Source organism: Natator depressus, chromosome 1, assembly GCF_965152275.1.
Source record: "Natator depressus isolate rNatDep1 chromosome 1, rNatDep2.hap1, whole genome shotgun sequence".
In the NCBI taxonomy this organism is placed as follows: domain Eukaryota; kingdom Metazoa; phylum Chordata; order Testudines; family Cheloniidae; genus Natator; species Natator depressus.
In genome coordinates, this window is record NC_134234.1 from 32,740,409 (window position 1) to 32,805,672 (window position 65,264).

Genomic DNA, 65,264 nt, shown 5'->3' on the forward strand with positions numbered 1-65,264 from the left:
TTTCTTCTGTATGCCTCTCTATGGAGAGTTTTCAACTTAGATTATACTTTTTAGAGCAGGCCTGCCTTTGGGGTGACACTTTGGGTAAATTGAGACCCAGGTCTTATTTCCCAAAGTTTTTGTGAGTCCATTCTTGGTATATCCTTACATAACTAAAACTATCTATGGATGGGCAAAACAATTTTATTTAAGGGCAGGTGGATCCTGTTTTGTCATCAGAAATAACAAACAATTTATAAATGGCTAAGATAACCAATTTTAACTAAATTGGAAATTGAAGAAAATATTTAAACTACTTACTTAGAAGAAGCCATCTAAGGAGCTGTCTTAAGACAGGACAATTAATGAATACTGAGCATCTTACTTCCAACTAAATCCTGCCATTTTTCTGTTTACCAATGTTTAGCCCCTGTCTCCTCTTCAGGAATACATGGTCTAACCCAGGGGTGGCCAAACCATGACTCACGAGCCACATGCAGCTCTTTTACAGTTAAAGTATGGCTTGCAGAGCCTCCTCCCCCGCCCCCATTCTCCGCCTACCACACTGGAGGGGAGCTCAGGGCTTCTCCCTGCAGCTGATTAGTGGAGCTAGCGGCTTCTGCCCAGCAGGGAGGGGGGGGGTCTTGAGGCTCAGTCCCATGGGAGGTGCCTGCCAAGACTCGGGGCTTTAGCCCCACTCTTGCTGAAGCCCCGAGCCCCAGCAGGCACCTCCCACAAGGCTGAATCCCCTAGCCCCTTCACCCTACCACAGGGCAGAAGCCCTGAGCCTTGGCAGGTGTGCCCAGCTCTCGAACTTCTGAAGATTATCGTATGCTGCTCAGTAAGTTTGGTCACCCGGGCAAACCATTTGATATTAACAGGAGAAACTGTTAACATCTTAAATTACAACTGCATTTCCATATCCCAATAAAATCATTATCTGATTTTTACATCTAACCCCTTGGCAGTACCTTTGGCTACTTCCATCTCACCATGTTGAAGTCTTGTTTGTCATCAGGATGGCTTCCTGAGGCTTCCCTGTTCTTAGCTTTCACTTTTCAGGTTCAGTTTTTCATGCAGAGATGAGCTGTTTTGAGTGTGTGTTTTATGTGAAAGCAGAGAGAGTTTTATACCTTTTCCCTCTCATAATTTTACTGGAGGCACAAGACACACCTTTTTAGGACTGGTTTGAATTTAAATATTTTCGGTTGCTCTTTTTGCATTGGCTCAGTTCTTCATGGGTTGGTTTTGGTGATATCTTCAGCTCCTGAATATGCAGTCTGCCCAATGAATATGCAACATGTTTCTAGTTGGCTTTGTTCTTTTCTGGTAGGAAAGTCTCAGATAACCTTTAAAGTTAGAGTTGTAATGCTTTATTTTTATTCAGTCCATTGTCTGAGATTTCTTCAGTTTCACTAGGATTCACAAAAAAATTAAATTCTCTTTTTAAAAAAGTCCAGACACTTCTGTTTTTTATATAAAAGTTTTTAGTTCACAAAATAGTCCTTCAAATTCAGTAATTCTCCAAGAGGGCCTTCAAATCCAACTAGCCACTAAGGGAAAAGAATGACTTCCTTAACAATCTTTGATGAGGTGATTCTTCTTCTTCTGACAAGTGGGAGAAGAGAGACTTAAATTTGCCAAATAACTAATAAATTCTCAGGGAGCAAAAATATTCTATACTTAAATGGCTTCTTATATTAGTAATCAGCATAGCAAGGTCATTAGATTTCAGGTTGGTGTACACAGCATTTTACATAGCAACGATATTAGGAAATTACACTAAATACTTTGCACTTAATTAAAATACATGCTTTTCAAAAGTATTTGTCATTTTAACAATTCAGAAGTAAAGAAAAGGTTTTCCACAAGACATTCCCAATTGCACAAGTTTTTCCTAAATTTTTAAGCAGAGACTTTCCTGCTCTCAACAACATTCTTCAACCAAAAACTTTCAAAAACAGACTTCAAAGAGAAACTGCAGAACTAGAATTAATTTGCAAATTTGACACTATCAAATTAGGCCTGAATAAAGACTGGGAGTGGCTAGGTCACTACAAAAAATAATTTTCCCACTGTTGATACTCACACCTTCTTGTCAACTGTTGGGAATGGGCCACACCCACCCTAACTGAATTGGCTTCATTAGCACTGACCCCCCACTTGGTAAGGCAACTCCCATCTTTTCATGTGCTGTATATTTATACCTGCCTACTTTTTTTTACTCCATGCATCTGATGAAGTGGGTTATAGCCCACGAAAGCTTATGCCCAAATAAATTTGTTAGTCTCTAAGGTGCCACAAGGACTCCTCATTGTTTTTGCTGATACAGACTAACATGGCTACCCCTCTGAAACCTGTCAGATTCATTGGGGTGCTTGAGCTAATCTGATCATAGTTCAACTGTCTAGTCATTCTTATCTTAAGCAAAGACTATGTGATAAGAAAAATGTACCTGCTCTGATTCTTTCTTGTATAATTTTGTTTTGTGAATAACTCATTGGGGAATGTCTATTTTAGGATTTTTCTAAAGTGCCAATCATCATAGTATGTAAGAATTTAGCAGATAAACTAGATGGGCATAGAGGGTTTCTAGTAGACTTGTTGTAGTCTTCTCCTGTCCCTGGTTATTGAGACCTTTCTTGGGGTAAGGAGTTTGGGGATGGAGGTTGTGGGGTTTTTTAGTTTGTTTCTAATTTTGTGGGTGTCTCTAATCTATGTAGATGCTTATCTGGCCTTCATCACCATAGTACTTGAGCACCTCTTATTATGGTAGAAATGTTTTATTAACATTTATTTTTATATCTTCTCTATTTCATTCTTTCACCTTGTATGTTTTATATTATATTCACAAAAAATTCAATGAGATTACTCATGTAATGGTTACAGTAATGGGCCCTTACTCCTTAAGTAGCATATACAGTCAAACCTACCTTTCCAAAGCACACATAAAAATTCTAATACACATTCAAACTATACTATATTGAAGCTTTTGATTAACTAATCATTAGCAGTAACTCTATTTTGTAAGTACCCTGCTGATGAAATGCAAGTACTAGTGTGTTCCATAGTGGAAGATAACAGGAACACAATACTGTGTCAACCAGAACAGGTTGTCCCTTCTTGTTGCCATTAGTTTCTGTGGAAACATTAACTTCCAAATATGATAGGCCAATGCAACATGTGGTACATAAGCACAATCTATGTCAAGGCAACGGGGAGGATAATTTGTACCAAACTCCATCTGATGTTAAAAAAAAATTAAAAGCACTTATTGGAAAATGAAAAGGAGTACTTGTGGCACCTTAGAGACTAACCAATTTATTTGAGCATAAGCTTTCGTGAGCTACAGCTCACTTCATCGGATACATACTGTGGAAAGTATAGAAGATCTTTTTATACACACAAAGGATGAAAAAATGTGTGTTTACCACTACAAAAGGTTTTCTCTCCCCCCACCTCACTCTCCTGCTGGTAATGAAGTGAGCTGTAGCTCACAAAAGCTTATGCTCAAATAAATTGGTTAGTCTCTAAGGTGCCACAAGTACTCCTTTTCTTTTAGCTTATCTAAAGTGATCACTCTCCTTACAATGTGTGTGATAATCAAGTTGGGCCATTTCCAGCACAAATCCAGGTTTTCTCCTGCCCGCACCCCCACAAACCCACTCTCCTGTTGGTAATAGCTTATCTAAAGTGATCACTCTCCTTACAATGTGTATGATAATCAAGGTGGGCCATTTCCGGCACAAATCCAGGGTTTAACAAGAATGTCTGAGGAGGGAGGAGGGGTAGGAAAAAACAAGGGGAAATAGGTTACCTTGCATAATGACTTAGCCACTCCCAGTCTCTATTCAAGCCTAAGTTAATTGTATCTAATTTGCAAATGAATTCCAATTCAACAGTCTCTCGCTGGAGTCTGGTTTGGAAGTTTTTTTGTTGTAATATCGCAACTTTCATGTCTGTAATCGTGTGACCAGAGAGATTGAAGTGTTCTCCGACTGGTTTATGAATGTTATAATTCTTGACATCTGATTTGTGTCCATTTATTCTTTTACGTAGAGACTCTCCAGTTTGACCAATGTACATGGCAGAGGGGCATTGCTGGCACATGGTGGCATATATCACATTGGTGGATGTGCAGGTGAACGAGCCTCTGATAGTGTGGCTGATGTTATTAGGCCCTGTGATGGTGTCCCCTGAATAGATATGTGGGCACAGTTTGCAATGTGCTTTGTTGCAAGGATAGGTTCCTGGGTTAGTGGTTCTGTTGTGTGGTATGTGGTTGCTGGTGAGTATTTGCTTCAGGTTGGGGGGCTGTCTGTAGGCAAGGACTGGCCTGTCTCCCAAGATTTGTGAGAGTGTTGGGTCATCCTTCAGGATAGGTTGTAGATCCTTAATAATGCGTTGGAGGGGTTTTAGCTGGGGGCTGAAGGTGACGGCTAGTGGTGTTCTGTTATTTTCTTTGTTAGGCCTGTCCTGTAGTAGGTGACTTCTGGGAACTCTTCTGGCTCTATCAATCTGTTTCTTCACTTCTGCAAGTGGGTATTGTAGTTGTAAGAATGCTTGATAGAGATCTTGGAAAATGGAATCTTCTGAAAACTGGAAGAACCAAGAAACAACATTTTCCATTTGTGTTCTTTAAGCAATAGATCAAGTGGAATGCTATCCTCCACATGGTGTACTTAAAGATCAGCCAAAACAAGGAGTGAACTCTGAAACGCCTAATGCCAATCTTCAGAGGTTTGGATAAATTGGGACCCAGTTCCAAACCCCCATTGGTATTGGCTGTGCAAAACCAATAACCAACTGAAAAGTTTTGCAGAACTAAAGCTACTGTCAGTTTGGTCCATGCTGACTTGCAATGTAGTTGCATATCCAAAAAAAAACTGATGTAGCCCTGAAGCTAGAGGTGAGGAAGATTTATTTGCACCACTACAGTTTTCAATCAGGTTTAGTCCTGCCAACTTGTCTTCTGTTCGATTTTCTAGATGGGTCTCCATCCAGGCTTACACTACAGAATGTATTATTATTTAAAAGAAACATTTGCACTGAGGCTTGGATACTGCAAAACAAAATGCCATATAATGACCCCACATCAGCTCCTCAAATGTCCTGGAAATAAAAGCAGCTGTGTCTTATGCATCAATAAAGAACACTGATACTAAATAAAATTAACCATGTGGTTGTATTTATATAAAACAGTTATAACTGAGGGAAGCAAATAACTCAGTGTTTTTGATTCTAAGGCTACTAAAACTCAGATTTAAAGTGTCTCAAATTGGGATTTCAGCTATCTAAGCACACTACATTAATAGACACTTTTGAAAATTTTGATTTAAGTCAGGGGCGGCACCAGCCTCTTCTGGTGGGGGGGGGCTGAGGTGGGCTAGACAAAACATTGGAGGGAGCTGTGCTATATTGACACAATTAGATAGACTGCTGTTGATAGATGGGGGCGCTGTTTACAGGTACAGCCCAGCGTGGCTGCAAGTTCCTTTTTAAGAGACAGTGAGAGGGAGGCCAGCCAGGGAGGAGCTGGCCACTGGGAACTGGAGGAGGTGGAGCAAGAGGGGAGAGTTTGGAGTGACAGCCTGGGGAGCTTCAGAGGAAGGGTGCTACAGTCTCAGGGAGAGCTCAGCCCACTGAACACTCCCCCAGCATTGCTCTCTGGCTCTCCCCTTCAGTGACACAGAGTAGGGGGGAAGCACAAACCCTGCAGTCGTGGCTCAATTGTGCGTTTTACCATGAGGATCCCAATAGCTCCCCTGTCAATTGCTGTGCCCTGGGGTGCTTGGCAAATCCCTGAGCTGGGTGCCAACTGGCAGGCCTTCTCAGCAGAACTAGGTCTGGTTTGCTTCCTCTGACTGTCTCTTCTCCACTGCTGCTGGCGGTGGCGTTGCCTTCAGAGCTGGGCAGCCAGAGAGTGGCGGGTGCTGGCTGGGCATCCAGCTCTGAAGGCAGCACCGCCGCCAACAGCAGTGCATAACTGCAGAATTAAGGGTGGCAATGCCATACCATGCCACCCTTACTTCCATGCTGCTGCTGGTGGTATCTTCTGCCTAATATTTGACCTTTGCACTGGGAGGGGTGGCTACTGGGGGCTAAGTCAAATTTTGGGTTGGCTAGAGCCCCCCTAGAGCTGGCCCTGGTTTAAGTCCAATATCACACACAAAGTCTCTGGCAGAATCCATGTCTCTAGACTCCAAATCCCATGCCTAAAAAAAATTAGTATCTAGCATCACTCCTTGTAAATGTTAGCAAGGTAATTTATTAATTTTAATGTAGCCTTTTCTCTCTTTTATTCCACTTGTTACTGTTGCTCAGCATTCTGGCTACGTTCATCCAATTCTCTTTTAAACCAATTGCTTGGTCGTAGCTTACTGTCTAATTACTAATGTATGTGGTTGTGCTGCCACCATCTGGTTCATTTATTATAGCAATGGAATTGTATATGGTAAAGAGAGTTGGGGAAACTATTTGTATTAAAAGAGGCAAACAAAGTGAAACATGTTACCAATCAAAAATTGATCCAGGTTTTCTGGGGTCTATCAGCTTTGGGAAAACCTGGACAGACATTCCAATTTTGGTCTACTCACTCCTTCCCCATTCAGGTCCTCCCACACCCTTTACCTTCTGTTGACTTTTTGGGTGCCCGGTGTCCTGCAGCTCTTCTCTGCTGCTATCTTAAGAGGCAATTAGCTGACCCGCTTGCAACCTCTTCACCATCATCAGCCTTCGTAGAGCTAGTGCAGCCTGCCTGGAAGATCTTCAGGGAAACAGTCTGTTTTTTCACTTCACGTAGGCAGCAGTGGCAAGACCTAAAAGGGGCTTCAGAATGTACTGTGCTATCATGAATGAATTAGGTCCTATGATAAGTTATGAAGGGAATGGGTGATTTCCCCCACCCCCCACCCCACAACAAAATAATCAAGAGATAGTGGGGAAAGCTTGGGCCTATTGAGGAGATACAGGGGCCTTATGGAGAACGGAGTTGTTTTAATAGACATGAATGGTGTGACCAGCACACGGAGGTATAGGAGTATATTGAATGGCCAGTGCTACAGGCTGGGGTCCTACAATTTGAGACACAGCGGTTTGCATTCCTGAGGGTGCTGGTATCAGAGCAAACTAGGTCCGTCTTCAAACCTACCCCCTTCCTCCAGTTCCACTCATTATACTATAATCCTGGCTATAGATTTGTGTAGAAGCCATGCAGAGCTCCCCAGCATCACATTAAATTCAGCTTTTCACTGCTGCTGCTGGATGAATCATAGAATACCAGGGTTGGAAGGGACCTCAGGAGGTCATCTAGTCCAACCCTCTGCTCAAAGCAGGACCAATCCCTAATCCCCAATTTTTGCCCCAGATCCCAAATGGCCCCCTCAAGGATTGAACTCACAACCCTGGGTTTAGCAGGCCAATGCTCAAATCACTGAGCTATCCCTCCCCCCGATGCTCCCTGCCTCTTCTACAATATCATGTTCTGGGGTTCTACCCCTTAACCCAGATCTTTAGTGATTTCACTGGGAAGCAAGGAACCTCACTGCCAGTACAGCATCTGCATTTTCTTTCCTTCTACCACTGTCCCAACAGCAAGTCTAAAATATAGCTTATCAGCAATTCAGCTCTGGCAATCACAGAACAATGACTCTCAATTAAGCCTAATTACCTCTGCCTTTAAACTCCGGAAAGGGTAAGATCAAATAGTATCTAAAGCTCTTTCAGAAGCAACCATACCAAGAAGTATCAACATCCCTCCACACCCCCATCTCCACTGGGCTTTGGCATCCCTACCCCTGCTTAGCAAGTAAGGTTCAGTTTAGGAAGACCCCTCTTGACCAGGGCAGAGTAAGTACAGTTCGGCTGCTCTTTACTCATGCAATAAGGATAACAACATTTCATTACCCCTGCACTCAATTCTAAAGTGATTTGTAACCCAACACCAGCCAAAAGTGATCATTTTGGCAAAGCAGCTCCATCATGCTGCACACCCAGGCAAAGTAGGAGTGTCTATGCAAACACGGTCTGTTCCTGAAGTCTTTTCTACCAGCTCAACACCAAGAAACAGATGATACAGACATGTATCAGGAGGAAAGGCGAGGTCACATCACTTTCTCTGTCCAAGAAGTCTCCAGAGCGTCCTGCTTCTGCTACCATCACCTGGAAGGGCCTATTAAGAACATGTAAGACAAGAACCAGAGTAGATTTTGGGAGGCAAGCAGGAAAACCCCTTGAGCAACCCAGTTGCTGTCTGCTGCTGTGTTTCTTGCAGGGCCATAGTAATTCTTGGCTATTTTAACAACAGTCTGAAGTCAAACGCTGTCTGGTTTGGGTGCCAGTCAGTCTGGTCATTTACAGCCTTAGGGAGTAAAGTGACAAGGAAGTCCCAGTTCCCCCATTGGCAAACTAGAGAGTTGATCAGAGGCTGCTAAACTGCCAGAGCATCTGGCTGTCAGGTGTAAGAGCTGCTAGCCAGACGCTGGACCCTTTGTGGTCTCTGCACAAATAAAACCTGTTAATCCTTTGCATTGCCTGCTATATTATAACAGTCAGTGTGCTGGCTGGGTTTCTGTGTATGGCACATCCACAGACAGCTCCTAAAAGTAGTGGCTCCTCCCAAAGGGGAAGGGCTCCTGATTCAGGAAGTAACCCTGAGAGTAAGGTTGGAGAGGTGGTGCTGCCTGCCTTGGGGAGAAGTGAAAGTGGTTTTGGAATCAGCAACATCAGGAGGGGAGCTTCTTCTGTCCCCTCTAACAGTGATAAATACATGCTCTGCCATTACTGAGCTTGTGCCAGTGTCATCGTTCTGGGGACTCTGCCTGCTTGTGCTAACCCACCAAAACAGACCACGAGGTCACACAATAATATAGATAGTAGTACATGAATTTAAGTCTATTATAAGGAGAATGTTATCAGTTTCCTCAGGATGCTACTCATTTGGAGGAAATGAGAAAAGGAGTCATCTTATCACCTCTCAAACCTTTGTGATCTCTTTTTTCCAGTAGGTCTGTCTGGGCTCTTGCTTTGGGTTCTTCACAATGAGAAGCATTATCGAGACTGGAAAATGGTGTATTCGTTTTTTTGTGGCAAACATACAAGTGAGCTATGTAAGCATGTGTTCTGAGATGAGGATACTTCCTGAATGTTTTCCCACCTCCTCCTTCTCACCTGTTCTTAAGTGTATGTGCATGCAGACAGTTGTATATGGACTACATATTAAGAATTTGTCCATAACTTCTGGTTTGGACCAAAGTAAGGGCACAGTTGTGATTCCCCCTCCCCCCAACTCTCATGATTTTATCAGCAGAATATAGGATTGTTGGGGTTTTGTTTTTAAGGATCTCCCAATTTCTGCCATCAAACCTGCAAACTCTTTCCCTTATGAAAAATGGTAGCCACTTCCCATTACCTGTAGTTTTTCCATGGGGAAGCAAGGCTGCCTCTAGTTAATATGGCCGCTATTTCCTATTGTTTTCAATAAGACTGAAACCAGGCTTCCCGCTGGGAAGATGGCATTCTCTGGCTTGAAGGTGAGGAAAATGGCCCAAAACTGTTAGGAAACAGGGGAATATGAGCTCTAGGACTAGGAGGAAGAGATTTTTAAGGTTTATAGACATTAAAATATTCCTTGAAAATCTGTTGTTGAAATCTACAGTTCTCTCTCTCTCTCTTTTAGCTATCTGGTGGCAATCACTCCCAAGAAGTGGGACATCTTGACTCAGGAGCATTAATGAAGCTAAAATACACAATTCCCAGGAAAGGAACTCACTGATGCTTGACAAGTAAGTTTCCCACTATTGTTATTTTCTCAAACTAAAGACTCCCATAATTTACTTATGGGCAAAATTTCCATCTCCCTTAGTCTAGAAAGGAGAACCACTGCAAGGCAACAGACAAGAATACCTGCTCAATTTCCTGTGTAGACCCCTACTATTTCCTATATGTTAATTAAGAGCCAGAGGAGTGGAAAAACAAAATGTAGGTTTAAACCAGTTAGGAGTTGGTGACCCAAAAACCTGAAAGTTCCAAAGGTCAAACTTCCTGATACCTCAAGAAGTCTCTGTGTATCATAGAATCATAGAATCGTAGAATATCAGGGTTGGAAGAGACCTTAGGAGGTCATCTAGTCCAACCCCCTGCTCAAAGCAGGACCAATCCCCAACTAAATCATCCTAGTGAGGGTTTTGTCAAGCCTGGCCTTAAAAACCTCTAAGTATGGAGATTCCACCACCTCCCTAGGTAACCCATTCCAGTGCTTCCCCACCCTCCTACTGAAATAGTTTTTCCTAATATCCAGCCTAGACCTCCCGCACTGCAACTTGAGACCATTACTCCTTGTTCTGTCATCTGCCGCCACTAAGAATAGCCTAGCTACATCCTCTTTGGAACCCCCCTTCAGGTAGCTGAAGGCTGCTATCAAATCCCCCCTCACTCTTCTCTTCTGCAGACTAAACGCCAATTCCCTCAGCATCTCCTCATAAGTCATGTGGCCCAGCCCCCTAATCATTTTCGTTGCCCTCTGCTGGACTCTCTCCAATTTGTCCACATCCTTTCTGTAGTGGGGGACCCAAAACTGGATGCAATACTCCAGATGTGGCCTCACCAGTGCCAAATAGAGGGGAATAATGACTTTCTTCAATCTGCTGGCAATGCTCCTACTATGGCAGCCCAATATGCCGTTAGCTGTCTTGGCTACAAGGGCACACTGTTGACTTATATCCAGCTTCTTGTCCACTGTAATCCACAGGTCCTTTTCTGCAGAACTGCCACTTAGCCAGTCGGTCCCCAGCCTGTAGCAGTGCATGGGATTCTTCCGTCCTAAGTGCAGGACTCTTTATCTTTCATCCCAGTTTAGAAGATACACATTTTGTTTGCCTGATGAATCAGATAGACATATCTCTTTGTTCAATTATCTGTCTTGTTCCTCTAATGTAGTGTCTCAGTCTATCGTAAGTCTTGAAAGATATGATGAGTGTTAGATATAATGAAAGAATATATGCATTGTGTCTACTGCATTTAGAGGAACTATATAAAGGACTGTAAAAAGAAAAGGAGTACATGTGGCACCTTAGAGACTAACAAATATATTTGAGCATAAGCTTTTGTGAGCTACAGCTCACTTCATCGGATGCATTCAGTGGAAAATACAGTGGGGAGATTTATATACACAGAGAACATGAAACAATGGGTGTTACCATACACACTGTAACAAGAGTGATCAGGTAAGGTGAGCTATTACCAGCAGGAGAGCTGGGTAGGGGAGAAATTTTTGTAGTGATAATCAAGGTGGGCCATTTCCAGCAGTTGACAAGAACGTCTGAGGAACAGTGGGGGGGGAGGGGAATAAACATGGGGAAATAGTTTTACTTTGGGTAATGACCCATACACTCCCAGTCTGTATGTTCTCTAATGCAAGTCATAAACAGAAGAGATAGGAATGGGATAGCACAAGAAGGAAAAAGGAATGTTGAAAGATAATCACCTAACCAGAGTATAACTTTGGAATATTAAGAGCCATTGTTTAATGTACCAGCAGGAGAGTGGGGTGGGGGGAGAGAAAACCTTTTGTAGTGATAAACACCCATTTTTTCATGATTTGTGTGTATAAAAACAAACATCTTCTGTATTTTCCACAGTATGCATCCGATGAAGTGAGCTGTAGTTCACGAAAGCTTATGCTCAAATAAATTGGTTAGTCTCTAAGGTGCCACAAGTACTCCTTTTCTTTTTGTGAATACAGACTAACACGGCTATTACTCTGAAGGGACACCATCACAGGGCCTAATAACATCAGCCACACTATCAGAGGCTCGTTCACCTGCCCATCTACCAATGTGATATATGCCATCATGTGCCAGCAATGCCCCTCTGCCATGTACATTGGTCAAACTGGACAGTCTCTACATAAAAGAATAAATGGACACAAATCAGATGTCAAGAATTATAACATTCATAAACCAGTCGGAGAACACTTCAATCTCTCTGGTCACGCGATTACAGACATGAAAGTTGCGATATTACAACAGAAAAACTTCAAATCTAGACTCCAGCGAGAGACTGCTGAATTGGAATTCATTTGCAAATTGGATACAATTAACTTAGGCTTGAATAGAGACTGGGAGTGGCTAAGTCATTATGCAAGGTAACCTATTTCCCCTTGTTTTCCTAACCCTCCCCCCCCCCAGACGTTCTTGTTAAACCCTGGATTTGTGCTGGAAATGGCCCCCCTTGATTATCATACACATTGTAAGGAGAGTGATCACTTTAGATAAACTATTACCAACAGGAGAGTGGGTTTTTTGGAGGGGGTGTGGGGGGGGGTGAGAAAACCTGGATTTGTGCTGGAAATGGCCCACCTTGATTATCATACACATTGTAAGGAGAGTGATCACTTTACATAAGCTATTACCAGCAGGAGAGTGGGGTGGGGGGAAAGAAAACTTTTTGTAGTGATAAACACCCATTTTTTCATGATTTGTGTGTATAAAAACAAACATCTTCTGTATTTTCCACAGTATGCATCCGATGAAGTGAGCTGTAGTTCACGAAAGCTTATGCTCAAATAAATTGGTTAGTCTCTAAGGTGCCACAAGTACTCCTTTTCTTTTTTGTTTAAAAAGTGGGATCCCAATTAATAGTTAGGGAAAGTGAACTACAATCCATTAAATGAATTAAACCTTCGGACTAAAACAAGCATTAAAGAAGTTTGTTATACAATGACACCATCTACTGGATAGCAATAGAAACAGCACAAAAACTGAGAAACTTGAAAGCTGAGAGCCATTTGGCAAATGGCCAATAGAAATCACAGGGTACCCCCATCCAATGAACCCTGATATCAGGGTATATAAAACTGAGGAGTCAGTGAAAATCCACCCGGTATTCCCCATCCCACTACTCAGTCAGGCCTAAGTAGACAATAAAGGTTAGAGAGATTTCAGTCACACAGAAGGAAAATAATTAGGGCTGTCTATTAATCACAGTTAACTCACGCGATTAACTCAAAAAAATTAACTGCGATTAAAAAAATTAATCATGATTAATTGCATTGTTAAACAATAGTATACCAATTTAAATTTATTAAGTATTTTTGGATGTTTTTGTACATTTTCAAATGTATTTATTTCTATTACAACACAGAATACAAAGTGTACAGTGCTCACTTTGCATTATTATTTTTATTACAAATATTTGCACTGTAAAAATGATAAACGAAAGAAATACTATTTTTAATTCACCTCATACAAGTACTGTAGTGCAATATCTTTATCGTGAAAGTGTAACTTACAGATATAGATTTTTTTTGTGACATAACTGCACTCAGACAAAACGATATAAAACTTTAGTGCCTACAGGTCCACTCAGTCCTATTTCTTGTTCAGCCAATTGCTAAGACAAACAAGTTTGTTTACATTTATGGGGAATACTGCTGACTGCTTCTTATTTGTCACCTGAAATGTCACCTGAAAGTGAGAACAGGCATTTGCATGGCACTTTTGTAGCTGGCTTTGCAAGGTATTTACCTGCCAGATATGCTAAACGTTCATATGCCCTTTCATGCTTCGGCCACCATTCCAGAGGACATGCTTCCATGCTGAGGATGCTCATTAAAAAAATGCATTAATTAAATTTTTGACTGAATGCCTTGAGGGAGAATTGTAAGTCTCCTGTTCTGTTTTACCCACATTCTGCCATGTATTTCATGTCATAGCAGTCTCGGATCATGACCCAGTATATGTTCATTTTAAGAACACTTTCACAGCAGATTTGACAAAATGCAAAGAAGGTACCAATGTGAGATTTCTAAAGATAGCTACAGCACTTGACCCAAGGTTTAAGAATCTGAAGTGCCTTCCAAAATCTGAGAGGGGCAAGGTGCGGTGAATGCTTTCAGATGTCTTAAAAAAGCAACAGTCCGATGCAGAAACTACAAAACCCGAACCACCAAAAAAGAAAATCAACCTTCTGCTGGTGGGATCTGACTCAGATGATGAAAATGAACATCATCGGTCCACTCTGCTTTGGATCATTATCAAGCAAAGCCCATCATCAGCATGGATACATGTCTTCTGGAATGGTGGCTGAAGCATGAATCTTTAGCACATCTGGCATGTAAATATTTTGTGATGCTGGCTACAACAGTGCCATGCGGAAGCCTGTTCTCACTTTCAAGTGACATTGTAAACAAGACGTTGGCAGCATTATCTCCTGCAAATTATAACCAAACTTATTTGTCTGAGCGATTGGCTGAAGTAGGACTGAGTGGACTTGTACGTTCTAAAGTTTTACATTGTTTTATTTTTGAATGCAGTTATATTTTGTACATAATTCTACATTTGTAAGTTCAACTTTCATTATGAAGAGAATGCACTACAGTACTTGTATTAGGTTGTAATCAAAAATAAATATAAAATGAGCACTGTACACTTTGTATTCTGTGTTCTAATTGAAATCAATATATTTGAAAATGTAGTAAACATCCAAAAATATTTAAAGAAATGGTATTCTATTATTGTTTAACAATGCGATTGATCACAATTCATTTTTGTAATTGCTTGACAGCCCTAAAAATAATCCAACACTGATGAATCCAGGGTGTAGATTCAAACTAGCTTATGTTGGAGATCATGACATTTTTTTAGAAATCAGGTTGTGACAATCCAGCTGCCTTTTTTCTTCAGAGCCGCAACACCTCAGCTAAGGGCAGGCAGCAGACAGGCAGCAGCGATCCCATGATCCCCAAGGACTTTCATTAGAAGTCAGGGAATGGGCCCTTCCTTTTTAGGCACCGGTGTTTGATAAACTCTTTTTCTAAAGAAGCTCCCAGGCTTTTAACCTTGAGGGCTTCTTTACTCACCATCCTCACAAGGAGAATGATATGTGAAGGGGGATCCTGCCCCTTTATCCCAGTTCCTATTCCTCACCTTTCTCACTTCCTTACCTGTATTCTAGGCTGCAGCACAGATCCCATGGCCGAAGGGGATGCATCACCTCGACTGAGTCTAGTACTTCTTTGCAGACTGACATTTTGGAAGTCTATGAGCAATATTATCTGCTCCTTCACACCAGAGATTGCCACCATCACCATGTATCATTACCATGCACAAGGAATGCATTTTGCCATTATCTCTGAGCATTATTTGGTCCATTTCAGATCTTTTTCCCCATCAGTAACATGACAGGCTGATAGGAAAGTTGTGAGTAACACCAAGTCTAGTTACAAAACAGAAATCCTGGGTTGTGGGTGATGCTTCTGGACCAAATGGGTTACTCAGACATTCAGGAAAAAATCTGCAAGAATGACATCAAATAGACTTCAGGGCAAGTTTCTCCTTCAATGTAAATGCTCATGTAGCACCCCCTATCCACCTGGTTTCCTCCTTTAGTGACAATCTCCTAACAGGTTTTGATGGGCAAGCCTGGGTTCATCTGGATCCAGCCTCCTGCTCTGCAGGGTGTAATTTGTTTATTGTCTTCCCAAGTGAATTTATTTAGCGGTGCCTCCACCCCCCTCATTCCTTCCTGGCAGGGTCGCCAGGGCAACTAGGAAGGAAAATTCTAACCACAGGATAACCCCCACTTGCTTGCCAGATAATTGGAGACTCCCAAGAAATAACACAAACACACACAATATATTCAACAAAGTAATTAATATTAAATAGGAGGTAAATATAACATAACAGGGTAAAACTCTATTCTCAGGGTCAGCTGTCCGCTGGCTGACTCAGACACCATGAGGGCAAGTAGTGAGGGCAGTGGCTTTATGAAAGACCATGTGTCCTTTGTGGGTTGGGAGAAGCTGAGCCATAGGATCAGAAAGCAAGCTGTTTTCTCCTACCTTTAAAGCATTTTGCAGCAGGGGCTTTTAACTCTGTATACTTAACTGCGTGGTTGGTTAATTAGGTAGCTGACTACTATCTGGGTGATTTCAGCAGAGGAGGAGGGAGAGTCCACTTGGATTCCAGCTGAAGATTTCTACGAGGAAGCTGTGGGAAGATGTTGTAGTGCATTTGGCTCAGCAGACTGTATAGATTTTGGTGATCAAACACTGTAACTGAGACTCAGGTGAACTCATCCTCAGCTTTTGGGAACTCTGAGTTACAGCTCAGTGTGTTTCTGTGGGGACTGACCTGTTCAGATTTAAAATGTTTTCTTTATTTCTGTTTATATAGAATTGTGACGATAATGTATGTAGATTATAAAGTAGCCATGTTATATTGTAGAAATTAAGTAATTATTATTACTATTATTGTTATTATTACTATTATGTTTCTTTATCTTTATAAAGTTGGTACTTAAGAATTAATTTCATTCCTTTTGTTCTCTTTGAACCTGAATGTGGGGAGGTTGACTCTGTGCAATCCTTGCTGAAAATCCTCAGTGACTGAATTCTGAGTCTCCCAGTGATTTTCTAGGGGAGTTGGGTTTTTTTTTAGGCACTGGAGAAGGGGAGTGAAGTAAACTCTAGCCCACCCAAAGGTTACACAGATATGCCTGCTATCCTCCCCCAAGCTGGCAGGGGCCCTTTTGCTTCTAAATAGTGTCTCTCCTCTCTCTCTCTTGGTTGCCTCCAAGACTCTGAGTCTGCCCTGGGTTCCCCTTTCCTACCAGGGATGGTGCACCTCTCCCTGAGCTACCAGCACACAGAGTCCCAGGGACGTAGGTGAGCTCCTTGGGGTTACACTCACCTGATTCTGAAATATGTTAGGGAGCATCCTCAAACTTACTATGCCTTGAGACACCTCACACGACTAGCTGTAGTTGTACTGCAATTGTAACATGAGACCCAAGTTCAGTTTTTCTCTCCCCTGTGTTATCCTTTTGAATTTGAGAGAATGAATGAGTGCTATGGAAGAAAGAAAACACAATCAGCCTGTCCTGCCAAACCAAAATCACAGCAGACTCAGCTATTTCCAACTTGCCATTCTGCTGTCACTTAATTCCACCCAAGCTGCCCATTTCTATCAACAACCTAACAGTCTTTGTGGCTAATATCTGTGTCACAGAAATGCTTGCAGGTATGTCACCATTCTGAAGCTAACCTTAAAGTGATTATGTCAGAAGACATATTTTAAAATATTATACACACACACACACACACACACACACAAAGAGAGAGGAACAAACCAAAATTGTAAATACAAAACATTGCAAAAAAGCCTACTTTATTAAATATATTCAATATGAAGTTTTTTTAAAGGAATTGACATTTCTCACTCTTTAAAACATTATATCCAACTTTTAATATATGTTAATTTTCAAAAACCCTTTTCATAGAATCATAGACTATCAGGGTTGGAAAGGACCTCAGGAGGTCATCGAGTCCAACCCCCTGCTCAAAGCAGGACCAATCCCCAACTAAATCATCCCAGCCAGGGCTTTGTCAAGCCTGACCTTAAAAACCTCAAAGGAAGGAGAATCCACCACCTCCCTAGGTAACGCATTCCAGTGCTTCACCACCCTCCTAGTGAAAAAGTTTTTCCTAATATCCAACCTAAACCTCCCGCACTGCAGCTTGAGACCATTACTCCTTGTTCTGTCATCTGCTACCACTGAGAACAGTCTAGATCCATCCTCTTTGGAACCCCCTTTGAAAGCAGCTATCAAGTCCCCCCTCATTCTTCTCTTCTGCAGACTAAATAATCCCAGTTCCCTTAGCCTCTCCTCATAAGTCATGTGTTCCAGCCCCATAATCATTTTTGTTGCCCTCTGCTGGACTCTCTCCAATTTTTCCACATCCTTCTTGTAGTGTCAGGCCCAAAACTGGACACAGTACTTCAGTAGCATTCAGACTAATTTTATTTTACTGAGCTTTTCTGTTCTTAAAGTTCTAAGTATGTTGGAATGGAAATAGGGCTGCATCAATTAACACAGGGATTCTCAAACTTCATTGCACCACGACCCCCTTCTGACAACAAAAATTACTACATGACCCCAGGAGTGGGGACCGAAGCCTGAGACCACCTGAGCCCCATAGCCGAGGGTTGAGAGGCCAAAGCCCAAGCCCCACCACCCTGGGTGGGGGTGGGGGGACAAAAATGAAGCCCAAGAGCTTCAGCCCCAGGCACAGGGCCTGCAACCTGAGCCCCGCCACCCAGGGCTGGAGTCTTTGGGCTTCAACCCTGGGTGGTACGGCTCAGGCTTTAGCTTTAGCCCCAGACCCCAGCAAGTCTAAGACAGCCCTAGTGATCGCATTAAAACAGGGTCGCGACCCACTTTGGGGTCCTGCCCCACAGTCTGAGAACCACTGATTACATCATTTGGGGCTGGGCCTTTCTGCATTTGGAATGTCTTTCTATTCTTATTTGTATATCTCCACCTCTACCCCAGCGCACCCAGTGCATTCTGGCATCTATGGACCTCTGCCCAGCCTGGGTGGAGACATCCTTACATAGATCCCACCACCCATGTGCAGCAGAACTGCCCTGGCTCCTGTCAGGGGACTGAATGGTGGAAATTTGATGTCATTTATCTGAACTAACAACTTTGCCAAAATGTTTTGCTTTTGTGGAAAGAGAGTCCCTCAATGAAAGTATTCACAGGGGTTTAATGCAGTTTAACTAATTACTTTAAATTCACACCTTTAGTTAATTTGGATTAATTGTCCAAAGTGTCTCCATGTAGACAATCCCCTAGACACTTAAATGGAAGTGGTCTGATTTTCAGAGGTGTGGCAGTTCCTGTCAACTCCACTGGGAACCAGACTTGGTCAGCACCTCTGAAAATCTGGCCTCTTTTGTTTAGGTTCCAAAATATGGATTTCAGTGACCCACATTCAAATATTTTGACCCAAAAGTATGTAGGGTCCAACCTCCCTTTCTTGCAGTTCACCTCCCACAACCTCCCGAAGGTCCTACCCTCTCACCTCTTCCTGCTAGTCATAGAATCATAGAATCATAGAATATCAGGGTTGGAAGGGACCCCAGAAGGTCATCTAGTCCAACCCCCTGCTCGAAGCAGGACCAATTCCCAGTTAAATCATCCCAGCCAGGGCTTTGTCAAGCCTGACCTTAAAAACCTCTAAGGAAGGAGATTCTACCACCTCCCTAGGTAACGCATTCCAGTGTTTCACCACCCTCTTAGTGAAAAAGTTTTTCCTAATATCCAATCTAAACCTCCCCCATTGCAACTTGAGACCATTACTCCTCGTTCTGTCATCTGCTACCATGGAGAACAGTCTAGAGCCATCCTCTTTGGAACCCCCTTTCAGGTAGTTGAAAGCAGCTATCAAATCCCCCCTCATTCTTCTCTTCCGCAGACTAAACAATCCCAGCTCCCTCAGCCTCTCCTCATAAGTCATGTGCTCTAGACCCCTAATCATTTTTGTTGCCCTTCGCTGGACTCTCTCCAATTTATCCACATCCTTGTAGTGTGGGGCCCAAAACTGGACACAGTGCTCCAGATGAGGCCTCACCAGTGTCGAATAGAGGGGAACGATCACGTCCCTCGATCTGCTCGCTATGCCCCTACTTATACATCCCAAAATGCCATTGGCCTTCTTGGCAACAAGGGCACACTGCTGACTCATATCCAGCTTCTCGTCCACTGTCACCCCTAGGTCCTTTTCCGCAGAACTGCTGCCTAGCCATTCGGTCCCTAGTCTGTAGCGGTGCATTGGATTCTTCCATCCTAAGTGCAGGACCCTGCACTTATCCTTATTGAACCTCATCAGATTTCTTTTGGCCCAATCCTCCAATTTGTCTAGGTCCTTCTGTATCCTATCCCTCCCCTCCAGCGTATCTACCACTCCTCCCAGTTTAGTATCATCCGCAAATTTGCTGAGAGTGCAATCCACACCATCCTCCAGATCATTTATGAAGATATTGAACAAAACCGGCCCCAGGACCGACCCCTGGGGCACTCCACTTGACACCGGCTGCCAACTAGACATGGAGCCATTGATCACTACCCGTTGAGCCCGACAATCTAGCCAGCTTTCTACCCACCTTATAGTGCATTCATCCAGCCCATACTTCCTTAACTCGCTGACAAGAATACTGTGGGAGACCGTGTCAAAAGCTTTGCTAAAGTCAAGAAACAATACATCCACTGCTTTCCCTTCATCCACAGAACCAGTAATCTCATCATAAAAGGCGATTAGATTAGTCAGGCATGACCTTCCCTTGGTGAATCCATGCTGACTGTTCCTGATCACTTTCCTCTCATGTAAGTGCTTCAGGATTGATTCTTTGAGGACCTGCTCCATGATTTTTCCAGGGACTGAGGTGAGGCTGACTGGCCTGTAGTTCCCAGGATCCTCCTTCTTCCCTTTTTTAAAGATTGGCACGACATTAGCCTTTTTCCAGTCATCCGGGACTTCCCCCGTTCGCCACGAGTTTTCAAAGATAATGGCCAAGGGCTCTGCAATCACAGCCGCCAATTCCTTCAGCACTCTCGGATGCAACTCGTCCGGCCCCATGGACTTGTGCACGTCCAGCTTTTCTAAATAGTCCCTAACCACCTCTATCTCCACAGAGGGCTGGCCATCTCTTCCCCATTCTGTGATGCCCAGCGCAGCAGTCTGGGAGCTGACCTTGTTAGTGAAAACAGAGGCAAAAAAAGCATTGAGTACATTAGCTTTTTCCACATCCTCTGTCACTAGGTTGCCTCCCTCATTCAGTAAGGGGCCCACACTTTCCTTGGCTTTCTTCTTTTTGCCAACATACCTGAAGAAACCCTTCTTGTTACTCTTGACATCTCTTGCTAGCTGCAGCTCCAGGTGCGATTTGGCCCTCCTGATATCTTTCCTACATGCCCGAGCAATATTTTTATACTCTTCCCTGGTCATATGTCCAACCTTCCACTTCTTGTAAGCTTCTTTTTTATGTTTAAGATCCGCTAGGATTTCACCATTAAGCCAAGCTGGTCGCCTGCCATATTTACTATTCTTTCGACTCATCGGGATGGTTTGTCCCTGTAACCTCAACAGGGATTCCTTGAAATACAGCCAGCTCTCCTGGACTCCTTTCCCCTTCATGTTAGTCCCCCAGGGGATCCTGGCCATCTGTTCCCTGAGGGAGTCGAAGTCTGCTTTCCTGAAGTCCAGGGTCCGTATCCTGCTGTCCTTTTTACATGGAGCTTGTTGCCATTAGCATCACTGAGCAGACAGCAGGCCAGGTGCCCCTCTGCATCTTTTGGGGACATCTCCTCACACTCACTCCCTGCTGTGAGTGAAGACTTCCCCTTCTAGCTCTTCCCCAGGGGAGATTAGGAGCTTCTTCCCTCTCTCTGTCCTTTTAGGTAGTCTGGAGCTCCAGGGGCTTTTCTTTCACCCTTTGTCTCTCCACTTATGTCCCCACCTCATGGCTATGGTAAAGGAGCTTCTCCTCTCTCACTCTCTCTCTTTGTTGGAGGGGGTTCCCCCCCACATTTCTTGCTCATGGGTAGAGATGCCCCTTTCTGAGGTTCTCTCCACTTTCCTGAGGTGCAAAGCTTCATCTATTCTTGTGTCCACTGCAGAGGATCAAAGGGAAACGAGGAACAGACTCCTTGGCTTTAGGTCCATTGGTCACCTCTTCTGCTCTGCTGGGAGATTGGGAGTAGTGATTAGTTCAGGATGTGTTAACTACCAAGCCCCCCATTTTACCATTATCCCCAAGTGTTATTAAGCCATGTTGAATCTTGTGCCTCCTCCGTAACATGGAGGGCAGACAGGATCACAAAGTTGGGAAATCCCTTTCACCTCAGTGTTAGCTGTGTGTGTGGCTTTTGAGTCAATGTATTGTCAGACAAGCCGGAAAAGATCTGGAGGAGCAACAGAAAAGAAATGTCAGGTCAAGTTTCTCTCAGTGTAACTTCTCATCTGCACCTGAAACAATCTGAGGGGCAACCTCAGGCCCCCTATGCCCTGACATTATACTTTTTAGATTACAAGCTCTTCAGAGCAGGGATCTTCTCTTATCATGTCTTTATACAGTACCCAGCACAATAGGGCCCCCAATTTTGATTAGGACCTCTGCATGCCACTTTAATAATAATGAATTTAATTAATGATGAATAATACATTACATTAGACTGTCATTAAATGACATTGCATAATTGGGTAACTGAGTGCAAATTATTGACTGTAACCAAATAAAAAAATTTTAAAATATCAAGAATTCTGCATCACAAAATGTATTTGTTAATTTATCTTTACAACTGTAGTTCTTTTATAACACTTCATAATCTACAGGTAAGTGTACTATACAATATTGTGCAAAAATAATAAAGTCTCAGTATAATTTGCCCACCTTCATTGCACTACTTTATGAATCTGTTCCTTAATCCAGCATAATATAAACATATAGGCCATTAATAAAGTCTTAAATGTAAATTCACTCTAATGGAATACATTGGATAATTCAAAATTATTTTATAATGTCTCAATTTACAGCAAAGAAAAAATGCTAGTAATCTAAGTAAGTTTGCAAATATTTTACTGTCCAGTTAGAAGCTTTCCTAAGTGGAAAATGAAATGCCTTTGATTATACTGTTATTTCCAGATGTTTAACACACGCTGAATGCTACACTGCCACGTCAGATGTATTCAAGCTACCTAGTTGCTATGGAATCCCTGTTGTCATTTTTTTATGACTGAACCATACATGAATTGGGTCAAAACCTTTGCATTCACCAAAGGGAGATTTACCAGTTTAATTCCATTTGTTCATAGCAGCACAAACTACATGTCCTTTAAAGGTGATTTTTATAGTCTGGACTGTCGTTCCTGGAACAGATATTAAATATCATTACCAAGCTTCATTTGACTTGGAACATTAAAGCTGCTTTCTCTGAATGTGTCATAGCCTAGAAATGTATTTTACTTTCTGTTCAGGAGAAACAAATCAGTATGTGGGCTGATGGCCTTTTGGTCAGTGGCTTTAAATATCTGGCTACCAAAAGCTTGGGTATGGTTATTAGCCATCCTTTAAAATATTGAATACAAAACACCGGAATCAGTTTTGTGCCCCTTAATTCTCCATTTTAGATAAGTGCAAGAAAAACAGGCCAAGAATATTTAGAATGCATCTCATTTAGAATCGCTCATCTCTTATGCTATCATTATGTCTCACAGTCCCAAGCAGTAATATATGTCCTTGGTGCTTCATATGGGCTAATTTCCCAAATGTGAGGAAGACTATGAGCAAAATGGACTGGGAGGAAATATTTAGTCAGAAAAATGAGAATGAAAATTGGGAGTCCCTTAAGAAGAGTCCATTAGATGGCCAAAAAGCCACAATATCACAATCAAGAATGAGACAACTTTGGCTAAAAGCGCATCCTGGTACAGTGCCAAAGTTAAGGCAGCAATTAGAAATAAAAAAATATATACAGCAAATGGAAAAAAGGGGAAATACATAGCAAGGAATACAAGTTATGAGGTGTAGGAAATGAATAAGATAAGCTAAAGACAGAGAAAAATCCATGGCTGACATGACTAAAACAATAAAATGGAGTTTTTAGTACATCAGGAACAAAAGAAATCCTAGCAATGGTATAGGCCCATAGATTGAGATGGTAAAATTGTTAATAACATTGCAGAGAAGGGAGAAGTGTTCAATACATATTTCTGTTCTGTATTTGGAAAGAAGCAGGGTGATGTTTTTTATCACAGGAAAGTGAGGTAGTACTTTCTAGTGCATGAATAACCAAAGAGGATGTTAAACAATGTCTACTAGGTTTCAGAGTAACAGCCGTGTTAGTCTGTATTCGCAAAAAGAAAAGGAGGACTTGTGGCACCTTAGAGACTAACCAATTTATTTGAGCATAAGCTTTCGTGAGCTAAGTGAGCTGTAGCTCACGAAAGCTTATGCTCAAATAAATTGGTTAGTCTCTAAGGTGCCGAATGTCTACTAGGGATAATTTCTCCTTGGGCTGCCACCTTGACATGGTGGAGAAGCTTGTATATACTTGAGACCCTAAGAGCAATGCCATCTGGAGTCCTGTACTCCTGGTAGGGTCACCCATGGCAGTAAGCTCAAAAGCGGGGTACCAGACAAAATGCAGCACAGCACAACACAGCCCAGTATAAGACCTTAATGGCAGAACAGGCCGATGAAGCAGGATCACCTCTCAATGTCTAAGAAGGCAGACGAAGGCTGCAATGGAGGAGACACCCCCAGTCATCTTGGATCTCCTTGCCACTGGACACAGGGGCCTCTTCCACCACAATTTGTGTGGCTGTTGGTGCGCAACAGCTCCCCCACATTAAACTACTCATGAGCAGGCTTCTTTCACAGAAAGAACTTTTTCCCCACCTCTACCCATAAAAGTCCTGTGGTGACGAGTGAGTGGTGATGAGCATAGGTGAAGTGATCACCAGGAGTCCCTAGTCACAGACCCACATGCAATCTTGCCCTCCTCCGCAATGGCCCCAGACTCGTCCCTGGACTACAGTGGTATTAGCTCCTTAAATTTGAGCATGGAGTTCCATGAGTTAAAATTATATCTGCTCAGGACTGACAGCTGATGAGCAATCCTGAGCTATAGGCCCCTCATGGAGTAGACCTTTCTACCAAAAAGGTCATGTTTTTTAGAGTCCTTGGACTTAGGCGTGGGTCCCTGCTGCCCCTGCCTATCATGTTCATTAACTGCAGACACCACCAAGGAGCAGGGCTGAGGGTGGGAGTATAGATACTCGTAACCCTTGGAGAGAATGAAGTATTTGCGTCCTAGTCCCTTGGCCCTCGGCAGGATAGAGGCCGGGGTCTGCCACACAGTTTTGGTATTGTTTTGAATGGTCCAAATGAGTGGCAGTGCCACTCGGGATGGACCTTCTGGGGCCAAAATGTCCACCATTGGGTCCTCCTGTTCCACCACCTTCTCGGCTTGCCCATGTTGCATGCCACTTTGTGGAGTAAGTCCTGGGGGCATGACTATCTATGGGTGGTGGTCCTGAGACTGAAGTTCCTGCAACCTCCTCGTCCGGGGAAGAGGACGAGGATGCAGGCAGGGGAACCGGGTCATCCTGGGCCTGTTGGTCTGGGGATCTCCTGCTCGACCTGCTGTTCTGGGTCAATGATCCCCTGTTCCACCATAGGGGCAGGGGTCTGTGCCGGTGAAGGTGCTATAACCAAAATCCCTTCATCACCTTTGGGTGCAGGGAGGCTGGCTGAGGCTATCAGCAGCCTGGGCTCGGATGCCACTGACCAGGAGCCCTTGGACAAGGTACCCTGGGGCTGGTGATATGCCAAGGGGGTCCAAAAAGACTATTGTGCCGGTCCTTGGTGGTCATGGCATTGTACCCCATTAGAAATGGCCCAGAACCCTGGCCAGGGTCTTCTCATGAACAAGGTGGCCCACAGAGGGGATAACATGAGCCAATGACGTGACCTGGCACCTATGAGGCCAGGGAATGAGGAGGTGTGACCGAAATTTCCCCATCTGTCAGTCTTTCTCCAGCCAGTACAGTAATTTTTCCTGGAATTCAAACCGAGGTACTGCTCTGCTCACTGTGGGTCTATCATTTACCCATTAGCCAATGGCAGCTGGTCATAAGCCCAGATCAAGGTTTCATCCTCCCTCTGATCCTTGATGACGTTAGTAACTCTAATTAGGATGTTCCCTTGCGGGAGGGGACCACCATTTCATTTTTAGGTAAACCTTCTGAGGGAACTTCTCGTTGGCCCTCTAGCCAGGTCACTTTAAAGTCTCTCCCCTTACAGTGTTGTCCACAAACAAAATGCAAGGGGAATGAATACAAAAAACCTGAGTTCATAGGAAATAGAGGGGAATGATTCCTTCCCAGGATGCAACAGAATCTGGTCCTTCCTCCCCTCATGGGCGTGGCCTTTGGGAAGCAGTCATCTGCAATGCTCCTGCCTTCCGTCAACCTTTTGCTCAGAAGCTGAGGGTTGGAGGTCTGTTCTCTTCCCTGGTCTGCCAACAAGTGAGCTGCTCTGCTCCCCTTTAAAGCTCTCCTCCAGCCTGTGTCCAGCAGGTATGGCAGGATGGAGCTGCCTGAGCCCAGAACAGCTTCTTAACCCTTTGTTGTTCATTCTAAAGTTAGTTTACTCCTTCACAAACCATATTCCAATATAAATGACCCTGGAAAAAAGGGAATTTCAATTACAAACTCAGTAGCTGTAGAATGGCCATGGCGTGCATGTAGGGTGGGCTGAAATCTCATTGGCTCTTGGCTGGGCACCCATGTGGATGCCAGTATGGCCAACACCACTGACATAATTATCACTTGCTGTGCACTCCATAATGTTTGTGAGGATAAAGGGAAGTGTTTGCGTCCCGATTTGGCATAGGACAAGTATGGCTTACAAACTCTGGATAGGTAGCTGGATCCCACCTACGTGCACGGTGGTCCTGGTTCCCAGCAGGCATGGAAAATCAGGGATGCCATATGTGCACACATCATGGAACAGCACGGAGGCAGAGGGTGGCATCTCTCTGTGCTGAGGAACACCTTCACATCCTGTGCTGCTACTGGAAAAGCACACAGGGGAACATTGGCATATCCATGTGGGGCTATATAGCTGTATGAGGGTTTTGTTCTGTTGACTGATTTTAGGAGATTAATATTATTGTTTAGATAATATGGGTTATAGGCTCACCAATTAAGCTGATCAGAAGATAATAAGGGTCTTGTCCCAAAATCAGGCTACACAGAGTTTGCAAGGACCCTTGAGATGTACTTTATGTTTTAGCTTATTATCACTTATCTAGGCTAAAGGTCTCGAACATGTGTATGCTAACTTGGCTTAGCTCAACATACAGGATCTAGCCTGCAGGTTACTTGTATTACAGCCAAAAATACTCTAATACAAATCTATAAACCTATTGTAATAGAACAAAAAATCAAACCCATAAGAAAATATATAGAAGCAAGCAAGCAGGCTAGCCCTATAGGCTACAGTTCCCTGAAGCTGATGGTCATTAGCTGTTCATTCCTGTGTCAATTCACATGGCCTCTACTATTACCTTAGGGTGGGATTTGTGCTGCTGAGCGTGGCGGCCAAATCATACTGTGATCATTGTGAGAGGCTTGTGTCATAACTGTTCACACTTGTTTGCAAATCTCTGCTATTGAGAGCTCTCAATCTCGCCTAACGACCTTACCAACATTTGCTTTTGGGGCGTGCATTCATTCTATTTTTTTAACTGTTGTTTTTCAGTAATGCTAGCTTCACTTAGCAACTTTTACGGAGCACTAATCCCAAGGCTGAAACTGGTCAAGGTTGGTTTTTTTTTTGGAGGGGGAGGGGGGGGATGCAAAAATGAGGGTTAGTATCAGATGCCTGTATTGATATTTGATTTGTGTTTCATTTTTCTGTATGTGAAACAAGCCATAAAGATGTTTATCTACCCATTTCCTGGGTTGTGAATTCAGCTGCTTTTAGAACAAGTAGTGCTTTCTGTAAGCACGTAACACTAACTGTACTTTCCCCATCCCTCCCATGTATCCTTGGGACTTCAGATATTTCTTAACCTGAGGGGTAGGGCTGTAGCTTGGGACAGACAGAAAGGTGTTCGCAGTATGATGGCACCAGAGAGTTACACCATTACTCTTCAAAAAGAAAAGGAGTACTTGTGGCACCTTAGGGACTAACCAATTTATTTGAGCATAAGCTTTCGTGAGCTACAGCTCACTTCATCGGATGCATTCAGTGAAAAATACATGAATCTCCCCACTGTATTTTCCACTGAATGCATCCGATGAAGTGAGCTGTAGCTCACGAAAGCTTATGCTCAAATAAATTGGTTAGGCCCTAAGGTGCCACAAGTACTCCTTTTCTTTTTGCAAATACAGACTAACACGGCTGTTACTCTGAAACCTGTCATTGCTCTTCATTTGCTGTAAATCCCAAACCTGAAAACATCTTACATTCATCATACTTAGGAAGGGGGTTCCACACACAAGTCAAAGAAACTATAATATTTATTCAAAGTAGTATGTGAAAGGTGTAATTGGAATATTTTAAAAAAGAAATGTAAACCAACAAAACATAATGGGACTAAATCGGTGAAATATGGCCAACTGTTAATGTTTAAGAACATAAGAATGGCCATACTGGGTCAGACCAAAGGTCCATCCAGCCCAGTATCCTATCTACTGACAGTGGCCAATGCCAGGTGCCCCGGAGGGCATCCATCTCCACCCTCTGACAAACAGAGGCTAGGGGACACCATTCCTTACCCATCCTGGCTAATAGCCATTAATGGACTTAACCTCCATGAATTTATCCAGTTCTCTTTTAATAAAGGGCAATAAAATATTCTCCGTCTTATTCTCTATCCCTTTTTTAATAATTCCTGACATCCTGTTTGCTTTTTTGATTGCCACTGCACACTGCATGGACGTCTTCAGAGAACTATCCACAATGACTCCAAGATCTTTCTCCTGATTAGCTGTAGCTAAATTAGCCCCCATCATATTGAATGTATAGTTGGGATTATTTTTTCCAATGTGCATTACTTTACATTTATCCACATTAAATTTCATTTGCCATTTTGTTGCCCAATCACTTAGTTTTGTGAGATCTTTTTGAAGTTCTTCACAGACTGCTTTGGTCTTAACTATCTGGAGCAGTTTAGTATCATCTGCAAACTTTGCCACCTCACTGTTTACCTTTTTTCCAGATCATTTATGAATAAATTGAATAGGATTGGTCCTAGGACTGACCCTTGGGGAATACCACTAGTTACCCCTCTCCATTCTGAAAATGTACCATTTATTCCTACCCTTTGTTCCCTGTCTGTTAACCAGTTCTCAATCCATGAAAGGATCTTCCCTCTTATCCCATGACAACTTAATTTAAGTAAGAGCCTTTGGTGAGGGACCTTGTCAAAGGCTTTCTGGAAATCTAAGTACACTGTGTCCACTGGATCCGCCTTGTCCACATGTTTCTTGACCCCTTCAAAGAACTCTAATAGATTAGTAAGACATGATTTCCCTTTACAGAAACCAAGTTGACTTTTAGGGTGGTTTCTGCTAAACCACCCTAAGCAGCAAATGGAGGAGGAGGAGGCAGGGCTGGTGGTTCACGGAGAGGTGCAGTGAACATGACAGCAGGTGAGCCCTGAACTAATTCGTCCACTAATTCTATGAGCCTTACCATTAGGGCATGCTCCCCTGCTCTAAGGCATGCCTCCTGCTCCATGAACCAGTTCATCAGCATCTCTTCCTGCTGAAGAGCCCAATCCTCACATACCCTAAGGAACTCAAACTGCTCCTGATTTCTATTGTCCACACCAATGCGCAGGTCTCCAGGGTCCTTCTCCATCTGCCTCTGTGGTGATGTCCTGCCCTTCTGGTGGAATGATTTCCCTCTCAGGAGCCAAAGGTCCCACCAATTCAAAGACAACTGTAGCATTATTTTTTTCCTTTGGAAGAAGCTGAGAAATTATCCCACATACAAAATGATGGGGTCTAAATTAGCAGTTACCCCTCAAGAAAGAGATCTTGAAGTCATTGTGGATAGTTCTCTGAAAACATCCACTTCATGTGCAGCAGCAGTCAAAAAAGCTAACATTAGAACCATTAGAAAAGGGATAGATAATAAGAAATTATTAATGCCTCTGTATAAATCTATGGTATGCCCACACCTTGAATACTGGGTGCAGTTCTGGTCACCCCATCTAAAAAAAGATATATTAGAATTGAAAATGGTACAGACAAAGGCAACAAAAATTATTAGAGGTATGGAACAGCTTCCGTACGAGGAGAGATTAAAAAGACTGGGACTTTTCAGCTTGGAAAAGAAGACGACTAAGAGGGGATATGATAGATGTCAATAAAATCTTGACTGGTGTGAAGAAAGTCAATAAGGAAGTATTATTCACTCCTTCACATAACGAAAGAACCAAGGGTCACCCAATAAAATTAATAGGCAGCAGGTTTAAAACAAAAAAAGGAAGTATTTCTTCACACAATGCACAGTCAACCTGTGGAACTCTTTGCCAGAGGATGTTGTGAAGGCCAAAACTATAACAGGATAGGTCCATCAGTGGCTATTAACCAAGATGGTCAGGGATGTAACTGCATGATCTGAGCATCACTAGCCTCTGTTTGCCAGAAACTGGGACTAGATAACAGGGGATGTATCACTTGATGATTGCCTATTCTGTTCATTCCCTCTGAAGCATTTGGCATTGGCCACTGTCGGAAGACAGGATACTGAGCTAGATGTACCATTGGTCTGACCCAGAATAGCCATTCTTATGTTCTTATAACATAACTTTGCTGTTGTAGGCCACAATTTTGATACTTTTCAGCATTCCAGAAATGCAACTGTTAAACTATCCTTGCTTCCCAGACAACTTTTGTAGCCTCTGTGAAAAGTGCACAGGCTAATAATGGTAATATATATATATACTAATGTTTTCAAACATTTAAAATGATCATACAATGAAGATACCTGGAGAGGAGGGATTGGGAGGAATGACCTCCTTGATCTGGACCCAAAAGGTGAGTTATTATTGGACTTCTGTGCTAGTTGTGGATTGTCCATAACGAACACCATATTCAAACACAAGGTTGCTCCTAAATGTACTTGGTGTCATAGTACCTTGGGCTGAAGATCGATGATAGACTTCATAGTTGTCTCTTCAGACCAAGGCCATATGTTCTGGATATTTGGTTGAAGAGAGTGGCAGATCTGTCAAGTGATCACCACTTGGTGGTGAGTTGGATCCAGGGGTGAAAGTGAGCCGGTACTGCCTACCAGTAAGAATCCGCACCGGCCCATACCCAGCCCACAGTAAAGCGTTGCCGCGGCAGTGCTTTAATGTCCCTGCTCCTTTTGCCTCCCCTGTCGGCGGCCCTGCTGGTAGGGTCCGTACCGGCAGGGCCGCCGACAGAGGGGGGGGAAGGGGCAGCAACGTTAAAGCGCTGCCACGGCAAAGGACCATCCTTAAAGCACTGCCGTGGCAGTGCTTTAACGTCGCTGTCCCTTCCCCCTGTCGGCGGCCCTGCTGGTAGGGTCCGTCCCAGCAGGGCTGCCGACAGGGGAGGCAAAAGGGGCAAAGGACCCTGCAGCGCTTTAACATTCCTGCCCCTTTTGGCCCCCCCCGGCTGCCAATGGGCGGGGGGGCAAAGGGAGAAGCTGCCCTGGGGCCGGCGATTTAAAAGGGCCCAGGGCTCCAGACGCCGCTGCCACTACGGCAGCAGCAGCGTCTGGAGCCCCGGGCCCTTTAAACCAACACGGGAGCCCTGGGGCTGCGCGGGCCAGCCGGACTGGAAGGGCTGGCTGGGGGATGCTGACCCCCCAGCCCCACCCCTTCCACCCGAGGCCCCGCCCCTTCCAGGGGCCGGAGCCGCCCCGCCCCGTACTGGTAAGTGGCCTCAGTTACTTTCACCCCTGGTTGGATCCGATGCACAGGTGAACAGGGGAGGCCCAAACGATCAGTGCAGGTCACCTGGGAATGGCTGGTGGAGGACCTTGTATGGAAAGAATTGAATTCCCACCTCTGGAACTTCTGCATTGTGGGTGATGTCTTGGATACTGAGTGTGAGTGAATCATGGTCAGAGCCTCAATCATTGAGGCAGCCACAAAAAGCTGTTGCCTGAAGGCAGTTGGATGCCTGTCATGGTGGCAACCCTAGAACCCACTGGTAGACACTAATGGTAAGGGAAACTGTCAAGTCGAAGAAGGAGGCCTTCCAAGAAATTCTCGTCAACAGGACTCCTGATAAGGCTGAGAGGTACTGGCTGGCTAAGAGGGTTGTGGTTCTGGGTAGTTGTTGAAGCAAAAGCCTGGGCTTAGGAGGAGTTTGGAAAGACCATGGAGAATCGCTACTGGACGGCCTCAAAGGTGTTCTGGCAAACGATTCGTTGCCTTAGGAGGGGTCAGCAGCACGTTGCCCAGGCTTTTCTCAGCAAGTGAAACACTGATCTCGACTGAAGAGTTTGTTGAGAGGTGGAAGAAGCACTTTGAGGAACTCCCCAATCCGGTGGTGTAGCAGGGTGCTGGTGCAAAAGCACCTAATTAGCCCCTGCCCCGTCAGCTCCAATCAGGGGAAACGGGTTGGGGCTGATGGAAAAGGCCTGATGCTGGCCTGAGGATTGGCAACATCTGCTGGCCTGACAAGCCAAGGCCTATAAAGGCTGGGAGGGAGCCAGAAGCCAGGGGACAGCCAGGGAGAAGTCAGTCAGGAAAGGTACTGGAGGCCTCCTAGCTGAAGGCCAACTCTGCCTCTGAAAGAGGTTGAATAATCCTGTAAAGCTTGTAAATAGATAAACACTGGTGGTGGGATAAATGCAGGTAAATAAAGACACAGGTGTTGCACAACCCTGAAGCCTCTCTGAGCCTTATTGGGGGCAGCAAGCGGGCCCCAGGAAGAGGGGTGGGTCATGGACCCTGTTACAGGTGGATATGCCCTCCTTTCAAGAGGCAGAATGGGAAACCTCTGGTGAGAATGGATCTATTTCTGTTGATGAGGTCGCTATGGCAGTAAAGGCAGCAGGGGTGGATGAGATTAGCCCAGAGATGTTGAAATCACTGGACAATGCTGGGCTGTTGCAGTTAACACATCTCTTAAATGTTACGTGGAAGGTGGGTGCAGTACCTCTGGACCGGGCTGGTGGTCCCGATCTTTAAGAAAGGAGACCAGAGTGTGTGTTCCATTTATAGGGGGATCATACTCCTCAGTTTCCCTGGCAAAGCCTATGCCATGATGCTGGAGAGGAGGCTATGTCCATCAGTTGAACTTCGGGTTCAGGAGGAAAAATGTGGATTCTGTTCTTTGCTCCCTCACAGATATTCGAGGGGTCATGGAAGTTTGCTACTCTGGTCTACCTTTGTTTTGTAGACCTGGAGAAGGCATATGATCATGTTTCCTGAGATTTCTTGTCGGAAGTGCTGTGGGAGTATGAGGTGCCGGTGCTCCTTTTGTGTGCTATCTGGTCCCTCTATTCTCAGAGTGAAAATTGTGTTTGTATTCTTGGCATTAAGACGAGTTCATTCAAGGATGGTGTTGGACTCTGCCAAGGATGCATCTTGTCCCCACTCCTATTTGTTATTATCATGGGCAGGCTATCAAGGCACAGCCGAACTGTGGAGTGCATCTGATACAGGGACTCAGAGGTGGCATCTCTGCTGTTTGCAGATGATGTTGCCCTTCTTGCTTCTTCAGACTGTGGTCTGTGATACGCACTTGAACATTTCTCTGCTGAGCATGAAGTGGCTGAGATGAGAATAAGCATCTCCAAATCAGAGGTCATGGTCCTCTCCAGGAAGAAATTGGGCTGTTCTCTCCAGGTGAGGGGGAGCAGTGGCCCTTAGTGGAAGAAGTTCAAGTTTCTAGGGATCTTGTTCATGAGTGAATGTAAGCGTGAGAGTGAGATCAACTGGCAGATTGATGTGGCAGTGATGGCAGTGATGTGGGGACTGTACCAAGTGGTGTTGAAGTGGGAGCTGAGTTCTTGGACAAAGCTCTCAGTTTACAGATCAGTCTACAGCCCCATCCTCACCTACGGTCATGAACTTTGGGGAATGGCTGAAAGGATAAGATAGTGGGTACAAGCGGTGGAAATGAGGTTTCTCTGCAGGGTAGCTGGGCTTACTCTCTGAGACAGGGTGAGGAGCTCGGCTATACAGGAGGGCCTTGGAGTAAAGCCACTACTCCTCTGGATTGAGAGGCACCAGCTGAAGTGATTTGGGCACCTGATAAGGATTCCCCCTGGGAGGCTTCCTTTGGAACTCTACCAGGCATGTCCCACTGGGCGGAGGCCCCAAGGCCAACCCAGAACACGATGGAGGGATGGTATCTCCTGGCTGGCCTGGGAATGTTGGGGAATAGCCTAGGAGGAGGTGGAACCTGTTGCAGAGGAAAGGGAGGTCTGGTCCTCCCTTCTCTCCTTGCTGCTGCCACGACTCTCACGAGGAAAAGCAGCATAAGGAAGGAAGAAGAAGATGGCCATACTGTCTTAAAAGTGGGGGTGGAGTAGTTCCTTTTAGGGGCTATGTCATCAGACTGCAATTTCTTCTTTAAAAGCTGGCCAACATTTGGAGAACATAGTGGTTTTCAAGGTATCAGAATGGAAAAGAAAGGTACCTTTCCAATCCTATGGAGGAGATCCAGCAATCTCTGCCAGCAAGATGTCCCTGCTACTGGTCACCCCTCTACATAGAATCATAGAAATGTAGGACTGGAGGACCGCTTGATAGGTCATCTAGTTCAGTCCTCTGCACTGAGGCAGGACTAAGTATTATCTAGACCATCCCTGACAGATGTTTATCCAACCTGTTCTTAAAAATCTCCCAGATGGAGATTCTGCAATCTCCCTAGGTAATTTTTTTCCAGTGCTTAACTAACCTGACAATTAGAAAGTTCTGTGACGGGAAGGACTGGCCCCGCACTGGAGCAGAAGGGGTTAAAGCATCGCTCTCAGCCGCTGAAGTCATACCCCCACAACCCTGCTAGGCATGCTCCAGCTGCTGCTGCAGTATAAAAGGGAGCTGCATAGCTCAGTCTGGGGTGGGGGGGTCTTCTGAGGAGGAAGGATGCTTTGTAGGGACTCCAGCCCAGGAACCATTACAGCCTTTACCAACAGGAGCTGAAGAGCCTGAGACCTGGACCAGAGGCCTGCTGCTATCGGAACCCCAGGAAGCGTCCAGTGCTGAGGAGCCTGGAAGCCCCAATACCCTATGGACCGCTGCTGCAGGAAAGCAGGTAGGAAGTGACCCAGGGACAGTGAAGGAGTGGTACCTCCCACCCTCATGAGGTCAGCATGTTCCAGTGGGATTCCCGGCTGACCCAGTGGCAGAGCGCTCCGACACTGTCAGGACCCTGGCTTGGGGCCGGGGGAGTTGGGAGGGCCCAGGCCTCCCACCGGGGCTGCCACCCCCCTGGTGATGGCCCTCAGGCACTGGCCACTAGGCCACCCTACCCTGCCTCCAAGGGTCGCTATATTGACTCTGGCCATTAGGCCACCCTACCCTGCCGCCAAGGGTGATTATATTGACTCCTGCTACTAGGCCACACAACCCTATAGTTGAGGGTGGTTGTATTGACTCCAGCCATTGGGCCATGCTTCCCTGCAGACAAGGGAACCCCTATTGACTCCAGCCATTGGACCACACTCCCCTGCAGTTAAGGGGAGGCCTATTGACTCCAGTCATTGGACCACACTCCCCTGCAGTTAAGGGGAGGCCTATTGACTCCAGTCATTGGGCCACGCTCATTGCCCTCCTTCAAATCACTCCTCAAATCTCTCTTTTGCCATGTTGTCTACAAAAAAATTGACATCAGTTAGACAGCTGGTGTGCTGACCAGTACTGTCTCATTGATTCTTATGTTCCCCCATCTGTCTGTCTACACCTGTTGTGACTTGTCTTATACTTGTCTTTCAGTTTTGTGTTTATACAGTGTGATAGGTGACTAGTGTAACTGAGATCAGAATACACTGTAAGGTTAGGATTAAAAATGTATTGAAGATGACTGGCGTTTAGATGTGACTCTCTACACTTATAGGGCCTGATTTCCCTCCGCCTAGTCCCCTGTGTAGTTATCTACATCTGTGAAAAGAAAGTGTAAAACATGATCTTTCTGAACTGATCATGTTTTACACCAGTGGTTCTCAAAGCTGATCCGCTGCTTGTGCAGGGAAAGCCCCTGCCAGGCCAGACCGGTTTGTTTACCTGCTGGGTCCGCAGGTTCGGCCGATTGTGGCTCCCACTGGCCGCGGTTCACTGCTCCAGGCCAATGGGGGCTGCGGGAAGGGCGGCCAGCACATCCCTCGGCCCGCACTACTTCCCGCAGCCCCCACTGGCCTGGAGCAGTGAACCGCGGCCAGTGGGAGCCACGATCGGCCAAACCTGCAGACCCGGCAGGTAAACAAACCGGTCCGGCCCAGCAGGGGCTTTTCCTGCACAAGCGGCAGACCGGCTTTGAGAACCACTGTTTTACACTCACTTTTTACAGATGTAAATGATAACCCAGGGTGCAAGATTGTGGAGAATGTGGCCCATAGACACCCTTCTTAGGTTTACAGCATTGCTTATGACAGTTACTCCTGACTAAAACTGAAGCAAAAGATGGATGAAATAGGGACATATACTTTGTGCAACAAGGATGCCAGACTCTGAAACAACAATTACTCTGACAATATTCATATTATTATTGATAGCCCTGCATTTTTACTGACAGAAAAAACCACAAACAATCCAGATTACTTAATATAACAGGCACTTCTATAGAGCGAGAGATGCAAGATCAGGTCCATAGTTCCAAAAATTACAATTTCAAAGACATTTTGAAATTCCTACAAGTTCTGTTGGTGATCATGCATGTCGTGCATGCATTCATTTTTAGTGAATTCATAATTTAGGCCATTAAAATGCCTAAATCTGTTTTACATATTAAGGACTCACTTGTTAACCCTAATGGGGCTTCTATTGAAGTCCATGAGAGTCTTGATTAAATAAGTATTGCAGGAGTCTGGAAATTTATGCCAGATAAAGGAAATAATTTTCTAAATTATCTTAATGACAAACGTGTTTTGCTGCATTTTACTGATAATACTTTTTTTTCTGATTGTTTCTTGGTAACTCAGATATGCAGAGAAACTAATTTCAAAAGTCAACATTACTGTCACTTTATTATTTTTAAAAAATGTGAAATGCAAAGACGTGTGTTTTAAAATGCTGCCACCAGTTCTGAGAAATTTCATAAGAGGGAGCTGAATAGAGATTAATGAATGAGAAAAGCCTTGTGCTCATATGATAAATATTACACGTAGGACCTTCTCATTCAGAGGTGAGGGTGCTAACCCACTGAGCTATACTGACATACAGTAGTATAATATCATCAGGCATAATTTCATAATGGAAATAAAATTGATTAAGTAGTACTGCATGTAAATAGTTAAAATAATTCATAAGACTGGATTAACTACAAGTGAGAGGCTTTAAGATTATGCTGATATATCAACCAGTATAATTGCTAGAAGAGCTATAATTCTATCCTAATAGGCTGCTATTTGAAATACGGATTATAGGTTCTTCTAATTTTCATTGAAACTGATTTAATTCTGATTGGTTTATTATTCTCTGCCCATGTATCCCAATGAATCCCTGTTGCAAGAAACTTTCCCGTGAAACGATGAACACCATTGAGATTTGCAAGGCCACACTGATTGAACCACCAGCCAGTGTTATCACTGAAATTACTGCAGCTCTTCACAGGCTGCTCTTGGAGATAGCATACTGGGTTACATCCATCATTATCTACATCAAATGTGCTGAAGGGCATTGCATTCTGGTTATCTTCCTTTCTGTATCCTCGAAATGCATCACCTGAGTGAAACAGACCAGAAAGAAACTGCCATAGACGTTAAGATAATTATTTTGTACAAAAACAAAGCCCTCTAAATTAATGCATAAATTGCCTTTTTTATCCTCATTTGTTAGAAAGCTGTGCTTCTTCAAACATCCAGGGTAATGTGTTGTGGCATGACACCACAATTGTGTGTGAGAGAGAGAGGAGGAGAGGGAGAGTTATGTGCTGGAGAGAGAGGGAGAGAAAGAAATAGTTATAACTGAAACCAGGAGGGATACTGAGAAGTGCTGGAGAATTTGAAAAGAGTCAGAACAGATTGTGGCTTTAATGTGGCTTTCTAACAATAAGAACTTAGCATGCATGTAATCTAGAGCTTTCTGTCCTGAAAGATAGAAACAAAAAATGGGGAAACGGGAAAAAAGAGAAAAGGAGTACTTGTGGCAGCTTAGAGACTAACAAATTTATTTGAGCATAAGCTTTCGTGAGCTACAGCTCACTTCATCGGATGCATTCAGTGGAAAATACAGTGGGGAGATTTATATACATAGAGAACATGAAACAATGGGTGTTACCATACACACTGTAACCAGAGTGATCACTTAAGGTGAGCTATTACCAGCAGGAGAGCAGGGGGGAAAAAACCTTTTGTGGTGATAATCAAGGTGGACCATTTCCAGCAGTTGACAAGAACGTCTGAGGAACAGTGTGTATGTGTGGCGGGGGAATAAACAAGGGGAAATAGTTTTACTTTGTGTAATGACAAATGGCCCACCTTGATTATCACTACAAAAGGTCACCCCCCCCCCCACCCTGCGCTCTCCTGCTGGTAATAGCTCACCTTAAGTGATCACTCTGGTTACAGTGTGTATGGTAACACCCATTGTTTCATGTTCTCTATGCATATAAATCTCCCCACTGTATTTTCCACTGAATGCATCCGATGAAGTGAGCTGTAGCTCACGAAAGATTATGCTCAAATAAATTTGTTAGTCTCTGAGGTGCCACGAGTTCTCCTTTTCTTTTTGCCAATACAGACTAACACGGCTGCTACTCTGAAACCTGTCAGAAAAAAGAGAGGTTGTGATTCAGATTTTCAATGGTGGCCTCTAATTTTGAGTGCCCATTTTTAGACAGCTAAAGCCTGGTTTTCAGAGGTGCTGAGCAACCACAGCTCCAGGTGAGGACTGTTTCAAATTGGAATCTAAAATATGAGATCACTTTCGAAATCTGGTCCATTGTGAGTGGCTTCGGGCCCCAGAGAGAGTCAGTCTGTAAACTATGTTCATTACAACACAGGAGTTCTTGACAACCAGTCCTGTACATTTAACCTGATGTAGTAATATTTCCTGGTTAAAAAGACAAAGGACTGTCTACTGCTGGCTACCAAGAGAGACAAAGTGTGAAGAGAAGTGAGCAACCATCAGTATAGTTTTGGAGGAATACTGATACATTTTAATAAATGTGAGGAGGGGGGGAAGGTCTGAAATAAGATGAAGTGTACTGTAGGATTGATAATAGAAAATTGAAATACCTTTACCCATTTGGAATTGCCTTAACTCTTCTTCGATACAAGTACTTAAGTTTCAGAGTAACAGCCGTGTTAGTCTGTATTCGTAAAAAGAAAAAAGAAAAGGAGTACTTGTGGCACCTTAGAGACTAACCAGTTTATTTGAGCATGAGCTTTCGTGAGCTACAGCTCACTTCATCGGATGCATAGCATATTGTGGAAACTGCAGAAGACATTATATACACACAGAGACCATGAAACAAAACTTCCTCCCACCCCACTGTCCTGCTCGTAACAGCTTATCTAAAGTGATCATCAAGGGAGGGCCATTTCCAGCACAAATCCAGGTTCTCACCCTTCCTCTCGCCCCCCCCACAGACACACATACAAACTCACTGTCCTGCTGGTAATAGCCCATCCCTCTTTGAAACCTCTCTTTATAATGCGCATGATAATCAAGGTGGGTCATTTCCAGCACTAATCCAGGTTTTCTCACCACCGCCACCCCCCTCCAAAAACCACACACACAAACTCACTCTCCTGCTGGCAATAGCTCATCTTACAATGTGCACAGCAATAATCCAAGTTTAACCAGAACGTCCCCCCAAGACGTTCTGGTTAAACTTGGATTATTGCTGTGCACATTGTAAGATGAGCTATTGCCAGCAGGAGAGTGAGTTTGTGCGTGTGGTTTTTGGAGGGGTGTGTGTGTGGGGGGGGGTGGGGGGGTGGTGAGAGAACCTGGATTAGTGCTGGAAATGACCCACCTTGATTATCATGCGCATTATAAAGAGAGGTTTCAAAGAGGGATGGGCTATTACCAGCAGGACAGTGAGTTTGTATGTGTGTCTGTGTGTGGGGGGGGGGGAAAGGGTGAGAATACCTGGATTTGTGCTGGAAATGGCCTTCCTTGATGATCACTTTAGATAAGCTGTTAGCAGCAGGACAGTGGGGTGGGAGGAAGTTTTGTTTCATGGTCTCTGTGTGTATATAATGTCTTCTGCAGTTTCCACAATATGCTATGCATCCGATGAAGTGAGCTGTAGCTCACGAAAGCTCGTGCTCAAATAAACTGGTTAGTCTCTAAGGTGCCACAAGTACTCCTTTTCTTTTTTCTTTTTACGAGTACTTAAGTTGTGATTTCATCCGTTACTTTTACAGAACTGCCGGTGATATCAGTGGAAGTTCTGCACACTCTGGGCTTGATTTGCTCTATTCAGTTTCTTTTTTCACCCTCATCAGCATGGCATCAAACCATCTTCCAGTAGTCCATTAAACAACGTGACTAACATCTGAAAGACTCTCACTGACTTCAGTAGGCTTTAGTTCAGGCCCAGAGCAACTAAAGAATCAGACCTTTATTGCAGTATATATCTCACACTTAACTTGAATTTACTCAAATTCCTTCTTGGGGTGTGTCATAAATATAAAGGGAAGGGTAAACACCTTTAAAATCCCTCCTGGCTAGAGGAAAAACCCTTTCACCTGTAAAGGGTTAAGAAGCTAGGATAACCTTGCTGGCACCTGACCAAAATGGCCAATGAGGAGACAAGATACTTTCAAAAGCTGGGAGGAGGGAGAAAAAAAGCCTCTCTCTCGCTGTCTGTGTGATGCTTTTGTTGGGGACAGAACAGGAATGGAGTCTTAGAACTTAGTTAGTAATCTAGCTACATATGCGTTAGATTCTGTTTTCTTTAAATGGCTGAGAAAATAAGCTGTGCTGAATGGAATATAGATTCCTGTTTGTGTCTTTTTGTAACTTAAGGTTTTGCCTAGAGGGATTCTCTATGTTTTGACTCTAATTACTCTGTAAGGTATTTACCATCCTGATTTTACAGAGGTGATTCTTTTACTTTTTCTTCTATTAAAATTCTTCTTTTAAGAATCTGATTGCTTTTTGATTGTTCTTAAGATCCAAGGGTTTGGGTCTGTGTTCACCTATGCAAATTGGTGAGGATTTTTATCAAGCCTTCCCCAGGAAAGGGGGTGTAGGGCTTGGGAGTATTTTGGGGGGAAAGACGTTTCCAAACGGGCTCTTTCCCAGTTATATATCTGTTAGATGTTTGGTGGTGGCAGCGATAAAGTACAAAGGCAAAAGGTAAAATAGTTTGTACCTTGGGGAAGTTTTAACCTAAGCTGGTAAAAATAAGCTTAGGAGGTTTTCATGCAGGTCCCCACATCTGTACCCTAGAGTTCAGAGTGGGGAAGGAACCTTGACAGGGTGGGATGGGAGGGATTATGCCTACATAAAAAATAAACCTTGGTCCAACCAATCACCATAACATTAACAGTCACTCACTTTCACAGCTTTAAAATTCATCATGCGCAGAAATAATTGATTTTATAGAAAAACACAAATTAGAAATGGACATTTTTCATATTATCCTAACTTAATATTTCATCATCTCCACCTTTTTTAGACAGACATTTTAATACTTAGGAGTGTGATCTTACCAGCAGTTCCTGAATAACGGCCTAAATGGATTTTAAAGGAACACGCTTCATCCTCTAGCCAAAAGTTGTCATAAGATGCATAGGCATATGTGTCATCTTCAGATTCTAAACCCACATAAAGCATAAAGCTTGTTGTTTTCTGATTTAATATAAGAAAAACTTTCCTCAGTCCAAGCCAAAAGTCCCCTGTGAAATAAAGAAAATATAAATCAAATAAACTTTGTAAAAAATATCTATAGAAGCAAAATTATCTCTTCCATTTTCCCTACTCTATTTCCCTTCCTGGACCAAAAGTAATGAATATTGTGCTGGTTGAAAGGAACATACTTACTTAAAAAGCTTAGGAAGGAGAAGAAGGTTCTCTAGTTCATCATGAAAATCCATGAACTGGATTCTCCTGCACACATGTCCTTACTTAGGGCTGGTCTACACTAACGCAGTTAGTTGACCTAATTTACGCTAGTTCAGATGCACTCCCATCGACATAGCTTCCGCCTCTCGGGGAGGTGGAGTACAGACATCGACGGGAGAGCGCTCTCCTATCAACTTAGTGTGTCTTCACCAGACCCGCTAAATCAACACTGCTCCATCAATCGCAGCGGTGCCCATTCAGCCAATAGTGTAGACATGGCCTCAGTGACATATATATATATATATATATATATATATATATATAAGCAAGAACTGTCCTCAGTATACATTGCAGGTGTACAAAAAATCGGGTGGATTGTCTGCTTGGCCACACATAATCCAGTGTCTACCTTAACAGTAACGTTGCTAAATGTTAGAGCAGCATCAAATCTCAAACCCTCTTGATGAGAACGTGTTTGAGGTTTGATGCATTCATGAGCTTCAAACCATGAAAGCTTGGCCAGCATGGGTTGATTGTTTCTGAAGCTGAAAAATTGTGAGCTTTCCTGCCTTTAACAAGACCTGGTACTCCTCTGAAGGAGGATCTGTCCTTAGAGATCTTTCATTTTCTGATCTTTTCATTTGCTCACAACTTTCAGAAACTTGCCGCTATTGGGATGAAATTTTACAGGGCCTGGGCTCTGCTTCAGGAGAAAAAAACTGGAATATGAGCAAAAACAGTACAGCCTTTTTAAGTATGAAATGAATTGGGGGGGGAATACATTTGATCCTCCAGCCCTTTTGCAGCTAAAAATCCCATGGAATTCAGTGGGAGTTGGGACAGTGTGTGCCCCAAAGAGACACTCTGCACCCCAAATTCACCATATTAATACATAATTGTGATATATTTTGTACAAAGTAGGCCTTGTGAGGTATCATTTTAGAAGTTTTAATCTGTTGAACATTAATATCCTGTTAAGTTGTATGTGCTCTCACTGTATATGAAGCTATGAAGTTTCACTATGTATGTGTCACTGAAACATGTTGTGAGGTTGGGAACACTCACAAGCAGCCTTTCAGGTACAACAATATAAAGGCCAAACAACATGGCTGTCTCACTGAGGAGAATACAAACACTCACAAGGATTACCTCAAGAACTGTGTACAACAGGAGAGGATTTACCCCCCAAAATACCATGCCATGGCACGGGGCCCCCAACAACAGGGGGCGCCAAAACTTAAGCGCAGGAACAAGGGCTGTGGGGGGTGCTGCAGCACCCCCACATTTTATGCAGGGCTCTGCTGCCACCCTGCGTCCGGGGTCCCAGCTGCCGCCCCACACCACTTACGTTAAAACATATTGTTAAGAGCACAGAACCACCAGGGCACCTGGGGAGACAGGGAGGTGCCCAAGGCCGGTTACTGGGGCTGTAGTGCGGCCGCGACAGCTAAGGGGTATAGGCAGCCGCCTACTTTGCAAGACCCAGCTGCCAAGGGAGGCGAGCAGAGATCAGCGTGCAGAGACAGTGGGGTGCTCAGGTGGCTGCCGATGGAACTGTGCCCCCGCCCCTCGCCTTCAGGTGGCTGTTCAGCCTACGCGGGTCTCTGCCTGCTTCTCCAGGCTGGCCAGCGCAGGACTGCCGGGGTGTCCGAAGCTGTCCTCAGCCATAAAGATCTTGGTGTCTCCTTCTCCAGCCCCATGGTGGCTCTGCTCATGCACTGTGTCCGGGGCGCCCGGGGTCCCGGCTGCCGCCCCACACACGGGGCTCTAAGGGCTTCGCTGCCGCCCCACGGCCCATGCCCAGATCTGGACCCGTGCCTGGGGTGGACAGGGGTCTGGCTTTCAGCACCCCCGCTATTAAAAATGTTCCAGTGCCACTGGCGTTAAACGTAATTGGGTGGTCCACGGCCCACACAGGACCACCCGTGGCTACGCCCTGGATCTTTCAGACATTTTTAATCTGCCTAAAATCAAGGTCAGTTTTTTAGCAATAATGAAGTGACACTATGAGTCTGGCAGTCAAAAACGCAAAAAAAATGAAGGCGAGGCAAGAAGACAAAGCTAAGCAAAAAGACAGTTTGTCATCTTATTTTAAAAAGCTTGAAGTATTGAATAGTGGACATTCATCAAAAAGTATGGGCAAGGAAACATCTGAATTATCTGATCACTTGCCGAGTTGTGGGGATACCACGACAACTGCAAAAGTTGAACAAGTGGACTCTGAAGTTACAATGGAACCACAAAATATTGGTAATTTTGTCGAAGTGAGGGAAGAAACCTTCCCTGAAGACATTGCATTTTGGCTAAAATCTGTTTCATTGGATATGACAGAATATTTCTTAGAAAATAAACCAAAAAATGTAGGTAATATGGAAAATTTGAGAAAAGAGTATGAGGTTGGAGGACAAAAGCAATTTAGAGGTCTTCATGAGTCCCATTTTCTGAGGATGAAGAAAAATGGGATGACAGAAATGAGAAATTGGTTGATTTTTTTGGAAACCAGTAAGGCAGTCTCCTGTTATGTTTGCAAATTATTCCCTAACCATAGTAAAGGAAAGCAAACATTCGTCAACAGGCACTCTAATTGGAGAAACATTGCAAGACATATTGCTGATCATGAAACTCCCAAAGCTCATATTAATGCTATGTGTAAGTTCGTTCGAAGGTGTAAATTATCTGGAAGAATTGATTCTGTGTTATCGGCTCAGTTTGAAAAGGAGTGTGCTTATTGGAGGAAAGTGCTGAGACGTGTTGTTGCCACGATCAAACTGCTGTCGTCTTTGGGACTGAGTCATCACTGTCAAATCAAAAAGGTAATTTTTTACCCTGTCTTGAATATCTTAGTGAATTTGATGATTTTCTCAAAGAACATTTGAAAAATTATCAATATTGTGGCTCAGTGAAGACCAACTTTTTAACGCACCAAACCTACAATGAATTCATCACTATAATGGCAGAGTGGTTCAGAAACCAATTCACTGATGAGGTAAAGGATGCCAAGTACTATTCCATAATAGTTGATTCAACACCAGATGTGAGTCGTGTAAACCAATTAACATTAATTTTAAGATATGTGACTGGCAATGGTGAAGTTGTAGAGCGATTTCTTTGTTTTGTCCCGCTAAAATCCCACACTTCTGAATGTCTAGAGACAACTGTTTTGGAAATCATTGCAAATTTAGGTTTGGACATCAAACACTGTCGTGGGCAGAGCTTTGATAATGCCGCAAATATGGCAGGAAAATATTCAGGTCTACAGGCAAGACTGAACAATGAAAGCCCATCTGCTTTATTCATACCATGTTCCAGCCATTCCTTAAATTTAATCTGCAATGCTGCAGCCGAATCTTGTGAGGGAGCTACACATTTTTTTGACTTTGTTCATAATGTGTATGCCTTTTTTTTGGTTGCCACACATCGGTGGAGTATGCTACAATCATGCTTGGAGCAGGCAAATGGAAAACATTTGACAGTCAAAAGAATTTGTGACACCAGGTGGTCTGCTCATGCAGATGCTGTTTTGGCTTTGAAAATGAGCTATGATGATATAAAGAAAACCTTATTAGACATAGTCACACCAAATTCTGAAAAACCACCTATGAAAACTGAAGCAAAATCCTTAGCAGAAAAGTTTGAAAAGTATGATATTGCTGTTTTTAGTCTTTTGTGGAACCGTTTACTTCAAAGAATTAATGCCGTCAGCAAATTGCTGCAAAAGGTTGATACAAATTGATTGAATGCTGCACAATTGTTAGCCTCAGTTAAAAGTTTTGTCATAGTAGTTTGAAATGACTATAGCTTGGTGGAAGCAGAACAGAAAATATAGGTTCCTCTGATATATCTGACGAACTTCATAATTTGCAAACATAACAGGAGACTGCCTTACTGGTTTCCAAAAAAATCAACCAATTTCTCATTTCTGTCATCCCATTTTTCTTCATCCTCAGAAAATGGGACTCATGAAGACCTCTAAATTGCTTTTGTCCTCCAACCTCTACTCTTTTCTCAAATTTTCCATATTACCTACATTCTTTGGTTTATTTTCTAAGAAATATTCTGTCATATCCAATGAAACAGATTTTAGCCAAAATGCAATGTCTTCAGGGAAGGTTTCTTCCCTTACTTCGACAAAATTACCAATATTTTGTGGTTCCATTGTAACTTCAGAGTCCACTTGTTCAACTTTTGCAGTTGTCGTGGTATCCCCACAACTCGGCAAGTGATCAGATAATTCAGATGTTTCCTCGCCCATACTTTTTGATGAATGTCCACTATTCAATACTTCAAGCTTTTTAAAATAAGATGACAAACTGTCTTTTTGCTTAGCTTTGTCTTCTTGCCTCGCCTTCATTTTTTTTTTGCGTTTTTGACTGCCAGACTCATAGTGTCACTTAATTATTGCTAAAAAACTGACCTTGATTTTAGGCAGATTAAAAATGTCTGAAAGAAGTTATTTTTCGATGAAACTAGAGATAAATAAATCAATTTAAAAGGGAAAGAGAAGATCATCATTCATTTTATCGAAAATGATGAGGTCTGTGCTTTGAGATCACCAGCTGATTTGTATAGACTTGAACGTGACGGTTTGCAGGCAACCTTTCCAAATATAGAAACCATTCTGAAAATATTTTTAACAATACTGGTCACAAATGCTTCTAGTGAACATTCTTTTTCTGTATTGAAACGCATTAAAAATTATTTGCGAAATATGATGAGTCAGGAACATTTGACAAGTTCGGCAATATTGACAATTGAAAATGCATCTTTACAAAATATTACTCACAATGACTTAATTGATGATTTTGTAAAGAAAAAGTGTAGAAAAAAAGCTATTCAAATAATTTTTTTTTCAAATTGAATAAGTTTCTTCAGAGGAAGTTAACTTTTATTTTTCCATTCATGTATCATCTATACTTTTTATTTTTACACATTTTTCACATTAGCATAATGCAAATTAAAGTTTTCATACAGACCAGAAGTTCTCAAAGTGTGGTCCAAGAACTCCATTCAGGTGGAGTGAGGAAAAGTTAGTAAGTTTTTTTTATAAAGCGCTCTTATCCAAAGCACTTGACAATAGTTAGCTAACGGTACAAACCACATTTGGGAAGATCATTAAGCGGTCCGCTGAGACCCTCAGCAATTTTCAAGCGGTCTGTGGAAAAAAAAGTTAGACTACAAAAACAATCAAGGTACCTCACTTTATTTTCATTTACTTCCTATTACTTATAATATAGCAGGAAAGTGAAGGAAAAAAGAATGAAAAACAGGGGGAGATAAGAGAGAATGTTCTTTTTCTTGGCTGGGTCCCAGGGGGAGAGGCAAAAACGAAGCTGCGCACAGGGCCTCACTAACTCTAAATCCACCACTGGCGTACAATTCAAACTTTCAGCGATAGCACATACCCAAGGGAGACTGTGTGACATATGTCGCAACAAAGGATCTTTCCAGCAAGTTGAAAGACTATATAAAAGGGGGAAGTGACATCAGGAATTGGCTTCGGACTCCTCTTACAACACAGCACCTGAAAAGGCCTCAGGAACAAAGACTGAACTGGGGAAGGGGGGCCCTAAGCCTGCCTCTGTATGGAAGCTTGGTGGGTTGTTTGTACTATCTAACAGGGTGAGTGAGACACTGCTTGATTCAAATCCTATCCAGTTTAGAGAATTTAGATTGTGTTTATGTTTATTTCCTAGGTGATCTTCTTTGATCTGTACACCTATCACTTATAATCACTTAAAATCTATTTATATTTTACATAAAAACATATTTTACAAAAAAGTGTGGTTTGAGTGAAGTGCTTGGGGAAAAACCTCAGCTCAGTTAACAAAGGCTTTTACACATTCCTCTCCACATTGAGGGGGGGTCAGACTGGGTAATAAATTTATACTGGTCAGGCTTTTGACCAGGGCAAGACAGTACAGCTCTGGAGTCCCAGGCTGTGGAGCTGAGGAGAAGCCTTCATGTAACTGCAGCTGGGTGGGGCCCTGCCTGTGTAAAGGTTTGTGAGAGTGCAGAACTTGGAGTGGTCTGCAGCTTGTCCCAGTAGCACAGTGTGAGAGGGCACCCATGCTGGTGAGACAGAGGACTCAGTGGTACCCCAGTTCTAGGTTGCATCCCAGGCAGGGTCATCACAGGAGTGTCATCAGAATTAGGACATCGTGATTGGGTCCAAAGCCCTTTTTTTTTTTTTTACAATAAGAAAATATACTTAGAATCTGGAAAATGTAGAACATTTATCTCTTTAACATATTAAATTAGTACCTGAAAGATCTCCAAATCCATCCAAGTATTCTGACCAATTTCTTTGGAAGTCAATTACCCCATCAGTTCTTTTCTGAATCACAGTCCATCCACCTCCTTTAAAATCCATATCACACAAAACCTAGAACAGAAATGTGAATGGCTAGAGAATATCCTCTGATGAACCACTTACTGATGCAGCTGCAACATGGAAAATAACTTTTAAAAAGCAGGACATTCAGAATTTTCCAAAATAACATCCCTTTAAAATGTATCAGCAAAAGTACTCTAAGATAAATGACTGGAACCAATAATGTTATAAGAATTTTCTATATTGCCTGTTAATTGATCGGAAGGCTTGATCAGAGAATTACTGAACTAGAGGAACCACCTTTCATATATATAAATAAATATATTATCAGATGCGTTGGGGGAAGTACGTATGTAGACACAGACACACACACCAATAAACATTCTACTACATTTGTATTTATCTCCGTTTGAACTGGAAATATTTGCCGTGGGTATGTATTAATTACATATATGTGCAAGAATATTCAGTATTACATTTCTACTTCTGCAGAACAAACTGGAAAAAAGACATTAAAGGCAACAAATATTTCAGCACCATTTTGTGCATTTTTCTCCTTTGCTTCCTACTGGTCCTCTTAATTTAGTTTTCCAAACAACTTCTTATCTGAATTTTTTTTTCCTTTCCAGCATTGTTTGTTATGCATGGGAAACACAGGCTCCTAACTGAAGGACTCACCAGATATAGAAAGTAAAGAAAGAGCTTCTTTTCAGACACATCAGAATCACACTAATTCACCCTAGTGGGATGGAAAACTCTGCATAAAATAGATCCTGATCCAATGAAGCACTTAAGTACATGCTTAACATAGGCAAGTGTGTAGTCCCATTGAATGCCATGGGACTACTCACATGCTTAAAGTTTTTGCTGTATTGGGACCTTAGTAAAATTTATGTTTTAGGGTGTGTTAGAACTAGAGCCAATGCATGTGAGATCACATTCCCCAGTAGGGAGTATCACATAGAATACCAGGGTTGGAAGGGACCTCAGGAGGACATGTAGTCCAATCCCCTGCTCAAAGGAGGACCAATCCCCAATTTTTTGCCCCAGATCCCTAAATGGCCCCCTCAAGGATTGAACTCACAACCATGGATTTAGGAGGCCAATGCTCAAACCAACGAGCTATCCCTCCCACCTGCCTGTGCTTCACTTTCTCCTGCCATTCAAAACCTTTTGAACCCCAATATACCCTGACAATATTGGCATACTCACCCATTGTCAGGGCTTGTGTACACTAAAGACATTTTTCAAATATTTCCCACCATAGCCAATGCTAGTTCAGCTGCACAGGTGTTATCAACATTAGGAGCCCTAGTGCAGAATAGTGTACACCATCTTGGACACCACGTCACCTAAACTTGTTCACAGGGCTTAAAATGATGGCTGCAGACAGTGACTTATATATTTCAAGGCTCCCAATGTTACTAACACTAATGGAACTGAACGTCTCAGAGACATAAGTCAGTGGGTGTACTCATTACAACAAGGGTAAGTACTGTTGTTGCTCAATAACTGATAAGAATATAAGTGAAGGAAAGAATCCTGGCGCGAGTTTAGTAAATTGTCTCCATTTTCTGCTGAGTGAAAGCAGCAGAAAGTTTATGAGCCAGATCCTTAGCTGTGCCACAGCAGCATCCAGAAAAGCAAAGGAGAGGAGCTGTAACGTTGGCCACCTTTGCCACTCCCAGAGCCTGAGCTTGAGTCTGGATGGGAGCCAGTTTGGACCTCAGCACAAATTACAGCAGCCTCAGGGCTGCACTCTGCTGCACCCAGCTCTTATGGCCCCAACTGGGTTTTCCTGCAACCAGGGACTGTAGGAATACTGCAGCGCTCTATCCAGGCCCTCTTTCCTCTGGAAATGTCCCCTATGTGGGAGCCAGGAGGGGGATAGAGCTCATTATGCTGACTCTACACAACCTGGGGATTTCTGAATCCTCAAGTAGCTGAGTAAGTCAACTTCCTGGATGCTTTGAGCTGGCCCTAACCCGTGGAAAGAAAGCACAATGCAGGGGCTAGAGCAAGTCAGACCAGCTTGCTGGGAGAATCACAATGAACTACAGAGACAGCCTAAAAACCCCAATCTGAAGAGAGAAGGATACAGTTCTCTACCCATAGAGAGGTGATGGCCTGAGAGCTTAATGGCATTCCTAAAGCAGACCACAGGAAGGAGACAAAGTACAGTCACCCCAAAACTGTGAGAAGACTAAAGATATTTTGTTTTCTATTTTAGTTCCTGATTGTTTGAGGGGCTTTTTGTTTATTGTTGTTGGATAACTGGTTACTGAAATTAATACTGTCATGCTGGCTTTGGTATTTTTTTTACTGGGACATACTGTCTTTTTTGTAATTTTTTCATTTAGTTATGTTTTACAAGACTTCCACAGCTCTTGACTATGAGTCAAGCCTTAGAAATGAATTATTAGTTATTTTGTCTACAGGTTTATGTCTTAATTTCTTGAGTCTTTTGTTCTTCTATATTTTAAGCTTTAATTACAAACACATGTTTGTCTTTTGCTCTTTTTATGCCTTATCCCATAGGCGGTTTTACATTAAACTCTTTTCATAGATACTAAGGTCAGAAGGGACCATTATGATCATCTAGTCTGACCTCCTGCACAATGCAGACCACAGAATTTCACCCACCCACTCCTGCGAAAAACCTCTCATCTACGTCTGAGCTATTGAAGTCCTCAATTGTGGTTTAAAGACTTCAAGGAGCAGAGAATCCTTCCCTTTAATATCATTCTTTAATAAAATACACACCCATACTTTTGGACATTCTCAGGGAGATCCTGTCAGCATGATCTGCATTCAGACCTGTGTGGCATCTATTAAACATGAAATGAGATACCTTTCTGTAAGTGAAGGTTTTGTTTTCATTATTTATTGTTCCTTCATGGTTATAATTAATTTATGACTATTTTTCCCTTTGTCTCCTGACTCTGTCAGTATTTTAAGGAATCTCCCCACTTACTTGATGTCTCCCATATCTTCAGACATTGGCAGTAAGCGCCAAATGTAGAAAAGTGTCAAAAATGCTTTTGAAGTGAAAAGAACTTTTTCATTTCAGAAGGGTTTGCACTATGCTCTGAAACAGGTAATAATTTAACCACTTGAATCCAAAAAGGACAGCAAATGGACTGAGCAATCTCTTTTCTCACTGAGAGATAATAGTTATATCTCCTCCAGTAAACACCTGATTTTGGAAAAGGCATGAATAGTTTTCTCAGCTGGAACCCTCTACTTCAGAGCCAAATCCTGACTCCTGAAGAAAGCCTGAAATACATGAGTTTTGTGCAGTGGGTCTGCCTGGAATTGGGACAGAGAGAATCCTCCTTGCAAGAATCTATGGCGCATTAATGCAACTGCTCTGCAGTCCACTTCCATGGGTAGAATTGGCTGGTGATTCTGGATAGATTTTTTTTTTGGTCCTAAGCACTATCCCCTACATTGTGGTGAGAGAACTACTGAAGGACAGAGTTCTTCAGTACCAGGTGGAACCCAGATACACTGTGTAGCCTCTGCAGCTTGGACTCCCCTGCCCAGAAGAACCACATTTCTGCTACTTTTGAGGGCTCCCAAGGTCCTCCTTTAGCCCTTTCATTAGATTTCACCATATATGACAGTTTTGTCTGCACAGGACTATGGGTTTGGGCTCTGAGTTTTGTGACTATTTTGTGGGATACAATAGTAAGGTCCTCAATGGGCTGGGTGGCCTAGTGGTTAGCATCCACTCAGTCATGGGGTAGTGGTAGGGGACACCAGCCCACCCACTCCACCAAACTCCAACCCAGGGCCCTAGGAGGGTCAGTAGCATTGACCCCTGGAGGTGGGAAGGGCGGGACTTTTTGAGTTATCCTCCCTGGGCTGCTTCCTACCATTTCTCCCTCCATTTCTGGTCCCAGATAAGGAAAAAGAAAAAGGAAACCGAACTGTCAGCCCCAACCAGGCTCATACAGTCCTGGTACTTCAGGGCATCTCTAGCCCCTTTTGGCACGAGCCTGCAGCGTAGGTCTGTACTCCTCTCCAGCCTTCTGAGCTGGGTTGTTCCCTTTTCAACCCTGTCTCCAGTTGGAGTATGCTCTGCAAGGTTGGAGGGGCAGGGGTAGCTGGACCAAGTGTTGTCTTTCAACCCCTTCCATCCCAGTGTGCGGTTTATATTCCCCATCACAGGTACCAATTGGGTAGGGATGGATGGGATGTTTCTACCTGCTTCCCCCATCCCTGTTTTGTTACAACAGCGAAGTATCTATAATTAAGTATTATACTGTAGTATTTGTTTTGCCCTCCATTCTTCTTCCAATAACTGACTATCCCCAGACATGTATATGCAAAATTAAAGTGGAAAGGCCTGTAGATGCAATGCCAAATCGCAGCAAACACATATGGACTTCTGCAAACAGAGCACCCAGAAGCAGAAACAAAAGAAAAACATGGGACATTGAATACTTTTTAAAAAAATAAGAATTTAGTCTGTCGTTTGGGTTCTGCAAGTTCCAATTTTACCTGGACTTTGTGGTCAGAATCAGAACTAAGATCATCATCCTCTCCCACTACCTCTCTCACTGACACAGAGGAGAGCAAAAGTGTGGAAACATGTGGATTGGGACAGCTGTTTGCGTTGCATACCCAACCATACATACGCTTCAAGGCACTGATGAGGTTTTAAAATTCACATTGCTGCTGGGAAAGGACAGTGCAGCTAGGAAACCACAGCCCTATATGCTCCCAAGGAAAGAAGCCCTAAATTTTCTAGCAAAAGGCCACATAGCTTAATGCAGCATTAGTTCTTTTTCTACTCCTGTACCCTGCCCTTAGATAAGGAAGGATTATGTAGCCACAGTGAGGAACCCAGTGTCCATGTTGCAAGAGAGCATCACTGTCAGTTTTGAGAAACTAATAGAGGGAATAAAGATTACAAGAAAATGCCCTGACATCTATGGGTGTGGGGACAGAATTTCTTTCAGTTCCTTAGTCTTTGTGCAGGTGTGTGCCATTGTCTAGTCATGCTCCATGGCCCTTCCATGGCCCTTTTATTCAAACTCATAAGAGGAGAGCAAAAAAGCAATGGCTTTTCCACTCACTGAATGCTATGGAGTTTTATAGAGAAGAAGGATGATTCATTGGTTGATGGCACTAGCCTAGAATGTTCAAGATCAGGTTCTGCTCTACCATAGATTTCTGAGAGACCTTAGGCAAGTCACTTAGCATCTCTGTGCCTCAGTTCCCCACCTGTAAAATAGGAAGGATTGCACTTCCCCCACCTCACAGGTGTGTTATGAGGGCGACAAAGTCGGTGAAGTAATATCTTTTATTGGACCAACGTCTGTTGGTGAGAGAGCGCTTTGTAAACTCAAAAGCTTGTCTCTCTCACCCACAGAAGTTAGTTCAATTAAATATATTACCTCATCCACCTTGTTTCTCTAATATCCTGGGACTAACACAGCTACAACTACATTGCATACAAGGCGTGTTATGAAGCACTCGGCTATTATGCTGATGGGGCCATATAAAGTACCTAAAGTCTTCTTCCAGGTGGTTTTCATTGTATATTAAAAGAGAGAATATGGTCCTGTATCAGAGATTATATTTCTTTGCAGGAACTGGGAAAGATTTCAAAATTGTAATTATGGCAGAGCCACTTAGATGGCTCTTAATATAATTCTTATTCACACAATGAGAAATATCCAAGGAAAATACTTTAAAATTATTCAACATATTCTAAATACATATTTTCCAGTAAAGTATGCCCAATATGTGAGATAATTTGTGAGATATTACCTCATAGGGGTAATTTGATCCTTCTGGATGGATTATGTACAGACCGCTGGGAGTTTTTGCAACTGAACCTATGGTATCTTTAATATCGGTGCAATCCAGTCCTAGAGAACAAATTATTCAATATAATTTAGGTTAAACATTGTAATAACAAATACAGATTGTGACAAAAGGAAGGCACTCAGCTGTAAATGTATGAATGATCTCAAATTAAATTTCATTGTCAAGTAAAATATAAAATTATCTTTTATCAGAGATTTATTTTGAAAATGTGTATTCTCTGGAATGTAGTAAGGTCAGAAATAGGCAGAGAATAGACAAAAAGGAAGTTTCCACACAAAAAAGCATTTCGTGCAGTTGATCCTTCTAACCATAACTAGCAGAATTTTGCAGGGTGCTGAACAACCCTGCATCCCCAGTTCAGAAGGGACACAGCACCTGTGTGACAGCAAACCTGATATTTTCTACAAATATTATCCATCTGGCATAAATTTTCTTTAAAAAGAATCCAAAGTACTTTTGCAAAATTAAGATTTTAAAACAGTTCATAAGTTTTCCAAAGCTTATGCAGTACAAATCACTTCTGAGTAGCTATTATAAATCCCATATCTTCTTGACTTTGCTTTTCTCATTTCCTTATCAAGACACTTAAAAAGATAAAGAGAAAAGATGTAAAGGAAAGCAAGAAAAGTCCTTACCATGAGACTGAACTGCTTTGTAAGGAAGTGGATCCAAATGTTTTCTCAAAACTTCTGCATTCAAAAGAAGGACCCTGTTCATAAGTTCACTCACCTGTAAGTTTAGAAGTAAACAAGAGTTTAAATACACTCAGACTGGAGCACTGAGATTTGAATTCTTATGACTTGCTCCTTCCCTTATACAGATGTTCTGTAGTTCATTTCTATGATGGAGGGTGATGCACACTTTACGTATCCATAGGCCATGCTGAGTGCCTGATTTTCCACTGCCTTGTATTTGAGCAATCATTTAAGACTGGATCCAACTGCCACTTAAGTCAAGAGAAATTTTTCAAAGGACTTCAGTGGGACTTGGGTTGGAGCCTTATATGTGTGCAAAGTGAGTGCACAGTGGTTGTTAGACACTATCAAAGAAGAATGGCAGCGTTTTACATGCCATAAATACTTAGATTTACCACAATAACCCAATAACTATTAATGTGTGACCTAAGTGAAAAGAAATTTTCATATTATAAATAAAAATTAGTACCTGATTAGAAAGATAATCCAAAGAAGATTGTTGGTCATCCATCATATTTCTTACCAGTTTTTTTGTACTTCTTGCATATTCAACAAGAGAGTTCTGCAAATTTCCTAAAAAAGAGATATTGTCACCCACTATAATATTAAAACTGTAGAACCATTTTAAGCTGTATAAACTTCATGCTTATTTTATGAAGTTTAAGTGAACTCTGAAGATGTCTTATTTTAGAGTGCTTAAATGAGACCTAAGTGGTGCATTAGCTCTGGACTAGGCCCTCAGGTGACATGAATTTGTATAGCCCCATTGACTTCAGTGGAGTTGTGCTGACTCTGTGGAAGATCTGTCCCCACAGAAAGGCTCTCTGCACAAGGATGAATCTCAGCCTCTTACAGCATTCTTAGGTAACAATGTGAATGATACCTTAAAAGTACAAATGCAAGTAAAAGACAGATAGATATCTAAGGTTTTTTGTCACCATAGCTTCAAATCTTTTGCTCATCTACCAACAGTCATGCTTCTGGGCTTTGCTCACAAGCCAATAGACCTAAATGTAAGACAGACAGAAGATGAATAATGCATGTTAAAAGAGGCAGAGAAAAGATAAGAGACCTGTTAGAATATTCTGTGGCAAATTGCAGCAGGCTCTGCGGGGTTTGACAAGGTAGGGGAGAGAGCACAAGGAGTCCTCTTCCACCTGGGTATCTGCACAAAGGATAACCACTGTCTCAGCCCTTTTATGCCCATCAGTAAATCCTCTGCATGGTGCCCAAACTGAGTCGCTAGGTGTGGTGCTGGCCCATGTGCTTGGGAAGAATCAAAGTAACTAAAGTTTGTTATAGGTACATAGAGCATAGGTGAGTTTGTTGTTGACCCAAAGGCTTTTCTTAATGAATACATACTGCACATATAATGTTTTTCTCCTCGTAACATTTTAGCTTGAATATCACATGGCACAAGGCATTGTTCCTTTTGTTTTGAAATAGCTGTTGATGTATTTTTCTCTGCAGTCTTGGGTGGTGTTTGCACAGCACTGCCATTGGGTGTACCCTGTTATACCAAATAATGGAAGAGAGATTATATTTTGAATTTGCCTTTGTATCCTCTTCTTAAAAATTAAAGACAATAATTGCCAGCTAGTAACTCAAAGCAAAGACCATAGAGGTTTGAGCCCAGTCCTGCAAGGTACTGTTGAATGTTTCCTGCTCAGCAGCCCCTCAGAGGATTGAGCCAGAAGTAAGTTAGACTTTTAAAAACAATCTTAAAAGGCTCCTAAGAACTGGCTGGTGAGCTGCTTCCACCTCCTGGCATTGTTAACCTAAGGCCTGAACTCGCAAATACTTACTTGCTATATTGCGAGCAGTCCCATTGACTCTAATGGGACTGCTCATGACATCAAGCTCTAAGCCTAGCTGCTACTCTGAAATAAGCCTAGCAGTATCACATCCAGTAGTCCTTGTTAGCAGGGTCAAGCCCTGCTTCTAAACAAAATTATTTATGTTGTGGTGAAGAAGCAGGTCTTCAGGCTTAACCCTTATTATTCATAATTGTAGTCCCACTCTGCCTAGTACATAGTACAAATTCATCAGGTAGACCCCGACCTGGCAAGTACTGATATACATGCATAACTCTACCCAGCTAAGAAGTCAATAAACTCTACCCACATAGTCAGCTCATATTTACAATCACATACCACATCAGCAAAATATCTTTAATTCCCCTGGAGCAGAAAGTTTAAATGGACACTATCAACTTGAAATCTAGCCAATTCTAAAGAAAGAAAGGGGTCAAAAACAGTTTCAAGGCACTGCCACCACTGTGGTTATATATTAACATTTTCACACTTTTAAAATGTTTTTCATTCCCCTGTTGCTGTGTGGAACCCACACCATCAACAGGGGGAACTGATTATTCACAAAGTTCTGTCAAAGTAAACACATTGAAAACATGTTCTCTCTGATCCCTTTGGGCTCTGATAATGATGGGTGTTACTTGTAACAATAAAGGTAAAAACTCTGAACTAGTTTCTGCCTTGCAGAAAAGGACAACATGCAATTGACTTTCCAAACATTTTCTCCAGATTCGTTTTTTGCCCTCTAAAGATTGTTGTTGTTAAAATGTTATTGTTTTGTTACAACACTGCATAGTGATTGTCTATTGTGTTGTTCAAACTGAAGCATAACTCTTAAAGTATTAGGATTTTAAAAGGAAAACTTAATTTATTCCTGAATATTTCTCCAGCATATTTGGTTCTCCCTTCCTGCTCCAGATTCCTCCCTTTGGCACTAGGACAGCAGTGGCATAAAACTGAATACGTTTTTCTTTGGCACCTGTTTTTCATTTTTAAAAGTGAAAGCAAAAATTACAAAAGATTGTGAACTGACAGATTTTAGAAAATCTCTTGAATTACTAGTTGTATCTTGTGTCTCCTGTGCAGATACATTTGTAGCTTTCTTGAACTGCAGATTCCACTCTCTTAGTTGAAAATAATCACAAAGTGAAGCAGGAAATTTTATGTAACAGTTAAAACCAGACCACTTGAAATAGAGTTTCGGTCCAGGGTTTCATCCTGACTACCAACCACGCTGTTGGAATTAACCAGCATCCATGTTCAATTAAAGAGGGTCAATCTATTATTTTAACCAGTATTTATATAAAAACAAAAGCAAACAATTATTAAAAGACAAAGGGTCAGATTCTGATCTCAATTATATAGGTATAAATATGTATAATTCTAGTGAAGCAAATGGAGTTACTCTGGATCATGTAAATGAAATCAGAAACTGGCCCAAAGATTCAAAACTCAGATAACACTCCTTAAGAGGAATGTCTCTGTGTTCCACTGTTAATGAACTAACTTTGTTGCTGCCATTTTAACAGAGTTTTTTCTTTCTCTGAGGAATTTTAACTTTTCTATACATCATAATCCATCTAGGGTAAAACAATCTACATTTTAAAAGCATCACTCACTGTTCAGAACCTCTATTCAGTTGCATTAACTATGTTATCAAATCAATGTAATTGAAAACCTTACCTTAGTAGAACAGGGTCTGACATTACCTAGCACAGTCTCACCCCCAAAGAAAAAAATGATATTTAGACAGATCAATGAAGTTCCACTAAACCGGATCATCTTTTACTTGAAGAAATGCAAACACTTCAACGGGTTTCAAATTTCTGTGGAAAGGCTTGTTCACTATGAAGTCCTGAGTCAAGTATTTGGGAATGTGTACAGCACAAACAGCAGCCAGCACATTAGTCCTTTTATGCCTCGATTTAACAAAACACATTTTATTCATAGAATAGAAGATTGATATACTGCACTTAAAACAGTGTTTTGACCCTGAAAGCAATTACTGCTTAGTACCTGCATATGACACAACTAATGTATTAACATTTACACTGTAATAGGATTGTGACAGGTCTTGGGAAACGTTGCCTTCAAATATGTTTATTTGTGTTTAGTGGGCTGGACTGGTTGAAAGAAAAAATGATTAATTAGTGTTTAAATCCTTTTATAAACCCTTTAACCTAGAAAAAAACTGTCCATATTTTTGCACTAGCAGTGCTATATCTATGGTTAAGGAGGCAGTTTCAGAATACAGTATGTAGGTTTTCTGGTTTTAAATTAAAACTGATAAAAATGCACTGCAGTTAAAAATCTGAGATTGGCTTTTTATAAAAACTTACCATTTGTGCTATACTGAAAGTTGCTTTTAGAGGGGACTAATGGACTTTAAAGATCTCTCAAACTCAGTGACAGCACATCTCCAGAACGAAAGGGACTTTGAATGGACTAGTTTTTAAAATAATTCAAGGAAAACAATTTTTATTCCTAAAAAATTTCCCAGTAAATGTGCGTAAAAATCTGAAAAATAGGAAAACTGAGCACCTAAACAATAAATCCCTAATTATAAGCCTTATATTCAGGTACTTACATCTTTTACATAGAACAGTACAATTTGGGCCTGAAATTCCTCATGCTTGATTTCACCTCAAAGCTGAACTGTTTTTGAAAGTTTAGTGAAGATCCACTTGACTATTTCTGTGTGATCCAGGTACACGTGAGGATTGATATTTGGTATGATATCACAGAATCATAGAATAACAGAGTTGGAAGGGACCTCTGGAGGCCATCTAGTCCAACCCCTGCCCAGAGCAGGACCAATCCCAACTAAATCATCCCAGCCAGGGCTTTGTCAAGCCTGACCTTAAAAACTTCTAAGGAAGGGGATTCCACCACCTCCCTAGGTAATGCATTCCAGTGTTTCACCACCCTCCTAGTGAAAAAGTTTTTCCTAATATCCAATCTAAACCTCCCCCACTGCAACTTGAGACCATTACTCCTTGTCCTGTCATCTGCTATCACTGAGAATAGTCTAGATCCATCCTCTTTGGACCCACCTTTCAGGTAGTTAAAAGCAGCTATCAAATCCCCCCTCATTCTTCTCTTCCGTAGACTAAACAATCCCTGTTCCCTCAGCCTCTCCTCATAACTCATGTGTTCCAGTCCCCTAATCATTTTTGTTGCCCTTCGCTGGACTCTCTCCAATTTCTCCACATCCTTCTTGTAGTGTGGGGCCCAAAACTGGACACAGTGCTCCAGATGAGGCCTCACCAGTGTCGAATAGAGGGAAACGATCACGTCCCTCGATCTGCTGGCAATGCCCCTACTTATACACCCCAAAATGCCATTGGCCTTCTTGGCAACAAGGGCACACTGTTGACTCATATCCAGCTTCTCGTCCACTGTCACCCCTAGGTCCTTCTCTGCAGAACTGCTGCCTAGCCATTCGGTCCCTAGTCTGTAGCGGTGCATTGGATTCTTCCGTCCTAAGTGCAGGACTCTGCACTTGTCCTTGTTGAACCTCATCAGATTTCTTTTGGCCCAATCCTCCAATTTGTCTAGGTCCCTCTGTATCCTATCCCTACCCTCCAGCGTATCTACCACTCCTCCCAGTTTAGTGTCATCCGCAAACTTGCTGAGGGCGCAATCCACACCATCCTCCAGATCATTTATGAAGATATTGAACAAAACCGGCCACAGGATCGACCCTTGGGACACTCCGCTAGATACCGGCTGCCAACTAAACATGGTACCATTGATCACTACCCGTTGAGCCCGACAATCTAGCCAACTTTCTACCCACCTTGTAGTGCATCCATCCAGCCCATACTTCTTTAACTTGCTGACAAGAATACTGTGGGAGACCGTGTCAAAAGCTTTGCTAAAGTCGAGGAATAACACGTCCACTGCTTTCCTTTCATCCACAGAACCAGTTATCTCATCACAGAAGGCAATTAGATTAGTCAGGCATGACTTTCCCTTGGTGAATCCATGGTTCAATACATGAAAATCCCCAGTCTGAGGTATTGTATTAAGAGAGTATCATGGCTAGTGAACAATTGGTATGTGCTGTAGTAACCCTGACTGCAGTAAGGTTTGAAAATAGCTATTAAAAAATCTCACTTTGTACCAATGATTTTTTTTTCAGCATGAAAAGCAAAAATATACTGTATGTGGCCTGATTCTGACAGGAGAATCTATAATTCTCACTTAAGTCAGCAGCAGCTGTGGATGCTCAACATGTCTCAAAATCAGACCCTAATTTGTTTTAACGGGCTTCATAACATCCCTGTAACAGTGTCAATAAGATACAATAATATCTAATCAGAGCACCAATAACTTACTTGCTCATGGTTTACAGAGCTAAATTGTGCCCCACAGGACATGCCCACACAGGAAAATAAGGGGGTGAAAGACTCTGTCTTACTCCCCTGCACCAGCTAATTACAGAGAATGTTACTCCTGCGGGAATTCTGTGCCACTGCACATGCAGAATTTGCACAGAAATGAATGGGTTTTGCATAGAATTTCCTTTTCCTCCACAGAAATGAGCTGCAGAACTGCTGACTGCCACTAGGGGCTGTTGGACCTGGCAGAGCACACTGCCAGGGGAGGGGGAGGGAGCCCTGAAGGAAGGAGGTGGCATGCAGGAATCGCCACACAAGCCCGGGACCCAGAATCAGGCTGTTTCTCCCTCTGGATCTCTGGGGGGTATGGAGTGCAAGTGTCTGGGCAGGGGGACTGCAGCTGAGGTCTAGGGGGAGGAGGTGCGGGTGTCTGGGCTAAGGGGCACCTTGCAGCTGGGCTCTGAGGGATAGGGGAAGGGGATGTGCATATCTGGGCTTGGGGGTGCCCCACAGTTGAGCTCTGGAGGGAGTGGGTGTGGGTGTCTGGCCCCGCTGCTGGGCTCTGGAGGGAGGGGGCAGAGAAATAGGAACTGGTTTGTCATAGATGTTTCCTTAATTCTCTACTCCTGGAGGAATTTTTTTGTGTCTGTATTGTTACAGACATAGTTGCTGATAGGTATTTGAAATAAATTACCAAAATAATTGAAATTGGCATGATTATATAGTGTTATTTTGACAAATAAAAATGCAGATTTTTAAAATATTGTGCACAGAATTTTTAATTTTTGCCACAGAATTCCCCCAGGAGTAGAAAGTGTGGAGGGAGACAGCAATGTCTACTCCTTCTTCTGTACACCTGGGTGAGAAGTAGAGGGGAAGTAGGCAGGGCCTTTACTCTACCCCCCTCTAGCCCCCCACTCCAAGCACCAGTCACCACCGCTGAGCTGGAGCATAGAGACAAGTAAGATACACAAGGTAAAGGGCTGCAACAGATTACTTCCCCATGGAGAAAGGGGGAACCAGACTGGTCTGCTCTTGCAGCAGCAAAGCTACCTCTTACTTAAGGCTTGTTGAAAAACCACAATCTACAAGGACTTAGGCCTTCATCTTTGCTCTCAACCAGGCAAAACTCCCACTGACTTCATTGGGACAGAAAAGTATTGAAGTACTGACCCATAACTTAAATTCATTATTTAATAAGAGAGTTGACTAAGTTCCAATGGATTCTTGGAGACATGTTTATTGGAAAATATGTATTACAAGCATATATATATATAATGAAAGATGTCTGATATTTATAACATGTTACATACAAAATTTGAAGTTAATTAATATATCATTAAAGTGATGGAAGTGTCTGGAAGTTGAAGTTAGATAAGGTCAGAATGGATATAAGGCATACATTTTTAATACTGAGGGTAATTAACCATTGGAACAGTTTACCAGGGTTGTGGTGGATTCTCCATTGGTGGCAATTTTAAATCAAGATTAGATGATTTTCTAATACAGGGATTGGCAACCTTTGGCACGCAGCCCGCCAGGGTAAGCCCCCTGGCAGGCCAGGCCGGTTTGTTTACCTGCCGCATCCACAGGTTCGGCCGGGGTGCCGCTTCCCGCAGCCCCCATTGGCCTGGAGTGGCGAACGGCGGCCAGTGGGAGCTCCGATGGGCCGAACCTGTGAACGCAGCAGGTAAACTAACCGGCCCGGCCCACCGGGCGCTTACCCTGGCAGGCCGCGTGCCAAAGGTTGCTGACCCCTGTTCTAAGAGATATGCTCTAGGAATTATTTTGGGGAAGTTCTGTGGCCTGTGTTATACAGGAGGTCAGACTAGATGACCACAGTGGTCTCTTCTGGCCTTGGAATCTATCTATGAAATGAAGTTGCAAAGTAAAGGATTCAGTAGTTAGGAAATGCCAGAATTAAAAGACAATGTATTTTGTCTTGTCCCAGACAGGGGTTTGGGGCTAGTCTATGTGGCTGATTCAGAGTACTGGAAAGCATGTTCAATGCGGATGCAATATTCAGAGATTTTGACATCCAGCCTCCAACAAGCTCCAGTGCATGTGTGCAAATGTGATTTACTGTGGCTGTTATATCTGGCCCAATCAGAATGGATTTTCATAGATACAGGAAAAGGACCTCTTGGATCCTAGGACAAATGTTAAGTTCCTGATGAAAAAACGTGAGGCACTATAGTTTTTCCTTAAAAAAAAAAAATTAACCATCTATTTTCCCTTAACCTCAGTCTAAGAAAAGGATGAACCATTTTTGCCAAAACGTAAAAATAAATAAACCTGAGACCCTGAGACAGAGACCAAGCATGGACATTTTTAGCCTGAATGGTTTAAGTTTAGTAAAGTTATAAGCAATTGAAAATAGAGGGTTATAATTGGAAGTGTTAGGCAACCTCAGTAATGGTGATTGCCACCAGCCTCATTGCAATGATAGATAATTTTAGATTTAATAAAACAATAAAACTAATAAATTATTAAATAAACAATCCTTGAGTTTTAACAATTATAAGTAAATAAGCCCTGCTGGGTTTGATTCATGTGGGTTACACAAACTGCATCCTGTAGCTCCTTTCATAGGGTTGGACAATGAAACAAATCCTGCCAGTTCACTTGAAGGTTGAAGTTCTAGCAATCACACTAAAGTTTGTGGGGACTGTATCTTCCAATGACTTATTTTAGCTACTGCAGGAAGATTGGGAGTATTTCCCTATTCCTTCTGTTTGTGGAGGGCTGGGATTAGGCTGCTTCCTATCCCTGAAGAACTATATGGATTTGGTGAGAGTCCTCCTCCCCTCCACCCCCACCAAAGCTAATCAATGTGGGAGCAGCCACCTGTGGGAGACCCTGAAGACCCTCTAGAAGGGAGCATCCAAGCCATTAGGAAGTAGGAAGGGGAGGCCCAGAAGACATCTAAATCCTCACCATTGCTCTCTCCAGCAATCCCCAGAAGATATATAAGTTAAAGCTGGGGGTCCTGCGGGCTGGGACGGCTGTTTCCCAGGAGGCTTGGGATGTGCAAATTTTGTCAGTTCAGGTCTGTGAATATTCACAGATCTAGGCTGATTTTTTTATGGACAGGATTAGAACTTGAATTTTCCCAGATTTCAGATAGATTTAGGGTTCTAGCCAGACTGTTCTACAGCCCCATTAACAACTCTGTTCAGATGAAACATGTTGATTAATGTCTCATAAAGCTTTTCTGAAAGAATACCCTTTATGAAACAACAATAAATATATGGATTAAAGAAGTGGATTGTGGGTCAAATCGTAAGTGGAGATACCTCACAGAAGCAACAAGTAAACAGGGTCTATTCAGTATTACACTTTATTTAGTCACAAATGTTATATTTGGACCCAGCAGAGAGGGACATAGACACAGGCACAGAGGGAGCTGATAGAAATACAGATGTCTACCATGCTCACTTTATTGTTCTGGCTGCAAAACTGAAATGAACATAAAAATGAGGCTTTGCACTGGGGAGGGGGGAGTGCTCAAAGATTTAAAGAGACAGGACATCACATTTCTTCATCCTACTTTTAAAAGCTTTCTAAACACATATACATTATCATTTACATGGCTAATATGAAACACTATATAGCCTAACTAAAAGTTGCAGGTGGACTATCAAAGACTCCTAAACTGCAAGGGATTATTCTCTCTGAAAAGCAACTCACTAACTAAACAATTTATAAATTCAGGTGGACAACTGGGTTTTCCACTCTCTTGGGATAACATGGTGACCATAGTACTGAAGTGTCCTGAACAACAGAATCAACTGGACTGGTACAGTATTAAATGGATTTGGTACCAAAATTTCTCCCATTGGTTTCTCCATGCCATTAGAAAAAACATGGGAAAGAACTGAACACACTCTGTATGGTGAACCATCGTAAGCCAATTGTAATGGTAGTGAAGCATCAAAGAGCATAAAAATTTTGGTTGATGTCAACAGTTTCTTTGCTTCTCTAAATTCACATTCTTTAGTCCAGTTCCATTTTTTCTTTGCTTGTAAGAGTTTATGTAACAATGCAAATTGTGACAAAGCTCTGTCCTTGCCTCTGTGGGTCCGCGTTTCCTGGCAGATTTCGCTAGCCTCAGAGGCTCACTGTGACCCTCCACGTAACCCTTCTCTCTCTAGAGACAAGGGTCACAGTCTACTGAGTCATTTTCATCATAAGCCAGCAAGGGAGGTGAGGAGAAGTTATCCTTCCTTGCACAGTCTGTGTTGTCTCCCAGTCTCAGTGATTAATCCGGGGGCAAAGGTGGAGGGGGGGAGCCCGGGCCCACCCTCTACTCCAGGCTCCAGCCCAGGGACCCTAATAGTATCAGCTATGGTAGCTGACCTTTTAGAAACATGACATGTACAATTCCCTGGGCTACTTCCCCCACAGCAGCCCTCATTTCCTCAAGCTCCACTTCACCCTTACCTCAGGGCCTCCTTCCTTGTGTCTGATATGGTGTATACTACTCAGCCTCTCCAATAGCACAACTTCCTTCCACAGCTCCTGACATGCACACCCACCTGACTGGCTGGGAGGCTTTTAACTAGTTTCAGCCAGCCCCTGATTGGCTTCAGGTGTCCCAATCAACTTAGCATTCTCCCTGCCTTCTGGAAAGTTCTTAATTGGCCCCAGGTGTCTTAATTGACCTGGAGCAGCTTCCATTTCACTTAACCTGGTACCAGGGATTTGTTTAGCCTGGAGCTAATATATCTATCTCCCA

At 42.9% G+C, this 65,264-nt stretch overlaps 1 protein-coding gene across 1 annotated transcript; it reads right to left on the reverse strand.

The window, feature by feature from the left end:
- Positions 1–36,046: 36,046 nt before the first annotated feature.
- On the reverse strand, positions 36,047–57,965 carry ANGPTL5 (angiopoietin like 5). The gene is made up of 8 exons (XM_074943240.1): positions 57,867–57,965; positions 55,735–55,882; positions 54,842–54,945; positions 54,313–54,406; positions 53,618–53,718; positions 47,767–47,887; positions 41,154–41,339; positions 36,047–37,209 (listed from the first exon to the last, which is right to left on the reverse strand). Exons 1-8 carry the CDS (start codon positions 57,963–57,965, stop codon positions 36,890–36,892), a joined length of 1,173 nt encoding a protein of 390 aa, XP_074799341.1. The 3' UTR covers positions 36,047–36,889.
- Positions 57,966–65,264: the final 7,299 nt, after the last annotated feature.

What these genes read in the sequence shown, in the direction of transcription:
- ANGPTL5 (XM_074943240.1), bottom strand. Translation starts at nt 57,965, where the DNA reads ATGATCCGGTTTAGTGGAACTTCATTGATCTGTCTAAATATCATTTTT. An exon ending in TCAGACCCTGTTCTACTAAG is followed by an intron (nt 55,883 to 57,866) that starts GTAAGGTTTTCA and finishes TTGGTATAACAG; the next exon opens with GGTACACCCAATGGCAGTGC. An exon ending in GATCAAATTACCCCTATGAG is followed by an intron (nt 47,888 to 53,617) that starts GTAATATCTCAC and finishes TTTCTGTTCTAG; the next exon opens with GTTTTGTGTGATATGGATTT.